This window comes from Mustela nigripes, chromosome 5 (genome assembly GCF_022355385.1).
Source record: "Mustela nigripes isolate SB6536 chromosome 5, MUSNIG.SB6536, whole genome shotgun sequence".
Lineage (NCBI taxonomy): Eukaryota > Metazoa > Chordata > Mammalia > Carnivora > Mustelidae > Mustela > Mustela nigripes.
Genome location: NC_081561.1, coordinates 24,866,964 through 24,918,940, shown reverse-complemented (window position 1 = coordinate 24,918,940; position 51,977 = coordinate 24,866,964). Strand labels below are relative to the sequence as shown.

The 51,977-nt window shown below is 43.2% G+C and overlaps 1 long non-coding RNA gene and 7 other non-coding genes across 8 annotated transcripts; 5 read left to right on the top strand and 3 right to left on the bottom strand.

Annotated features, from left to right (window-relative positions):
• The first annotated feature begins 14 nt into the window (after positions 1-14).
• LOC132017722 (uncharacterized) lies at positions 15-6,088 on the top strand. The gene is made up of 3 exons (XR_009404383.1): positions 15-103; positions 3,868-4,058; positions 5,479-6,088. It is a non-coding gene; the product is annotated as an uncharacterized LOC132017722 (long non-coding RNA).
• An 11,379-nt stretch (positions 6,089-17,467) lies between these two features.
• TRNAD-GUC (transfer RNA aspartic acid (anticodon GUC)) lies at positions 17,468-17,539 on the top strand. The gene has a single exon. It is a non-coding gene; the product is annotated as a tRNA-Asp (tRNA).
• A 3,716-nt stretch (positions 17,540-21,255) lies between these two features.
• Positions 21,256-21,328, bottom strand: TRNAK-UUU (transfer RNA lysine (anticodon UUU)). Its single transcript has one exon. It is a non-coding gene; the product is annotated as a tRNA-Lys (tRNA).
• A 1,355-nt stretch (positions 21,329-22,683) lies between these two features.
• Positions 22,684-22,790, top strand: TRNAL-CAA (transfer RNA leucine (anticodon CAA)). The gene is made up of 2 exons: positions 22,684-22,721; positions 22,745-22,790. It is a non-coding gene; the product is annotated as a tRNA-Leu (tRNA).
• Positions 22,791-31,647: 8,857 nt separating this feature from the next.
• TRNAR-UCU (transfer RNA arginine (anticodon UCU)) lies at positions 31,648-31,736 on the bottom strand. The gene is given in 2 exon segments: positions 31,648-31,683; positions 31,700-31,736. It is a non-coding gene; the product is annotated as a tRNA-Arg (tRNA).
• A 5,947-nt stretch (positions 31,737-37,683) lies between these two features.
• TRNAS-AGA (transfer RNA serine (anticodon AGA)) lies at positions 37,684-37,765 on the top strand. Its single transcript has one exon. It is a non-coding gene; the product is annotated as a tRNA-Ser (tRNA).
• Positions 37,766-44,280: 6,515 nt separating this feature from the next.
• TRNAQ-CUG (transfer RNA glutamine (anticodon CUG)) lies at positions 44,281-44,352 on the top strand. The gene has a single exon. It is a non-coding gene; the product is annotated as a tRNA-Gln (tRNA).
• A 6,504-nt stretch (positions 44,353-50,856) lies between these two features.
• Positions 50,857-50,938, bottom strand: TRNAS-UGA (transfer RNA serine (anticodon UGA)). Its single transcript has one exon. It is a non-coding gene; the product is annotated as a tRNA-Ser (tRNA).
• Positions 50,939-51,977: the final 1,039 nt, after the last annotated feature.

Here is a 51,977-nt window from a genome sequence, read left to right as displayed (position 1 = left end):
TTTCCGGCAGTTTCCCGCGCCCTGGCTCATTTCCGGCAGTTTCCCGCCTGGGCGCCTCCGGCGGGCAGGCTGTTCCCACGCGGACTCGAAGGAGACTTGGCAGGTGAGGACCTGGTCGCGACGTCGGATTCCGGTGAGGCCTGGGGCCCCAGGACCCAGCAGGCCCACCCCCGAGGGTGGAAGGGGAGACAGACCACCTCCCAGGGACCTCTCAGAGGTCTCACAGGTGGGGCCTCCCTGGGGGCGGGTCCTTCAGGTCAGGAACACCTCGCCCGCAAGGGGGATGGGAAGGAATTTCCGGAAGGAGTTCCACTGGTCCGGGCCTCCTGGGGGGAGGAACTGTAATAACTTCGGTGTGAATGCGTGAGGGAATGAGCAGTCTGACCTGGCTTGTCGGGCGGACTGATTCTGTGGCTCCACCGGCGGGCACCCTTAGGGTCCCCAGAAGCCTGCAGAGCCCGAGTGGCCCTAACCTGCTTCCGTGGTGACCTCATAGCGTCTAAGGCGAGCCCCTTTGGAGTGCCAGTCTGGAGTTCATACAGACTCGCTAAGGCTAAGAGGCACCCAGGTATCCTCTGGGATGGCAGACTGGGGGGCATCTGAGTGGTCTCCCCTTCGGAGGGACACCCACCCTTCATTAGTCTTCATGCCAGTGACACAGGGAGGGAACGCACAGGGTGGCCGAGGGAGCCTCCCTGCTCATCATCGTGGAGGCTCTTCAAAACGAAAGTTCTTAGACTGAACACTCAAAATTTTAAGAAGCAATTCTCAGGAGACTATGGGATCAAAACATCTGGAAAATTCACATAAGGCACCTTATGTGAATTGGAATGGACCACCTTTGGGGTCAAACTGGCCCTCCAAGGGTGCCCTAAGATCTACCCAGTGTCCAGGTCATTTACAGAATTATGGCCAGGATTCCCAGACACCCTGACCAATTTCCATATATTGATTCTTGGCTTCAGATAGCCCAAACTCTGCTCCCATAGGTCTGATTCTGTGCTAATAGGAAGGACCAAAGTAGGACATCTGTAACCCTAGTAAAAGAACCCAAAGCCAGTAAGGAAGCAAAATCTATCAGGAAGGCCCTGCCCGGGACCATCAGGGACGGCGGATGAGCTCTGGACAAAGATGAACCCATCGGAAAGTGTGGGGACCACAGTCCTCCTTTGACCCAGAGCCTAAAGCTGAGCTGCAGGAAGACAGTGTTCCTGCCTCTTGTAAGTAGCATGTGTGGGGAGATACCGGATTTAGCAGCTCTGACAGCCCACAGGAAACTGGATCCAGACAAACAGGATGTAAAATAACAGGAGCTCTCATATCTACCTTTAAGAGAAAGTGGCGGGGGGGGGGGCACACCTGGGTGGCTCAGTTGGCAAAGTATGTGCCTTCTACTCAGGTCACGATCCCACATGTCCTTCAGGATGGGAACTTTAAGGAATATTTCCAAGCAGCGGCCAAAACTCCTTTGTTTCGGGGAAATTCCCTGTCCTCTCTGGCCCAATATGGATTGTCTATCCCCCCACCCCCTTGTTGGCAGGAAAACATGGCATCTGCTCCTCTGGAACTGATGGTCTCCTGAACCCAGAAACTTTTCTCTGTCCTCTGGCAGCACTTTGTCTCTTCTGCCTCCCCATCCCCGTTTTCCTGTTTCTGCACTACCTTGGGTGTGGCCTGCATTAATGGCTTTTAAGACCATGCTCAGTGCCTGAAGCACCACGACTCCTCCCTTCACTGTCAGGGAGCAAGAAGAGCACCCCCAGGACCTAACACCACCCCCTCCAGATTTCCCCACGTGTCTCAGGTGAAAATTGACCATAGGGAAGATCCTGGTGGAACATAATTCAACACTTAAACTAAGTTTGTTGGTTTAATTCAGACAGATATGTCTTTTTTTTTTAAGATTTTATTTATTTATTTGACAGAGAGAAATCAAAAGTAGGGATAGGGCAGGCAGAGAGGGCTCCATGCTGAGCAGAGAGCCAGATGTGGGGCTCAATCCCAGGACCCTGAGATCACGACCTAAGCCAAAGGCAGAGGCTTAACCCACTGAGCCACCCAGGTGCCCCCATATGTGTCTTTTAAATTATAAGTGGTAAACATGAAACTTTTATTCTGTCAAGGTTTACTGAAGGTCAAATAACCTCATGTTACCTCTGTTGGGTTGTTAGTAAAAAGATGACTAAAATGGTCAATTGTCTCATTAAAGTTTTCATGGGTAATTGTTAAAGTGGTAATTGTTGGGTAATTTCATGGGTAATTGTTCAACGTTAAAGTTTTGGTTGGATGACAAATGGAATTAAATTTGTTGGACATCTAAGTCTTTTCCAAATGGGATAAAGTGCTAAAGCATTGATTACTGGACATAGATTTGTCCTTTTGGCTTACTGCAAAGAACTAAGGATATTTAAATCTGTTGGTAAACATTTTTTGTGCTTTACTCATTCATAGATTTGCCATTTAAGAATTCTGGTGTAACAGTTCACAATTGGTTACTCCTTAGTCTTCACCAGAGATTAAGGTTTCTAAAGAGGGCAAAATTCTGCTAACTGTAACTAAGCCTGATGGAAATAAGGGAATCAACCCTGTATGTGGAAAAGTAGGAGACACGTAAGAAAGATAAGGAATGGGCATGCATTTTGTTAAAGGTAAGAGAAGGTAATTTTGTCCTAAATGAGATAGTTGTTTGGAAAGAAATGGCTTGGGACAAAACCTGAATACAAAGGAAAGTTGTAGAAGGTTTGTGATGAGATATCTTTGGAAATGAATTTTAGGTGTGGTCAGGATGGACTAAGATTGAAATGAATTTTAAAAAGACACTGGTGTAGAAAGTTGGTTTTCTCTCTTTTCAAAAAGACAAAGTATTCTCAATTGTTGGTCTGCTCTTGATAAGAAAATGCAAATAGTTGTTTTCTCTCTGCCTCTTTAGAAAAACCAGTTTCTGTGTCTTGAATTTATCAGGTCTTTAACATCCCTAATGCTATGTAGGCATGCGCTTTAAAACTTTCTAAGTTTTAACAAACTTCGCTAACATATAAGTCATTAACAAAGTCTTGTTGACTAATTATGCTTGCTTGTTTGGTATTTAATGTTCTGGTTCTGGCTGTTGAAGTGTTATGTATCACAGAATACCTGAGTTTCCTTGTCTAATCATATCATAGTGAACTCTCCTATCAGATCATTAACCATGTCTTTTCTGAGCTTGTCATTTATAATTATTTTAACTGTCTTGTAAAGTGAGTTATACCTTCAAAGAGATTCATATAAAGAACTTTTAGGACAGATACAGGTATTAAGTATATTAAAAATCCTAAAATTGGGGTGCCTGGGTGGCTCAGTGGGTTGGGCTGCTGCCTTCGGCTCAGGTCATGATCCCGGGGTCCTGGGATCGAACCCCACATCGGGCTCTCTGCTCAGCGGGGAGCCTGCTTCCTCCCCTCTCTCTGCCTGCCTCTCTGCCTGCTTGTCATCTCTCTGTCAAATAAATAAATAAATAATCTTTAAAAAAAAAATCCTAAAACTGAAATGAGTAAGAACTTCCAGAACTAAGAAGCTGCATTCACACTGAACAAGAATCAGTAACATGGGACTAAATGAACTAAAAAGATGATTACAGTTTTGTGATCCTTGTTTGAAAAACATTGCTGGTTCCTTAATGTTCACTCTTCCTGATTAAGGAAATGTAAGATTTCTATGACCTACAGAAACATGATAAAATAATCATTTGTAAGCAAATTAAAGCATTCAACTTTTCTCTCTATCTGAACCCTCTGAAACCCTGAAAAAGGTCTCAGTAAGTATTCCTTCTTCCATGGAAATCGTAGTCATTTTCATAAGTTCAGTAAGAATCTGTTCTTCTTGCAACAGGACATTGGAAACATGGGTTATTTTACCAAGACTTTGACTGGAACGTCATATTGGAGAAAGACATGCATAGATTCAGATATGACCAGACAGCTTTAAGGAGCTAAGGTTGACTTTGTGAAACTGGAGTCATAAAGCCCCTTGGAACTGTTGGCCTGATACCTTGCTTACAGAGTTCCCAGCAGCCTCACCAGGTGAGTAAAGAATGTCACTTCCTGGCAGGTACAGGAACCTCAGGGTATTTGGGGACCTCATGAAGAGGAATTTGCCCAAATCTTAAGAGTTATTGCAGGCATGTCTGATGGGAAGTACATGGCTTGGGACATGGCTTGGCTTCTGGCCTGGAGAGGCTACTAAACGTTCAACCTAGAGATTCCTTATAAAGTTCCAGCAAAGCAGATTCTAAAAGATCTATATGATCACTCACTGTTCTTGCTGAGCTTATGTAAATAATTAGGTGAAGCTGGTTAGACTGGATTTGTGTCTCAAGTAAATTAGTCTTGATTTGGCTATCTCTGGAAATGAAGGTTATTTTAGAGAGAAAAATTGTTTAAATAATACCCACACTTGTGAATGTTGAATTCTAGATTTGATTGTCTCTAAATGTTTGTTGTTTACCTCAGCTAGACAACTTGAGGTAAACTTCAGAGAAATTACCAGCGTAACTCATACATAAACAATCTTCTTGCTTATTATTCTGTGGGGATAATAATAACAGGACCCCATGGCACATGATTAAACAACTGGAAAATGGGACTGATTCCCCAACAATTGTGTAAGTTATCACCTTGACCAATTCTGTGTGACTGGGATCATGAAATCATTCCCTAAAAGCCAGAGCATACCCTACTCCATAGGGTTAACTATGGACTTGTGGAGATAAAGGATAATACCCCTTTCTTTATGCTTGGTTGAGTAATGCACTTGGGGTAACCTTACCTCCTGAGACAAGTTTTCTCCCACTTACCACTGATCTTTTGTAATTAGAATGTTAATACCTCAAACAAAGATCTTAATGGTATTTTTGAGTTATATTTATCCTAGAAGCCACCTCTATTGGGATACAATTATAAACAAAGGCTTTCTAACCATACAACAGTGCTCCTGGTAAAAAGAGCCCCAAAGTTCCTTATTGGACAGCCCTTGACTGTAATGACTTCACATCAGGTCCAAAGTTTCTTAGAAACCAAAGGCTGTCAATGGATGTCAACTTATTAAATACCAGGCTACAGTGATAGATATGCCGGAAATAATCCCTAAAACCTGTCAGACTTTAAATCCAGCCACCCTTATGCCTGGACCTGAATGTCGCACTTATATAGAGCATAAAGTTGGGGGTCATTGGTACTGTTTATTCTAGCCAACTGGATGTAAAAGATTGCCGCAGCTATAATTCACCTCAAAGACTCTATGGCAGGCAACCCCCCCCCCCAGTAAGTAGGCTTAGAGGAGACCGTGAACAGATTGGAAACAGAGAAGTGTCCCAACACCTCCAAGCCCTGGAAAAACTTGAAGGTGCATCTCCCGAGAAGCTTTAGAATGGACCCCTCAAACCATGGTGGACAGGGCCCTACACTGTTGTTCTAACCACCCCTACTGCCTTCGGGGTCTTAGGTGTCTCAGGCCCTCACCAGCTGGATCAATCACACAGTGGAAAGCCCAGCCATATCCTACAGACCTGCCCCAGCTCCATCTTTGATGAGACCCCACTGACTGATGGACATCTGTTCACCGTGGTCCCTGGCTATTGTCGCCATGACACCAACACCCTCACCTCAGGAGTTGGACTTTACATTGCTGCCCTGTCTGACTGGACTTTCTCCCAGAAACTTGTTATTGTTATTGCTTATTGGGCAGCCTTAGGAACCTTAAGATGGATTGCTAAGTTCATAGAAAACACTGTCACTGGGCAAACCACTCACTGTCCAAATACTAGGCTTGCAGGGCCATCATAATAGATGATAATGATGCCCTCTAAACTAGGTGTTTAAAGGGGCATCAAAGAGGGGAATGATAGGGAAAAACTGTACTCTACAATGGCCGACCAAACCAGCAAACCAGTCCCTGTCTCAAAGCCCTTCCAGGTTCTTCTTTCCTACCCTGTTTCCTGCACACGCCAAAAGTGCCAAGTATGTGGAAGTAGAAGGGTATAAATTCCCATCCCTGCTAATGCTCAGGACTCAGACCTTTGGAAAATAGTCTCCTCTGAGCCTGCCCTTGTTAAATAAACTTCTAATCCTCCAAAATCTCCGAGTGTCGCTTGGTTCTTCCATCAGGATCCAGTCCAGGTTCCAAAACAGGGCCACCGGGACAAATGATCATAGATGGCTTAGAAACAGAAATTTATTTCTCAGTTTTAGAGACTGGGATGTCTGACATCAAGGGTCTAATGAGAGCTTCCTGGTTCATAAGCCACTGTCTTCTCCCTGGGTCCTCATAGGGCAGAAGGACAGGAGAGCTCCCTGGGATCTCACTTAAAGGGCACTAATCCTATTCAGTAGGGACTAACTCATAACATAATCATCTCTCCAAGGACCCACTTCCCAGTAACATCACATTGGAGATCAAGATTTCAACGTGAATTTGTGGTTTGCAAACATTCAGTCCACAACATTCTGCCCCATGTAATTCAATCTGACTCCAAGGGCCTGAGAACCAGGAGTGCCAAAGGCAGAAGAAGATCCATGTTTCTAGCTTGAGCCAACAGGCAGGAGGGGCTGAATTCTTTCTCTGTCTTTGTGTTCTGCTGAGATTCTCAAGGGCTTGAATGGTGCTCATCCACACTGTCAAGGGCAAAAGGCCTTAGTGAATCTGCTCATTCAAGTGCTAATTTCATCCAAAAACACCCTCACAGACATACCTAGAAACAATCTTTAGCCAAATATCCGGGTACCCTGTGATCCAGGCAAAGTAACACTTGAAATTAACCATCATGGTCTCTTTGGGCTGTGTATAAAGGGATACTGTTTATTCAAATCCTCTCCAACTATTGTTATTTTTGTCCATTAAATTTTTATCCTATCAAGTGGAAAGTTTATTGAGGAATGACTTATAATTTTTGTGTCACAGTGAGGTTGAACATCTCTACATATGTTTGGATTTATACATTTGAATGGTCTCCTGAATTCTGGCTTACTTATTTATTTGACTGGGTTGATGTGCTTGACTTTTTCATATGTGGGAGTTCTTGATATATTTTTTTTCTTTTTCTCTTCAGTTTCACTTATTTGAATTGCAGTTAACCTTTCTCAGTGTAACTTGTGTTTCCATTCTAAGTGATAATTTGATTAAAAGAAACTTAATTTCATACGCACAAACCTGTCAAAGCTTTCTAGAACCTTGTAGCATTTCTGGGTCGTATTTCACCAGTCTTTCCACCCTCTGCTGTTCCAATGCACATTCTCATGAGGTGGCCGTCACTTATCCGTGGATCCTCATCTTTCCAACCCCTCCTTCTGCACTACTTTATATCAAGAGGGCTCCACTCCTCAGGCTGCATTTCCCAAACCAACTTCCCACCTGTCTGCAGTTTATGTTAGTGAATAAAACGCACTCGTGGGAGATCAGAGCAGAAGAGGGACAGCGTAGCCAGGTAATTTCGACCCTTCCCTTTCTGCTTTGGGTACCATCTCCTGCAGTAGCTTTGTCATTTCCTTGGCTTCGGTTCTCTGTGAACGGGGGCCAGTGTGATTAGATGTGGGGGCTGGATCCTTCCAATTTCCCCCTCTTTCCAAAAGAATGATGGTACTTTGCTTTTCTATTTTGGAAGTATTTGGGGATCTCTTCATGTGGACAGAGCACTGTTTTGTTTTATTTTTCAGTTTTTTTTAAATTAACGTATAATGCATTGTAGCCCTAGGGGTACAGGTCTGTGAATCATCAGGCTACACACTTCACAGCACTCACCATAGCACATGCCCTCCCCAATGTCCATACCCCCACCACCCTCTCTATACCCCCTCCCCCCACAACCCTCAGTTTGTTTTGTGGGTCTCTTATGGTTTGTCTCCCTTCTGATCCCATCTTGTTTCATTTTTTCCTTCCCTACCCCACAAACACCCCACTCTGCCTCTAAAATTCCTCATGTCAGGGAGATCGTATGATAATTATCTTTCTCTGATTGACTTATTTCGTTTAGTATAATACCCTCTAATTCCAGCCACGTCATCGCAAATGGCAAGATTTCATTTCTTTTGATGGCTGTATAGTATTCCATTCATCTGTTGATGGACATCTAGGTTCTTTCCATAGTTTGGCTATTGTGGACATTGCTGCTATAAACATTCAGGTGCATGTGCCCCTTGGGGTCACTACATTTGTATCTTTAGGGTAAATACCCAGTAGTGCAATTGCTGGGTCATAGGGTAGCTCTATTTTCAACTTTTTGAGGAACCTCCATGCTGTTTTCCAGAGTGGCTGCACCAGCTTGCATTCCCACCAGCAGTGTAGGAGGGTTCCCCTTTCTCCGCATCCTCGCCAGCATCTGTCATTTCCTGACTTGTTAATTTCAGCCATTCTGACTGGTGTGAGGTGGTATCTCATTGTGGTTTTGATTTGTATTTCCCAGATGCCGAGTGATGTGGAGCACTTTTTCATGTGTCTGTTGGCCATGTGGATGTCTTCTTTGCAGAAATGTCTGTTCATGTCCTCTGCCCATTTCCTGATTGGATTCTTTGTTCTTTGGGTGTTGAGTTTGATAAGTTCTTTATAGATTTTAGATACTAGCCCTTTATCTTATATGTCATTTGCAAATATCTTCTCCCATTCTGTCAGCTGTCTTTTGGTTTTGTTAACTGTTTCCTTTGTTGTGCAAAAGCTTTTGATCTTGATGAAGTCCCAATAGTTCATTTTTGCCCTTGCTTCCCTCGCCTTTGGCAATGTTTCTAGGAAGAAGTTGCTGCAGCTGAGGTTGAAGAGGTTGCTGCTTGTGTTCTCCTCAAGGATTTTGATGGATTCCTTTCTCACATGAGGTCTTTCATCCATTTTGAGTCTATTTTAGTGTATGGTGTAAGGAAATGGTCTAGTTTCGTTTCTCGGCATGTGGCTGTCCGATTTTCCCAACATCATTTGTTGAAGAGACTGTCTTTTTTCCATTGGACATTCTTTCCTGCTTTGTCAAAGATTAGTTGACCATAGAGTTGAGGGTCTATTTCTGCACTTTCTATTCTGTTCCATTGATCTATATGTCTGCTTTTATGCCAGTACCATACTGTCTTGATGATGACAGCTTTGTAATAGAGCTTGAAGTCTGGAATTGTGATGCCACCAACTTTGGCTTTCTTTTTCAATATTCCTCTGGCTATTCAAGGTCTTTTCTGGTTCCATATAAATTTTAGGATTATTTGTTCCATTTCTTTGGAAAAAATTGATGGTATTTTGATAGGGATTACATTAAACATGTAGATTGCTTTAGGTAGCATGGGCATTTTCACAATATTTGTTCTTCTAATTCATGGGCATGGAATGTTTTTCCATTTCTTTGTGTCTTCTTCAATTTCTTTTTTGGGTATTTTATAGTTTTCTAAGTACAGAGTCTTTGCCTCTTTGGCTAGGTTTATTCCTAGGTACCTTATGGTTTTGGTTGCAATTGTAAATGGGATTGACTCCTTAATTTCTCTTTCTTCTTTTTGTTGGTGTATAGAAATGCAACTGATATCTGTGCACTGATTTTATATCCTGACACTTTACTGAATTCCTGTATAACTTCTAGCAGATTTGGAGTGGAGTCTTTTGGGTTTTCCACATAAAGTTATCATATCATCTGCAAAGAGTGATAGTTTGACTTCTTATTTGCTGATTTGGATGCCTTTAATTTCTCTTTGTTGTCTGATTGCTAAGGCTAGGACTTCTAGTACTATGTTGAATAGCAGTGGTGATAAAGGACATCCCTGCCGTGTTCCTGACTTAGCAGAAAAGTTCTCAGCTTTTCTCTGTTGGGAATGATATTCACTGTGGGTTTTTCATAGATGGGTTTGATGATATTGAGGTATGTATCCTCTATCCCTACAGTTTGAAGAGTTTTGATCAAGAAAGGATGCTATACTTTGTCAGATGCTTTTTCAGCATCTATTGAGAGTATCTTATGGTTCTTCTTGTTTCTTTTATTAATGTATTGTATCACATTGATTGATTTGCATGTATTGAACCAATCTTGTTGCCCTGGAATAAATCCCACTTGGTTGTGTTGAATAGTCTTTTTAATGTACTGTTGGATCCTATGGGCTAGTATTTTGGTGAGAATTTTCACCTCTGTGTTCATCAAGGATATTGGTCTGTAAGTCTCTTTTTTGATGGGGTCTTTGTCTGGTTTTAGGATCAAGGTAATACTGGCCTCATAAAATGAGTTTGGAAGTTTTCCTTCTATTTCTATTTTTTGAAACCATTTCAGGAGAATAGGTGTTAATTCTTCTTTAAATGCTTGGTAGAACTCCCCTGGGAAACCATCTGGCCCTGGGCTCTTGTTTGTTGGGAGATTTTTGATGACTGCTTCAATCTCCTTACTGGTTATGGGTCTGTTCAGGTTTTCTATCTCTTCCTGGTTCAGTTTTGGTAGTTTATACGTCTCTAGGAATGCATCCATTTCTTCCAGATTGTCAAATTTGCTGGCATATTGTTGCTCATAATATTTCTTATAGTTGTTTGTATTTCTTTGGTGTTGGTTGTGATCTCTTCTCTTTCATTCATGATTTTATTTATTTGGGTCCTTTCTCTTTTCTCTTTGATAAGTCTGGCCAGGGGTATATCAATCTTATTAGTTCTTTCAAAGAACCAGCTCCTAGTTTTGTTGATTTGTTCTACTGTTGTTGTGTTTTGTTTTGTTTTGGGTTTGGTTTGGTTTCTATTTCATTGATTTCTGCTCTGATCTTTATTATTTCTCTTCTCCTTCTGGGCTTAGGCTTTTTTTTTCTGTCCTTTCTATAGCCCCTTTAGGTATAGGGTTGGTTGTGTATTTGAGACCTTTCTTGTTTCTTGAGAAAGGCTTGTATCACTATATACTTTCCTCTCAGGACTACCTTTGCTGTGTCCCACAGATTTTGAACCATTGTGTTTTCATTATCATTTGTTTCCATAAATTTTTTCAGTTCTTCTTTAATTTCCTGGTTGACCCATTCATTCTTTAATAGGATGCTCTTTAGCCTCCATGTATTTGGGTTCTTTCCAACTTTCCTCTTATGATTGCGTTTTAGCTTAAGAGCTTTGTGGTCTGAAAATATGCAGGGAATGATCCCAGTCTTTTGGTACCAGTTGAGACCTGATTTGTGACCCAGGATGTGATCTATTCTAGAGAATGTTCCATGTGCACTAGAGAAGAATGTGTATTCTGTTGCTTTGGGATGGAGTGTTCTGAATATATCTGTGATGTCCTATCTGGTCCAGTGTGTCATTTAAGGCCTTTGTTTCCTTGTTGATCTTTTGCTTGGATGATCTGTCCATTTCAGTGAAGGGGGTGTTAAAGTCCCCTACTATTATTGTGTTATTGTTGATGTGTTTCTTTTGATTTTGCTATTGATTGGTTTATATAGTAGGCTGCTCCCATGTTAGGGGCATAGATATTTAAAATTGTTAGATCTTCTTGTTGGAAAGGTCCTTTGAGTATGATATAATGTCCTTCCTCATCTCTTATTATAGTCTTTGGCCTAAAATCTAATTTACCTGATATGTAAAGGATATATACCTGATAAAAGGATTGCCACCCAGCTTTCTTTTGATGTCCATTAGCATGGTAAATTGTTTCCCACCCCCTCACTTTAAATCTGGAGGTGTCTTTGGATCTAAAAAGGGTTTCTTGTAGACAGCATATTGATGGGTTTTGTTTTTTTAATCCATTCTGATACCCTATGTCTTTTGATTGGGGCATTTAGCCCATTTACATTCAGAGTTGCTATTGAAAGATATGGATTTAGTGCCATTGTATTCCCTGTAAGGTGACTGTTACTGTATATTGTCTCTGTTCTTTTCTGGTCTACTACTTTTAGGATATCTCTTTTCTTAGAGGACCCCTTTCAATATTTCCTATAGAGCTGGTTTGGTGTTTACAAATTCTTCTAGTTTTTGTTTGTCCTGGAAGCTTTTTATCTCTCCTTCTATTTTCAATGATAACCTAGCTGGATATAGTATTCTTGGTTGCATGTTTTTCTCATTTAATGCTCTGAATATATCATGTCAGTTCTTTCTGGCCTGCCGGGTCTCTGTGGATAAGTCTGCTGCCAATCTAATATTTTTACCATTACATTACATTACAGACTTCTTGTCCTGGGCTGCTTTCAGGATTTTCTCTTTGTTACTAAGACTTGTAAATTTTACTAATAGATGATGGGGTGTGGACCTACTTTTATTGATTTTGAGGGGGGGGTTCTCTGTGCCTCCTGGATTTTGATGCTTGTTCCCTTTGCCATAGTAGGGAAATTCTCTACAATAATTCACTCCAATATACCTTCTGCCCCCCCCCCTTTCTTCTTCTTCTGGAATCCAGATTATTCTAATACTGTTTCATCTTATGGTATCACTTATCTCTCAAATTCTCCCCTCATGGTCCAGTAGTCTTTTGTCTCTCTTTTGCTCAGCTTCTTTATTCTCCATCATTTGGTCTTCTTATCACTACTTCTCTCTTCTGCCTCATTTATCCTAGCAGTAAGAGCCTCCATTTTTTATTGCCCCTCATTAACAGATTTTTAAATTTCAGCTTGGTTAGATTTTAGTTCTTTTATTTCTCCAGAAAGGGCTTTTATTTCTCCAGACAGTGTTTGTCTAATATTTTCCATGCCTTTTTTGAGCCCAGCTAGTACCTTTAGAATTGTCATTCTGAACTCTAGATCTAACATATTACCAATGTCCATATTGATTAGGTCCCTAGCCTTTGGTACTGCCTCTTGTTCTTTTTTCTGTGGTGCGTTTTTCCACCTTGTCATTTTATCCAGATAAGAATATATGAATGAGAGAATAAAATGCTATAAGGGTGGCCAAGACCCCAGAAAAATGTACGCTAACCGAATCATAAGAGATCCCAAATTGGGGGCAGAAGAAAGGGGGTAAGAAGAGGTTTTAAAAATGTATATATATATTGTATATATAAAATTGTATGTATGTATGTGTATATATATATATATATATTATATATTAGACTGGTGAATAGAACAGAGCCACCCATTTGATTTTGGTGTATTTTGGTCTCTTAGAAGAAACTACCTCCCAAAATTTTAAATAAAGAAAAACTTAAATATATACAAAAATAAGGGTAAACACAATGAAGTGATGGAATATGATTGTAAAGATGAAAATTTTTTTTTAAGATTTTATTTATTTATTTGACAGAGAGAGATCACAAGTAGGCAGAGAGGCAGGCAGAGAGAGAGAGGAGGAAGCAGGCTCCCCGCTGAGCAGAGAGCCTGATGCGGGACTCGATCCCAGGACCCTGAGATCATGACCTGAGCCAAAGGCAGTGGCTTAACCCACTGAGCCACCCAGGCGCCCAAAGATGAAAATTTTTTTTAAAAGTTTCTAAAAAAGGAATTGATAAGTTGGTCGGAAAAAGAAAAAGAAAGTGGAGAGAATTTGCTCAGAATTTGCTCAGGCTGGAGACTAGAAGAAAGCCCTGTGCTAAATTTAGGGTATATTTTGATCTATTAGAAGAAATTGTATCCCAAAAAAAATTTTTTTAAAGCTTTTATTTATTTATTTGACAGAGAGAGGTCACAAGTAGACAGAGAGGCAGGCAGAGAGAGAGAGAGAGAGAAAGGGAAGCAGGCTCTCTGCTGAGCAGAGGGCCCGATGCAGGACTCGATCCCAGGACCCTGAGATCATGACCTGAGCCGAAGGCAGCGGCTTAACCCACTGACCACCCAGGCGCCCCCCAAAACTTTTTTAGAAGAGAAAACCCTATATGTATACAAAAAATAACGTTAGATACAATGAAGGATAAAATATGATTATAATAATGAAGATTTTTTAGAAAGGTATTGTTAAGGGAAACTAGTTAATAAATGTTAAAAGAGGAAAGAGGCAAAGTTAAAAAAATTAGAATAAGAAAAACATAGAATTTAAAAAATTTAATTAACTTTGTAAAACTAAAGAATCATGGGGAGAAAGCCATGAAATCCATGCTTTGCTTTTCCCTTCTCTGGAATTCTGCTGTTCTTCTTGATCAGTGAGCTTGGTCTTGGCTGGATTTCTTGCTGATATTCTGGGCGAGGGGCCTGTTGTGATTTTCAGATGTCTTTGCCAGAGGCAGAATTGGGCCACCCTTGCCAGGGGCCGGGCTAAGTAATCTGCTCTGGTTTGCTCTCAGAGCTTTTGTTCCCTGAATGCTTTCTTTCCATAGAGCTCTAGAGGACGGATTGAAAATGGCGGTCTCCTGGGAGCTCCGGGCTCACTCCTCAGTATGCTCTTGGAGAAAAGCGCTCAATCCCTCCCATCTGCCTGGTTTCCGGCTGCACTCGGACTCACCTGACCTGTGACTGAGCACTTCCCTCTGTGGTACACACCCCGTTTGGAGTCTCCAAACCCAGCAGAACCCTACTGTTCTTCCAGGGGGGTCTCCCCGGATCTGCCACTTGTGGGGTCCCTGCTCAAAGAGCAGTGATCTGACTGTGCCATGCATCACAGTTTAAGGTAACCCCAAGCTGAGAACCCACTTCTCAGCTCCGTCTCTGTAGCCGGCTTCCCTGCTCTAGTACTTGCGAGCTCTGCTACACTCAGACACTCCCAATCCTTCTGTGACCCCGCAGGACCTGAGACCACACTGTCCCAGTGAGGGCTTCACCCCCACTTAGCCTCTGGAGCGATGTCCTCAGTGGAGCAGACTTCTAAAAGTTCGGATTTTGTACTCTGTTGCTCTCCTGCTTACAGGGGCCGGCCCCTCCCCCCACAGTCTATCTTCCCTTCACTCTGGATTCACTTCTCAACACATCCTACCTTTCAGAAAGTGGCCAACTTTCTGCTTCTAGAATCGCTTTTCTTCTTCTCTTCTATCTCCTGTTGGGTTTGTAGGTGTTCGGAATGGTTTGATAACTCTCTAGCTGAACTCCTGGGACCTGAGGTCATCTCAGTAGCTATTCCTCTGCCATCTTCAGAGCATTCATTTTTTGAATGTAAGTTATGTTTTAGGAAAATGCTGAGATTGGATGATGAGTAGCAGAAGGGGCAGAACTCACACACCTGTGCTCAGACTGATGTGTGTCCAGTGCTCATTCATGCTCTGTAACACAAGGAAGCTGGACCACGGAAGCCGCATTCCCCAACTTGCTCAGTCAGGTGGCTTCTGTTTGGGTTTATATCATTGGATGGAAATGAGAAGTGTTTGGCATTCGATGGAGATAAGAAGAGAGAAGCAAGAGTGAAATCAGGCTTTTCTCTCACCACCACTTGCCCTTGGCTATATCTCCTCAAAGCATCAAATGCCTTCAAGTGACATCTGTTACAGTTTCAAGTTCTCCCTGGTAACCTGGTCTTTAAGCCTTCTGTGGCTTTCCACGGAGATTGTCTCTGTCCCATCGATCACATCAGTTCTTCAATCATTAACGTAACCACTTTACTAAATCCTCCACATCATTACCTAGGACAGTATAAACATGTTCCTGATTGATTCATATATATGTTACCAACAGTTTTAAATTTTGGTGTTGACATTTATATCATTGATTTTTCTAGTGTATATTTTTATCTAGTGTCATATTTCCATCCATGGGAACACAATATTTTCCCCTAGCTCTATTAAATAGCTTGCACTCCTCTGCACTGACATGCCACCACTGTCCACATTCCAAATTATATGAACACACATATCTCTTCTGAGTTCACTGTCCTATTTAACCAATTTGAGGTTCAATGCCAGTGCCTGTATTGTAATATTTTGATTTCTGAAGTGTCTAATAAGTTCTACAATCTTGTTGGCAATCTTCTTCTTATTTTTACTAAAAGCATCCTAGATATCATAGGCCCTATACACTTACATATGATTTTACACCAAGGTCTTGGAAATTTTATCAAGTTCTTGAAAAAATTTGTTGGAGTTTATGTTGGAATTACATTGAATTCATAGATCAATTTGGGGGAGAAATGATATCATTGGGATATTAAGTCCCTCATCCATAAAATTATATACTTATCCATTTACAAATAGGTTATTTTGTCATTTTGCATTTTTAAATATTTTTAGAGGGTTTTTATTTTTAATTGCTCGTTGTGGTCCTTCTTATGTCATTTAAGAACTTTGTTCTCCTCTTTCTTTAGACAATCTCTTCTGCTTCTTAGTCCGAGCAACAATAACATAGCACTTTACACTCGTCTTCCCACCTGCCTTCCCTTTCACCACAACTAGTTTCAATCAGCATATTTCCAGCTCTTGCTGTATACTTTGGTGAAATCAACTAAGTTTATGTATAAACACTTTATCTTTGATTCCTAATTGTAGGGGGTTAAAGAGCATCCTCTGGAAATTTGTGCCTTTCCAGAACCTCAGAATGTGACCTTACTTGGAAAATGGTTTTTACAGATTAATTAGTTAAATTGGGAGTTCATCTAATCAACTAATCTTGTAATTAGTTAAATTACAAGTTCATCCTGGATTACAGTCGACCCTAAATTCAGTGGCTGGTGTCTTTATAAAAGAGGGCACACATAGACAGAGGCAGAGATTGGGATGGGTACAGCCCAGGGAGCCAGGAGGATGGCCCAGAGCCACAAGGGGCTGGGAAGAAGCCAAAAAAGCATCTTTCCCTAGCCTTCAGAGACAGCCTGCCCCCTGACGTTTGGATCTCTGCCTGCTCCTCTCCAGAGATCACACATTTCTGTGGCTTTAAGCCAACCCACTTTATAGTGATCTGTTCCGAGGCCACAGGAAACGCACCGTTCTTCTCTTGATACACACATTCATCTCAGTAATGGACACCCAATATGTCTCCAATTCTTTGCTACCTCCAGTTGCTACAGTGACTGTCTCCTATGAAGCCCCCTGTGGAACTGAGCTGGAATTTCACTAAGGAATATTCCTAGCAGTGGCATTTCTACAACTAAAAGGCTCTACAAAAATAAGAACTCTAATGCCAACGCTGCAAAACCTAAGAGCTAGATTTTTAAGAGTAAGGTCTTAACCTGTATTCCATGTAGAAATTCACACGTAACATATGCAGCTCTTAGAGTGACAAAGGGAAACAGAAGAAGTATATCTCACTCAGGATGGCCTGTGAAAACGTCCCAGGGGAAGGTGACCCTTGAGACAAATCTAAAATAAGAAATAAACTTGAAGTGAAGAAGGAGGAAAGTTCTTTTAAGTGGGGGTTGGGGGGGAGCTTTTAAAAAATGTTTAATGCATTTCTTGCTGTTAAGGAACATTTCTTTGCTATGAGTGATGAAACTATGTACAGCAATGTCTAGTCTTTGGTGGGCTGCCGTTTTTCGATTTTTGAAGTCTTGTGGAATTTGTTTTATAGAATCTTGTAACAAATGACTCTTATAGAGATAAGTGAATGTCCCAGGAATTCCATGCACAGAAATAAAAAAATATCTATCTATCTATCTATCTATCTATCTATCTATCTATCTATCTATCTCGGGACCGAACGTGTGAGTCCTCTGCAATCAAGACTTTCAGGACGCTTACATGTCCTCCTCGTTAGTATAGTGGTGAGTATCCCCGCCTGTCACGCGGGAGACCGGGGTTCGATTCCCCGACGGGGAGAAAGCGGACACACTTTTTGTCTCCGCCTTTTTCAGGGCAACTAACTTCCCCGGGAACGGTTCCCCAGAAACCAGGTCCTCCTGCTCCGATTCCATTGTTTATTTTAAGGCAGATTCCCGCATGCTGGGGGATCCTCGGGGACTCAAACTGCGCCCCAGAAAATCTGCAGGATGTTGCGCGGGGAACTGCGATGTGCCGGCGGTCCGGGCGTGTGGGGGGCGTCCTTCCCCGCGGCCAGCTGTCCGGGGCCGTCGCCGGGCGGGGCGGAACTGCCCCCTGCCGGGACAGGGAAAGCACAGGAGAATGCGGGCGGGGCGTGCTGGGGAGCACCCAGGGCGCTGCACGGGGCGCGGCTGGCAGGGCGGGGCTCGGGGACAAGCCCGGAGCAGGCCATGGGGCGGGAGCGACAGGAAACCTCTGGGGGTGGGGGTGGGGTGGGGGTCCCGCACCTGTCCCGTTACAGGTGTGTCAGGCGTGGGACTTGAACTCCTGGCAGAGACTCTCCTGCTCCATGATTTCTTCGTCCTTGGGGTCAAAGCTCTAGGCAGCACTCGTTCAAAATCGCTTTCAGGAAAGATGGATTTAAAAAAAAGTCTCCACGAAGACATTCAGAGTTGCCTGCGGTGGAGCTGCCAAGAAAATGAAACGGCTCAAAATGATTTTAAGAAAGAGGAGCGGAAACCCTAAGTACCTCCAATTAAGGGCATCTGTGTTTGACGTTGGACACTGGACATCGCTTCCATAGTGGGTGACGTCTTAGGGGGCTGTGCCCCCCAGTCCTCTCCCTTCACTTGTACGTTTAGGATAACAAGGTCGACCTCATGATTCTGGGGGAGATATTAATAAACGAGTCAATAGGAAACTGCAGTCTATAGGACAATAATACTTGAAATTATCTTTTTCTTGGGCAAAATTGGCTTGAATTACTGTGGACAAATGCCATTTGCATTGCTATCAATTATCTACAAGTCAGCTTTTACCATACAAAACTCTGGAATAGTTTAATAAATAGAAATTCAGTTAAAGGTGCACACTTTGAACCAATTTCCCAATGCCTATTAGACAATGTCCTGCACTTTGCGGAAAGGACACCCAGCACTTTTCTGTGGTCCATCTGCAAGACTCACGCTTTTTTCTGACACAGGTGAACATTTACAGAAGTTGTGATATAGGTTTCAAACTGAGTAAATATGGAAGCATTAGCAGAGATAGGTGTGGTAAGCCAGTATCTCTCACACTTTAAGTGTTTCAGGATTACTTGGGTGTTTTGTCAAATGCACATTCTTCTCCAGCAGAGAGATGGTGGTGGTACAGGAACCAACCACCCTTGGGAAAACTCTCAATGTACGTCAGAATGCTACTGTAATTAGAGTCACCTAGAAGCCTCTAAAATACCTGTCGGAGGGTGGCATCCCATGCCAAGTAAATTAGGAGGTCTGGAGGTGGAACCAGCCTCCAACAGGTGTTGAAAATTCCCAGGTGATCTCCATCATGATCTCTGTCCTTGGTTATTCTGATTATGTTACTAACATATTCAGATGTTTATTGTATTTAATATAAAATCTAAACTATTTGTAAAGCACATTGACACCCCGCCCCCAGTGATCTAGCCTAGATCATTATTTACCTACCTACTCATCATATAACAACAAAAGTAACTTCGTGTTTCTCCTCCAAATCATATAGTCACCACAGAATGCCAAAGGGCACGGTGGGGATGGCGTGTTTTATTTCCGTTCTGCTTTGCCTTTAGAGACTTTAGGTGGTACATGAGGGGTAACAGAGAGGGAAGCAAAGAAGAGAGAAGAGGGGAAGGGAGAGGGGCTGGGGAGAGGTAGAGAAAAGGAAGGAGGGGAGAATGAGCAGAGGGAACACCTACTGAGAAGTGAGAAGTGGGTTCTGAGGGCAATGGTCTTTTCCAGCTGAGGAAGCCCTCTGAAGCAGGTGCCACCTCCCTTCTTTTCTGACTCTAGAGAGCCTGTGGAATCCCAATTATGAAAGTGCAGGGAAAACTCCGAAGGGGGCAATGAACTCATATGCCCTGCCTTGTAATTTTGACCTTTAGCTCTCTCTCCCTGTCTTTTATTTTCCTGAATAATTAAGTGAACTCCAGTCACTGGACTCATCTCTTGTCAAGTTCATAAGGGAACCTCATGTCCTGTTCTTCGTGCCCCATAAGAATAATGATGTCCCAGGGCCCCTCTGCTCTGCCCACCTACCCGCTTTCTGCAATCACTGATGGACTCCAGTGAAAACACTTCTATACAGAACCTGCTCGTTTGAGCTCAACCTTTCTCCTTCATTTCCCATGCAATTGTGTGCGTAAACCCGCTGTTCAGCAAATGTACAATGTGGAGGTTAAATGATCTGCTCAGTGAGAAAGGGCTCTGGCCCCAAGGAGACCCTAGGTAATTGATCCACACTCTTGGGAGATGTGGAAGCTGTAGATTCCTTCAGCTTGTCCGGGAGATCTCATTTTACCTACTGAATTAAGACTTATGAGCGGGCCAGAATTCGATCTAGACAACAGCAGACTTTTGATCTTTTTTTTAAAAATTATTTTTTTTTAAGATTTTATTTATTTATTTGACACAGAGAGAGATCACAAATAGGCAGAGAGGCAGGCAGAGAGAAAGGGGGAAGCAGGCTCCCTGTGGAGCAGAGAGCCCCATGCGGAGTCTTAGGACCGCGAGATCATGACCTGAGCCAAAGGCAGAGGCCTAACCCACTGAGCCACCCAGGCGCCCCGACTTTTGATCTTTTAATATCTGTTTCTGTTGAGGAGCTATTTGACATTTCTATGGCAGGCACATCTACAGAGGCTTCTGCTTCCCTGTCTGCTGGAGGATTTCTGCGGTCTGGTTTAAGGCAGTGGGGGGGGATACCCCCACAACTTTATAGGCATGGTGTTCTCCTGTGGATATATGACATAGTGGAGATGAGAGAAACAATGATGAAGTAAATGTAATCTTGCTTTGCATACACAGTACCCACCAGGTGAAAACCTCGACCTTTTTGTCCAAAACCCAGTTAAAACCTTACAAAAATCGATAGTAATGGACAGAGAACAAACACAAAGAACCTTGTTACCGAAGAAGCTTTTACAAAATATTTAAATCCCAGACAAAGTAGCTTTTTTTTTTTTTTTAAGATTTTATTTTTAGGTCATCTCTACACCCAAAAGGGGACTCGAATTCATAACCCCCAGATCCAGAATCTAGTGCTCTACTGACAGAGCCAGCCAGGCACCCCGAGGAGGGGAGCTTTTTAATGAAAACACAAAGTGGATGGCTAACACAATCTCAGAATGTGTTTGGATTTTAGTTGATAAATTATGTTTGGCAAAGTGGGTAAGACTTGTATAACACCATCTGGTGAAAGAGCTGGGGAGCCCCAGATATCACTACCTTCAGTTTTTATTCTGGTAGGATCTAATCAAATCGCACCCCACCTTCCAGGGAGTCACCCCCACAATATGCGAGGGAATTTTAAAAGGGCAGAATTCATAGTACTTCGGTGATGAGTTTTTTCTTGTTACCTTTCTTCCTATCACCCACGATTCCAAATTCCCTTGCAAAGTCTAGGACTGGTTTAGTTCTTTCTTGGAAGGAATAATTAAATGAAGCCAGACTAGGCCTGAAAATCTGTAAAGAATGAGTTCTTCTGGGCCACATGTATGGTCTTCTGCGTGTGGCTGAAATAAAAAGTACATCTGACGCCTGAACAGGGACTTGAACCCTGGACCCTCAGATTAAAAGTCTGATGCTCTACCGACTGAGCTACCCAGGCTCCACTGAGACCTCTTAATTTATCTTATAAATAACTAAATTCCATAAACACTCTGGGTTACCAGAGAGAGCTGGAGTGAACCAAGGTTTCAGGAACTTCAAGGATCCTCCAAAAGTGTGGCTCAGTTACCGGGATCATCGAACCCTCGAGCAGATCGAGTAACGGCCACACTGTACATGCTTTCAGCAGCCGGGTCAGGCGCACAGCTGCGGGGAGAATGAAGATCCCTTCTAGAGTCAGTCGTTGCCGAAGGGGATTCGCGGGTTTGGGCAGAAAGCCCCTCGGAGACACTGTTTACTCCCCAGACGGTGGAAGAGCCGCGGCGCAGACTCCCTCACCAGCCCGTGGGGGAAACCGGGACGAGGCGACCCCTCTTAGGAACGGTTGTGGTAGTGGAGGAGCAACTTGAAGAGAATGAAAGAGAAGATGGAGACAGAAGAGGAAGGTTATACTTGACACCGGCCGGGGAATTTTGTCCGGTGTTCCCTTCGGGGTTTTCCCGCTGGTTTCAGAAATGGGACGTCTGGGTTCCTTAGGGCTACGGTGGGAGGGGGCAGTGCAAGGCCGCCTCTGGCTTTCTCATCGTGAGCCCCAGCTCGTTCCAAGACAAGAAAGGCCGGCGGTTGAGGAACTAGGGCTCGTGGTTCATTATTTACCGGTTCTTGAAACGTTTTCTGAGCGCCTGTAGACAGAAACCCTGAGGTCAAAAATCCCACCCCGAAGGCGGCTCCAGCGCCTAGTTCCTTGGGGAGCTGTTGCACCCTCCCCTGCCCCTGCACACACTAACCCGGGACTACTTTCCCCGGAGTCCGTCATTCTATGGGTCTTTTTTGGTTTTTCTATTCATGAAGACAAATGCAATTCTGACCAAGTGCGAAGAAAATAATGCATGGACTTCATGCGGTACCCACGATGCCAACTACCACGAAATAATGTGCAGGAGTTATTTTAGTACGTAAATCATACACAGAATTCAGGAATGACAAACACTGTGACAAACCTATATCCCGGAGGGAAACATTTAGTCACTTTGACTTAACCTAAAAATATAAACCAGCCTCCCAGCTTCCTCTTGGACGGACGGTTCGAAAACTTTGGACGGGTTGGAAAAGGGGGCGTGTAAGCCCCTCTCCCCCACCCCCTCCCGGGCTGTGAGCCCTTCGAACCTCTCCGCCCGGCTCTGCGCGCCTCCCCCTGTGCCACCTTGTGCCTCCGGCTTCCTGCAAACCCGCCCTTTCTCCCCCGCGCGAGGCAGCGCTCCGGGCGCGCAGTCGGCCGCAGATGCTCCCGGCCGCGCCAGGCGCTCCCCGGCGGCGGATCACAGTCCCGGTGCTCAGCGCGTCGTGCGCAGCAGTGTCAGGATGGCCGAGTGGTCTAAGGCGCCAGACTCAAGCGTCCGCTTCCCGCGCTCGGGGCTTCTGGTCTCCAGGTGGAGGCGTGGGTTCGAATCCCACTTCTGACAGGCTGGTGATTTTATTCTTGCCCTGTTCAATTCTGTAAGTTTTTAGAATTAAATCACTTCCTTTTTAGGCAGCGGTATCAAAGCTTATCCTTCCTCCCTATCACTATCCGCACTTCACCCTTCTCAAGCCGGTGGTGTTCAGATGTGTTTCTCCTCCGCCTGCCCTTCCTTCCTCCCTGCTTTCGTTTTCTTTCTTTCCTTTTTCCTTTTGACATTTATGATGTTTATAAATATCTATATGGATAGTAATAGGTCAGTATTAAAGTGTAGGTCTTAAAATATAGGTGAGGGGAGGGTTCTTAAGTTCCCGTTTCCAGTTTCAACTGTTCTGTGAGAGCAAGTGGCAGGTGGTTTGAGCGTGCTCGGGCCCTTCTCCTGCGGGTCCCTCCCTCTCCCTTGTCCTCGCCTGAACTTTTGGTCTTTTCCTTCCGACCTTCCGCTTCCCCTCCTTGCACACCTTTTCCCCATCGCATCACTCTGCCACCCTGAGGGCGTGGGCTGCGGAGTGAAGAGTTGGGATGCCTCTGTTCAGTACCACGCGATCGTCGAGAGGCCGATGAGAGGCAGAAGGGTTAGAACAGTGGTTCGCAACCCTGAGCGGTTTTGCACCCCGTCCCACTCTCCGAGGACACTTGGCAATGTCTGCAGATACTTATGATTCCGTATTTGTGTTTATTTAAATACGTACATATAGGGATAGAGTAAGATGCATTTTAAAAACAATGTACACATGATGCTTTAAAAGTCTGAGATAGTTATTTTTAATTGATTTGTTTATACAAAAAGAACATGCGAATCCTGGTATGAAAATATGTGCTAAACAGCAAAATTAGAAATTTTTTTTCCGCAAAATTACCGAATTATTTGTGCCATGTTAACCAAAGTCCTTTTATAATTGTCAAGACATTCTGTTACCTCTTTGTAGTGTTGGTATACTTTAAATAATTTTGAGAAAACTTACTTATTTTTAAGTTTCTAATGATCACTGTTATTATTGCTGTGGTTTTTGCATGCCTCGGTTTGACAAAATTATGACTTGTGTTCATATTTTGTCTTTCAAGACGATTCATCTTGACCTGATTTTCCCAAGCATAGGCCTTAAAGCAGAATAGTAACAACCGTGAAGATATCTTTTATGCCTGAATTCTTCAGATTTTCTAGAATGGCTTCCAAATAACACCAAGATTTGTTCTTCCACTTTATAAAAATTATGAATAATAGAATAATTAGGTTTGCTTTATCATTTTTCACACTTTAACTCAGAAATATTGTAAGAATTATTTTATTTATCGAGTTTAGGCTTAATAAACGATAAAATTCAAGAGAACAATCTTCCTGGGTTAATTATGTATAAATGTATTAGTTTGCCAAGGTTGCTTTAACAAAACAAACTGGGTGGCTTAAAAACAGAAATTTATTTCGCAGTTCTGGAGGCTTCCAATATTGGCAGGGTTCTGTTCCAGACTTCCCTCCTCGGCCATCTTCATATTCACGTACTTATTTCTATCTCTTTATATCATCTTCCCTCTATGCATATATACCTCTGTGTCCAAATTTCCCCTTTTCAAACAGACATGAGTTGTATTAGATAGGGGTCATCCTAATGATCTGATCTTAACCTAATTAACTACACCTGCAATGACCCTATTTCCAAATAAGGTCACATTCTGAGGTACAGGGGATTAGGACTTCAACATATGAAGTTGGAGGATGGAGCACAATTCAATTTATAACAACAAAGTAAAATATATTAGTAAAATACATTTCAATGATCTTTTATTTCTCAGCTAATAGAAAACATATTCATGTTCAAGCACAAAGATAGGCATAAAAATTGCCTATAAAGTGATGGTGAATCAGGGACAACGATAGTAAACTTTATGATGTACAACAGAGGTCCTGGAGATTTGCCAACATCCTCGGTGTTGATGATATGTTTCTAGTCACAGGATAATCTTTAACTCCACTCCACAAGTGATTTGTTATACTACAAGAAGGGATCCCTCTACTATTCTGCTAGCACTGATTAACTCAGTACATTAGCTGGAGCTATAGTCTTACTGCTATTCCATAGATGAGTTGACTACAACCTTAAATGAGGATAGGCAAGAAACTATTAAAGGCAAAGTCAAGGATGTTTTTGATGTTTATCTGACCTGCCTACACTGTAATCCTCTCAAAACTATGAAGACATAAGAGTCAAGCCTCAAGACACCTTTCTTTCTTTCTCTCTCTCTCTTTCTATTTTTTTTTTTTAATTTATTTGTCAGAGAGAGAGAGAGAGCACAAGCAGGGAGAGCAGCAGGCTCCCTGCCAAGCAAGGAGCCCAATGTGGTACTCAATCCCAGGACCCTGGGATCATGACCTGAGCCAAAGACAGATGCTTAACCAACTGAGCCACCCAGGTGTCCCTTTCTCTCTCTTTTTAAGGTTTCATTTCTTTTTTTTTTTTTTTTTTTTTTTTTTTTTTTTACACAGAGCACAAGCAGAGAGAGCAGCAGAGGAAGAGGGAGAAGCAGGCTTTCTGCAGAGCAGGGAACCTGATGTGGGGCTCAATACCAGCACCCTGGGATCAGGACCTGAGCCAAACGCAGACGCCACACTGACTGAGCCCCCAGGCGTCCCAAGATCCCTTTCTTTACACATTCTAAAATTAATTTATTCTATTGTACAAAAAACAGATATAAAAATGTTTATAGGGGCGCTTGGGTGGCTCGGTGGGTTAAGCCGCTGCCTTCGGCTCGGGTCATGATCTCAGGGTCCTGGGATCGAGTCTGCATCGGGCTCTCTGCTCGGCGGGGAGCCTGCTTCCTTCTCTCTCTCTCTGCCTGCCTCTCAGTGTACTTGTGATTTCTCTCTGCCAAATAAATAAATAAAATCTTTTTAAAAAAGTTTATAAAATAGTGTATATAAAAACATGTTTATGCATATTAAGTGTGTATAAAATGCATATTAAAGCAATTTTCAGGAGCACTTTGTCAGAAAGCCATAATTTTAGCCATAGCAAAAGTGTTGTTTGACTCATCTGTCCTACCTGGTGAGGTCTGAATTGCTTCTTTAGTGATGTGCACTCTGTTTCCCAGAATCGCTACCAAAGAGCTTTGTAGGATATTAACCCCTACGCAAATTCCCCCTTGCCCACGTCATCTTTGTTCTTAAGGTAAGACAGACAGAATAGATGAAGATATCAAACATAAGTTTGCCCAACTTTAAGAAATTCCTACACTCCCTTAGCCTGAACAGTGAGATAAACTCCCCTTGGAGTCCATCGACTTCCTACCTACAAATCAATGACTAAATATCATGAATCTGAGAATGTTGCCTCCAGTCCCCATCTCTGCCTTCTTAACAGGGCATCACAGCTAAATATCCCAAGAGATGTACAGGGGACACAGTCTCATATTCGACAGGCACCAGCAATATTTCTACAACATCCTCTGAAATACCTCCTCATATTTAAATCCCACCCTGAAATCAAGAAATTTTTAGATTGGAAAAAGTAGAAGATCCAGTTATTGGCTGTTTATAAAATATGCATTTTTAAAATAAAGATGCTGATGGGGCACCTGTGTGGTTCAGTGGGTTAAGCCTCTGCCTTCAGCTCTGGTCATGAGCCCTGGGTCCTGGGATGGAGGCTGTCTCCGGCTCCCTGCTCAGTGGAGAGTCTGCTTCTCCCTCTCCCTCTCCCCCTGTTAATGCTCTCTCTCAAATAAACAAACAAACAAATAAATAAATCTTTAAATAAATAAATATGCTGAGAAGCTTGGAAGCAGCGTCAATGACATGTGCTAGGAAAGGTATCTAGTGATTTGTTTCACCAAGTCCCATCTACAATACGTTTTTTATTTTCTTACTTTTTTAACTTCTGATTTTGTGTGTTTATCAGTAACTGCTTATTTAGTCACTTACTTATTTATTAAGTAGGATTTATTTATTTATTTATTTATTTATTTATTTATTCACGGTAGGATCTACCGTGAATATTTGCATTCCTTCGCACACAATCACATTACTACACACCAGAGCCAATCCAGGGTCGGCCTGCTTCTTGTCAGTTAGACCTTCGTTCAATTATCTCACTATAATTTTGTATGAAATGTATTATGTCTCCAAACACAAAAGTGATACAATTGAAAGTCAAGTCAGGATTGTAAGCAGTGACTATATTTCTTTCCCTCTAGTAAATTTCAGTTACTATATATTTAAAATGTAAGTTAGAGGCTATCAAAAGTTTTTAAAGATTTGATACCTTTAGGGGCACCTGGGTGGCTCAGTGGGTTAAGCCTCTGCCTCGGACTGGATCCCAGAGTCCTAGGACTGAGCCCTGTGTCAGGCTCCCTGCGGAGCCTGCTTCTCTCTCTCTCTCTCTCTCTGCCTGCCTCTCTGCCTACTTGTGATCTCTGTCTGTCAAATAAATAAAATCTTAAAAAAAAAGATGTGATACCTTTATATATATATATGTATAATAATAAATATACATATTAAATATATGTATATAAAGTATAATACGGTTGCTATTATAATATGATAAATTAGTGCATTTGTCATGTTACATAATTATCATTTCTTTTTAGTAGTTGGAAAAGTTAAATTCTGGTCTCTTAGCAAGTTTGATGATTATAAATAATGTGTGTATTTATTTGTTTTTTATGTTTATTTCTTTTTAAAACGTGGGCTATTTCACTTTGTATAAGAAACTAAAGGATTTATTTTTTGGAGTGTTTTGACCCCTTAGTCTAGGGATGATGGGTTGATTTTTTTTAATCATCTAAGGATGATTTTTTTTTTTAATCAGTAGCAGTCCACAAGTGCAGATAGAATTGTGCAAAGCTATTTCAAAACTTTTTAATTAAATCTTTTTTAGGCAAAACCATTTTCTCCACCTCTATTTCTCCTTCTCACAGACTTTCTCTATCCTTCCAGAGAAGCTCCTTTGTTGCCAAGAGAGAGGCACTGAAACGTGGTCAGACATTTGTGGTTTTCAAATCTGTGTAGATCCAATACTCTGCTGGTCCTCATTATTATTAATTTTGTACTTATCGAGGTCAAACTTATAAGCCTTCCTTCATCAAAGTCTTTGTTTACATCTAAGACAAGAGTCAGTTTTAGTGTCCTTCCCTGGTGACTAGGTGACCAGAGCCCCTCTTGGCTTCCAAATGCATAATCTTAGCTTATTTGATTTTAAATGCATTTGCATTGCTCCCACGCAGAACGGATGCTCTAAGGACGAGAGTAGGTAGGGTTTTGACTGGGATTCTGTAAATGCAGGGTATCACCCCTTTGCCTGGTCCAGCTGAGGAGATGCTGACCGAGCTTCTTGGGAAGCCATCCTTTGCCCCTTTGTGGTTTCCCGCTACATTCTGCAAGGTGCTGCTCTTCTCCAAGAGAATCCTATTCTTTTTCATATTTTCTGCCAGAAGAGCGGACTATGTGTTGCTATCCTAGTGCGGAAGCCAGGCCATCCCACTGCATGGGAGTGGGCTCCCATGCACTTACCTCACCCTCTCCTGCAGGGAAGTATCACCAACCCCTTCTGGCCATCCTCACTTTTCCTCATAATTTCAGCTTTCAACAGTGTGCACGGAAGTGGTGTATAAAGTTAGGGCCCAGAACTGTGGCATTAATGGGACCAACTCCCCCAAACGAAGCCAAGCCATTTTTTCTCTCTGTGTGACAGAGCAGGTTTCTTACGGCTGTCGGCCGTCGGCTCTGTGGCTGCATATCTTTAGACCCGATGTGCGGGGCGCTTCCATGTCCACCTTGTGAGGGCATTCTTGTGAGCACCAGCTTGCCCTGTCTAGCCACCGACCCATCTGCAACTGCTTAAAAGCTCTGAGCCAGAAGTCCGGAGTCCAGTAGCAGCTCTGTGTACATAATGGAGGGCTGAGGGTGACAGCTTCCAACCTGGAGAGTGAGAATCGACTTCTACCCCCACAGGTTTCCAAGGATAATTTAAGTCCCAATTCTCCCTGATATCTGGCTTTCTGATTCTCCTTCACCTGCTACCATCTAAAGAGTCAAGGTACTCGTCCTACAGAGAAACCCCAAGCCTTCTTTTGTCGGTCTAACTGCTTGGCAAAGCCAAGAAGGTGGCCATGTTTGCTCCATGGTGGTTTGTGGAATGGAGTTTATCTACACACATTAACCTAGACTGGTCAAAATTGGATTTCATTCCAGTAAGGTCAGGGAAATTGGACTGAAAAGCAACTTGAGGAAAGAGTTTTTCCCATCCCCTGCATTATTTCCTCCACTCTTTCACACATGAACCCTGGAAGGACTCTCCCCATTTGTCAAGCGGAGAGCTGCCTGTCAGGGGCCTTTCAGAGGAAGGCAGTTCTCAGCAAGTGCGCAGCGCTGAGCTGGGGACCTTCTGGACAGATCTTCTGTAGTAATTTATAAGTTCAAAGGGCCAATGTTCTTGCATTAAAAAGGTAATAGAGATGGTAAGGAAACACAGAGAGACATGATGACAGAAAGGTGGATTTCCTCTCTCTTTCTGTGAAAGAAAGAAAGGAAGATGAATTTCCAGCTGTGCATCTAGGCAGTGGCTTTGGGTCTAGTTTCTGTCACAACTAAGAAGTTGTCTTATTTTGATGTTAGCAGTTGAACATGAGCAAAGTAGCCTTTGGTACTCTTATCAGGTCTGAAAATAAAAAATGCTATCACTAAATCACAGGGCAATTATTTGAGACTGATAAGGTATCCATGCATAGAATGGCCTGTAAACCTTCAATTAAAAGCAGCAGATGCAATTAGGGAGCAGGCAGTCAAGGTTAACAGTTTACAGGAAAGAATTAACAACCTTGGAACCAGGAAGAGCTCAGAGTCAATGATTATACAAGAGATTCAAACTCGATGGGGCATCACTTTACAACTTAGACTGTGAGGCAGTATTAATGCCGCAGATAGGTTTTTGTGGCTACTCAGTTTTGTTGAAAAGGCTGGATCCGTCCGAGATAGCAATCTGGCACCAATCAGCGCAATCAAAATACAGGCATAACAGGTTCTCTAACCTCTGTGCCTCCCCGGGGTATGTCCAAATCCATAAAGGGATGTGTATGAGGGTGTTTGGGCAGAGTTACCTGTAGTGTCAGGAGCTAAGAGGGCCCCTTCTTGGAAGCAATAAAAAAGATAAATTATGGTAGATGCGTTGGTAATGATCAGCATTTAAATGACATATAAATAAGATAAGATAATGACGGTTATGGAAAAAGAAGTAGAAAGCTATGTATACAAAGTATAATTTCTGTAATATAAAAAGGATGTGCACGAAATACTATGACATATTCTGTAAGAAAGCATGTCATGTTTTAATATAACAAAAATGTAGACACTTAATACATTAAAATGGTTCCCTATGAAGAAAAATGATACAGGTAATAGAATATGTAGATAAAAAGTCAACAATCATTTGATTAAGAGTGTACTTAAACAGACCCATGGATTGATCAGATAATCTAAAAATATAACAAAAGTACTATGGAATGTTGAAAATAATCTGTGGTCCCTTATTTTTATTAATGAAATTTCTACTTCCACCCATCAAGGATTAACAGCTAGGAGAGTTGTCCTCTGGCTATACAAAAATTAGAAAACCAGAAAAAAAGGGTATGAAATAACCATTAGAAAACAGAGTTTAGGAAACAGGCAGTGCAGGATTGTGATCCTGGAGGGAAGATAATCAGAAAAGGTGAGTCTGGGATTGCACCAGTCAGGAGAATTTCGAAGAAGAAAAAGATAGTTGTATTTATCATACTAGGTGTCAAGCCTTACTAGAAAACTCACCTAAAGAAGAACATGCATTGGTGCAGGGGTAAACAAAACATGCAAGGGCATAGAGAGTTCAGAAATCATGCACACGTGTGTAAATTTAGTATTAGACAAAAGTGGCATTGCAGCTATAGTGAGACATTGTAATTTCCTGAGAAATCTATGCAGGAATAAATAGGGGTCCCTTTGCCTGACCTGCTAGACATGGGATGTGCATGGTAGGAGGAGTAGGAGGAGTGTGTAGTGGGCGATATTCTACAGAAGGTTAGTCATTACACTAGCGGATCACAGGGAAGGGGTGCATCATTGCCAGATTGTGGTACCAGTCCAGGAGGAGAAAACCCACCATACCACGTGATAGGGTTTAAGAAGAAGGCTTTATTGAAACATTCATAAACCCATGCTCCACATGCAAAGGTCAAGCAATTCTCCCTTTAGGGAACGGTGCCAGATGCAGGCGCTGCTGGAAATACACTGGGTCTGTCGTCCTTCTGTTTCTTTCCCTCATGGGGAACGCATCTATACATACAGAATTTCTGAAAGGATACTTGAAACTAGGCACCAGCGGACAGAATTAAGGAAGTGGTGTTCTTTAAGTGGGAATAATCTTTACTGATCTCATCCACCATTCATTTAAAAACAAATTAAACTTTAGTTAAGTTTGCGGAGCAAACCTCTGCACCACCCGTGAGCGCTTGCAGGGCGGAGCGGGGAGGGTCTGAGCAGACTTGGGCTGAGCAGCACGTGCGGGAAGACCTTGGGGGTTTCCAGTGGCCGCTGCACCGTGTGGAACGCCTGACTGCGGGCCTCCAGCCAAGACCAGGAAAATAGCGAGCTGGAAATTGTTTCTCATGACGAAGAAATAAGTACTAGTATTTATTTCCACACTTCACCTTCGCTGGGCGCGTCCACTTCTCTCCCTCTATTTGGTCATTGACCGCCCCCCCCCCCCCACCAAGACACAGGTGGAATTGTTTATGAAGCCGAAATACACTGAAGTGAGAAAGCTGACTGTGGGCAAAACGTCCAGATCTTACAGGAACCGAGAAATGTTTGGGAGGGAATCCACTCGATGACAAAATGCTTGTGACTCTGGCGGGACTCGAACCCGCAACCTTTGAATCTCTTTCTATCAACGCTAGAAGTCCAATGCGCTATCCATTGCGCCACAGAGCCTGTGGATTGCAGCGTTAGCGCCGGAGCCCTAAGGTCGTTGATTATTTATTTGGCTCTCACTATAATACATTTCTGGAAACACTCTGCTGCAGTCACCGCTAAAGTTCAAGAAGCACAGAAACAAGGCAATGCAAGGGACACACAATACCCGACGCAGGGAGTTTCTGATCCTTCCAGCGACCATTGTCATTTGTCTCTGCAAGATAAGGAAGAGTTTGATCAAGGATCAAAAACCATATCTCATTGCATCCGGCCAATGCACCGACACGCTGGGGGCCGTGGGCTTCGCGAAAATGGAATCTGGGGGAGCTCCCAGTAAGCGGCCTTGGAAGATGTTCCTAACACGTCGCCAGGTCCCCCTCCCTCCACTCCGGCTCTGTGCGGGGTTCTCCCTCGCGGAAGGGAGGTCCTTCCCGTTCCCACCCGTGTTGTTTTTGGAAAGGGGGCTTCCTTGTGTGCTTTGCTCAGAGCAAACGACGACTCTGCGACCCACGGATTTTTGGATGCGTCCAAGCATCTTTGGAAATACTCCAGGTTTCCCAGCTCGGGCGTTTTCTTTGCGACCTCTCTTCTGTGGGACCGTGCGCTCCAACCACCCGGCTCCTTCAGCGGCCATCGGTCGAGGTCCTGTGGACAGAGAGGGCCAGGTGGCAGGGGCGGTCACTGAGGAGGGACTCCCTAGGACGCAGAGTCCTGGATCTGCCCACGGCTTGCAAACCTGCAGTGCAGAAAGGACACATGTTTACCGGAGCCGAAGCCTGAGCTGGCTGAGAAGTTCTCGAAGCCCCAGAGCCCCGGGGCCAGAGGCGAGCGCGGCTTTGTCCTATTTCTTGGATGTCACGTCTACGCCCACGTATCCGCTTTCCAGATGGAAGTCTTCCTCCCTCCCTCCCTCCTTTCTTTCCTTCCTTCCTTCCGACGAGGTGTCTGAGATCCTCACAAAGCACAAGTCAGAGGGGCAGATCAGATCGCAATCCACAGAAATAACTAAGGATACTATAAACTACTTTACTGAGATAATTACGCCCACATATTGTTTTCGGAGGATTCGGAAAGCTTTCAAGGAAAAGGAAGTCGTTTGGGGCCGACAGTGGTAAAACGTATTTCTCATTAGTTTATGTCTGCAATTTTAAAAAGTTCACTTGAAAGGGGTCCTTAGCAAAAAATAAGATGCCTTAGACTATAGAGTAGTTAATTATTTCAAGCACTTGTTACTGTATCTGTAACAAACCCCCGAATTAGTGTCCTTGGAATGAAATCTCCCTCTGTTCCTTATTCCCTCTTATCTCACTAATATTAAAAACTCATCTGAGAACATGTTTTCCAATAAAGAATTTGATGCAGAGATGATACATAAACATTTTTATTCTACAGTCCTCGGGACCATTTCTCCATCGTGGGCTACTCTAACGATGCAGCCACATTCTCAAAATACTGTGTAGACTTTTCTAGTACAGAGCATGTGAATCCAAAGTTTGCTGTAGCATTTGTTTATCCACACTGCTGTGACTCTCTGTCCCCACATCTTCTAGACTGTGCTGTCCAACTAACTGGATTAACTGCTTTGGTTTCCTGAGAACCCAGATCTCTCAGACTATAGACTTGTGTGAAAACATAGTTTGCTTTTTTCCAACAATCCCCTCTCTTCCGGTTCCTGAGGCTCTAAATTGTGCCTGTTGGCCCACCTCTGTGTCGCTGATAACACGTTTCACACTGAGGAGGATCCTGGGTCTGGACCAGCACCACATCCCTAGTCATCCTCGTTCACAGGAAAGGATATTCTTTTTTGGTGGCTCAGAAAATTGGGTTGCTGTTTCCCGACTGCTATGACAACTGACTGAATGACGATGGACATCTTTAAGAGTGAAGTTTGTCCCCCCACCCTTGGTATACACACACTTTATAGGCACCTCTGTTCTTGTAGACATTATCAGCAATCAGTGTCCACCCTCTCCAATCTGAGCTTCTCCAAGGGCTGATGCCATTGGTCATATGGATGGTACACCTTTATTTGCTACACCTTTATTCGAAGACCTTCCTGACAGCAGATCATGTATTAACTTTCCTAAATAATTGATTCTTCTCTCTAAATAAACATCTTTGATTAAACTAAATGTCTCCTTGGCTTGCCCCTTAGCAACAAGTCAGCAGGGCTGGGACCTCTGCAGGCAAACCCCAGAGAATTTCTAATCCTTTAACCACCCTACAGGCCCCTCCCACCGAATGTTCACTCACTAGTGGTGGGGAGGGGGAGACGGAGAGAAAGACTCTTAAGCAGGCTCCTTGCCGAGTGAGCTCCATGCGAGCTTAATCCCCCAATCCTGAGATCATGACCTCAAAACCCCGAGATCATGAGCCAAAATCCAGAGCTGGATGCTTAAGCGACTGAGCACAGCCCCACCCCCGCCATTCTCGCTCCCCCAGAATGTTAACTCTTGATGAAAGGGCGGGGTGGGCGAGCCGCGGTCCACGTGGGCTAACGTGAGATACTAGTGAGTGTGACAGGTGGCTGGTGTGAGGAGCGTCTGCACACATTTAGTTTTGCAAGAAAGAATTTCATGGCTTTTCCAAGGGTTCTTGGATTCAAGAACGAACCCCTAGTAAATCCAGAGCCGAATGAGGATGGTGAGCTTCGAGCTTCCTTGACCTTAGTCCATTCTCCAGGCACTGATCTGCGAGGACATGTGCGTTCAGCTCTAAGTCCAGGGAACCCCAGAAAGGCGGGCTGGAACCCAGCGGCGCCTCGGGCAGCCCCGGGCTTGCAAAAGCTGGTGGGAGAGGAGCCGGCCTGAAGGGCGCTCACGGGCGTTCCTTCCACCGGGGCATTCGCAGCTGGGACTCGTTAGCTGGCGTTCAACCGGGTTGCTCCGCCCCGACCTCGGGTCCCCGGCCCCGCGCCCCAAGGACATCCCAGAGAACGAATTTTCCAGAGCCGGACCTAGCGACCTTCTGTCTCTCACGTAGCGGAAAGGACAAGTAGAAACGGTTAAGTACCAGGCAAAGTTGAGCCGTTTTGTAAATAGGGTTGCTTCTGGGCTTAGCGAGCCCGCGCTTCCGAGCGGGAGGACGGGTGCCGTGCCGAGCCGGCTTCCTCCGAAGGGCTGAAAACACAAGCCCCTCTAAGGGAACACAAAGAGATCCGTCAAATGTTCCGTTACAAGGGAAACGTTTCCTCAAGCCGTTGTCCGCAAAACTCTCTCGTTTGCAATTAAATGTCACCGCCTTCCTCGTGGGGACAGGAATAATATTTCCTTCTTCACATTCTCACAAGAAGTTCTTTGTTCCTGCAACCTTTGCACCTCACACACAGCTCATTTGGAGCTTGAAAACAGTCAAATCGGTAATTCATTTTGCAAAACACTGTCTTACGGAATTAGTCCTAACTACAGAAAAGCGTTTTGTGCACAAAGCAGTTACAATATTTAAAAAAGGGTAAGAGCAGAGCACAAATAACATAGAAGTCCAGCAGGGGGAACTATTTGCTTGATTCCGACTTCACCTGAGTATGGGAACATTAGAGAGCCACTAAAATGACACTTGAGAAGTGCCTAGGGAAAAAAAGTGTTGGTGATATAACACGCAATTAAATTAGTAAAATACAAAATTGAGACAGAGAAAAGCAGCTTCCGCCACATGGGGGCTGACCTGGTGTTCTCAGCAAGACCTTGATGTTCTTTTGTTTAACATAAGCAATTTCACAGACCCCAGATGTCAGGCCAGGCCCTTCAAGTGACCATCTATGGATTAAGATGGAAATAAGATCACACTGCTATCCTGTCTGAACACAAACACAAACGTGAAACACACACAGAACAGACCCAGAGACCAGTATTGTCAAGCCACAAAAATGACCCAGCGTCTCCTCTTCTTGTCCAATATGAGGGATGACAGCTTCTTGACCAATCCTAGTTTTAGCACTGCTCTGGTCTTCTTTCCTTCAGGATAGGATTTATTAAGCTATCCAATCCTAGAATGGCTCCCCCCTTCCACACAGCATCCGGTCCAGAGAAGCCCTGATTCTTTAAACCCCCCAAATCACCTAACACAAGATTAAACCCTCTTACTAAGATGCACCCATCAACCTCTTCTGTATTCCTGATGGTTTTTGTCTGGAAGATATTGGCACAATTTATGTTTTGTGTGACTTCAACCATCCCCCCCTTTTTTTGCACTCAAAATACGGGGGTAAGGGGGAGGAGAGAAAAAGAAGATACACCCAAGTGCTGGAATTGCTAGCTTCCAGGAGATAGGAGTGTGGGTTGTTTTTTCCACCCCCCTTCATCCCAGTATGAGACAGTCCTCATTACCCAAGATTCTTCTAGTCATGAAGGAGAAACATCTATTTCATTCGGCACAAGAAAAATGAATTCTCCACTTGTGGACACCAGGACTTTGATGTTGAGTGTTCCTCAATAGCCCTTGCTGATCAACTGTCTTTCTCAGTACCCTTCACAATTACATGGCTCTTGAGTTTGTTTCCTGACTAGTGGATGCCAGTTAGAGGTTTGCAGAATTCCTGGAGTCTTCTCTGCGTCTCTAACCTCCTGACATTTAATTAGACCTTAAGAATTATTTTGCATGCATACTTTGATGAAGAACTCTTATGCGGTTATTATGTTAATATCAAAAAGTTACTTAAAAAAATGTTTTAGGAAGGCTCAAGACAAATGTCTGCCCCCAATATTCCAATGGAGAGAGGCAGAAAATAAAGATTTAAAACAATTTTTAAAGCAAAGAGTGGGGAATTTTCCAAAGATTCCCAGTGAGACATCCTTACTTTCCATAAACACATTCCTTCTCTTCATAAGTGATGGTGTGATTTATCTTTTCCCTACCTAAATAAAAGGAAAATACTTTATCTTTAATGAGATCTAGCCCCTCCCTCCCCATTCCCAGTGATGTCTGAATTGAATAGAGCTCTATTTAAAGGACACTTTGTTACTTCTGGCTAAATATAATGTATTAAATCCAAGCAGTTACCTCTATTTCCTCAAGAGACATCATATCCATCAGCTCTCACCTCTTGCCGGTTGACACTTTGCTGGGCATGAAATGTTCTCCAGCATCCACACTCAACCATTTTGCTCTGAGTGGTTCCGGATCCCGTAGAGCCTCTGGAAATTCTGCCAAAGGAAGCTGAGTTACAAACGTTAAAAAGGAGAACAGGAAACGTGCTGTGTTGGTGACAATTGAAGGAAAATGGGCTCTTGCATTGACAAAAACAAAACAAACCCAAACCAGGTAATCCATTTTTTCAGGAAGCAGCTAAGAACTCAGGGGAAATGAAACTTCTGGACCATCTCTACCTACAGGTTTCTTCTAACCCATATGGAAAGCGAAAACGCGTTGGTGTTTGGCAAGCACTTTTCCAAATGCAATGAGATGAATATTCGAGGTGTGAGCTTTGGAGCCTGGGGACACGAAGAAGGGAGGGGACCCAGAGCGGTTCTCAGCAAATTGTCGCTCTCCCCGCACCGGGGACACAAATCAGCGACAGTATCTCCTTCCCTCCTTCCCTGCAACTATCTCTCTCCGAGTGTCATCCAGAGCACCCGGCCTTCGAGTTCTGGAAGAAGGTTGCTCCCTTCCAGGTCTAAAACTGTGCTTACCCTGACCCCGCCCCGCGCCCCTCCGGGCCGAGGAAATTTGCTCCCAGTTTCGGAGACTCCCGCACCAACACTCTCCCAGGTTCCCCGCAAGGGAAGCAGGCGGTAGTTTATGAATCGACTTCAACTTCATTGGAAACGAAGATGCTTGTAGGGAGCAGCCTCGTCCTCTTGCTCCTAAACGTCGGGGGCCACCGGGGGCGTTCGACTTCCTCCCCAGGGCTTCGTTGAATCAGCGGGTCTTTGTCCGTCTCACTGAACACACTTTTGTCCGCCCCAGAATCTTGCCGCTAACTCGCCTACCTTTCCTTCTGTACTTCTGGGAACCCCAGCGTGCACCAGTAGTCGTGGCCGAGTGGTTAAGGCGATGGACTAGAAATCCATTGGGGTTTCCCCGCGCAGGTTCGAATCCTGCCGACTACGTCACTTTTACCCAGTTTGTCTCGAGGAGAGGACCCCTTTAGGTCTCCCCGCAACCTGATCCTGTCACAGCGGTATAGGGGGAGGGGCTTGTGTCTGGGGTCTCCCTGTGTTTCCCAGAAAAAAACGGAGTGAGTACAATCCTGCTCTCAAGAAGGAGTAGAGCTGCGCCCAGCGTTGTGCAGAATTTAAGGATGTCTCTGTCTGTTTTCTCTCCCCAAAACCCCGCTCTAAGGAAGCTATTTCCAAAACGGACAATTTGGTGAAAATGTCCCTCAGATAAATTGTAGAGGGTATTTCTGCCACAAAATGAAAGCTATTTTTATTTTAATTTAGAAGATAATAGTACAGTAAAATTGACTTTTTGAAAGAAGATGCATATTTTTGTATAACCGCCTGCCTTAATCAGGACAAGAACAGTTTTGTCAGTCCTAAACCTGAGTTACCCGTCATAGCCACTTCCCAACACCACGAGCAACTGCTGGTGGCCACCTATGTTTCCCGTCCCTACAGTCTGACCTTTTTTGAAACTGTTCTTGAAATTGAATACAATCGTTCTATGGGTGGGAATGGAAAATGGCACAGCCTTTCTGGAAAATAGTTTGGCCATTTCTTACAAAATAAAACATGAAAATACTGTATGATTCATGGGCTTCACTCTTCATTTCCAGCAAAATGCAAACTTATGCGTATGCAAAAGCCTGGATATGATCGTTCATAGCAGCCTTACTTGTGATAGCCCAGACTGAACACAGCCCAAATGTCCTTCAGCAGGTGAGTGAGGACACAGACAGCAGCATGTCTTCGGGAGCTCTAGTCAGCATGAAAGAGGACACTGAGGATGAATCAACAGTTTGGAAGCACATCAAGGGCACTAATGCTGAGAGGAGGAAGTCAATCTCGTGGGTCACATACTGTATATTCTAATTACATGAGCTTATCAGAATGACGCAATTATAGAGATTGGAACAAATGAGCACTTGCCAGGCGTTTAGGGATGGTGGGCAGAGGGTGTGGGCATGACCCTAAGGGGAGGCGGTGGGAGACTGCTGCCGTGATGTTCTGTTACTGGTTACATGAACCTGCATAGTAGGTGACCTTTGGGGATTAGCTTCTTTCACTTGAGATAGAATTATACACGAACACAGAGCCAACATTAATTTCCTGCTTTTGATATTGTGCTCTGGTTATGTAAGAAGTAACCCACCGGGGAAGTGTGTGAAGGGTACATGAAACCCCTCTGCACTATTTTTGCAACTTGCTATGAATCTGTAACTATTAAAAACAAGTTTTTCTGTTTTAATTTTTTATTTAAATTCAATTAAATTAACATGTAGCATTTTATTAGTCCAGTGATTCATCAATTGTGTATAACACCCGGTTCTCATTATTTTTCATGTCCTCTTTAGGGCCCATCCCCAGTTACCCCATCTCCCCCGCCCCCCCCCACCAGCAACCATGTTTGTTTCCTAGAGTTAAGAGTCTCTTATGGTTTGTCTCCCTCTCTGTTTTCCTCTTATTTTTCCTTCCCTTCCCCTATGTCATCGGTTTTGTTTCTTGAATCCCACAAAGGAATGAGATTATATGGTATTTGTCTTTCTCTGACTGACGTATTTCACTTAGCATAATACCCTCCAGTTCCATCCACGGTGTTGTAAATGGCAAGATTTTGTTCTTTTTGATGGCTGAGTAATATTTCATTATATGCCTATACTTAATCTTTAGCCATGCATCCTTCAGTGGACATCTGGGCTCTTTCCCTAGTTGGCTATTGTAGACATTGCTGCTGTAAACATTGGTGTGCATGTGCCCCTTGGAATCACTATTTTTGTATCCTTTGGGTAAATACCTAGAAAACAGAGTCTTTTTAAGTTAAAAATATGAATAGAAAATTTCATTTATTTATTTATTTGAGAGAGAGAGAAACAGAGCACAAGCAGGGAAGAGAAGGAGAAACAGGCTCTCTCTGTGTGTCTGTGGTTGGCATGATTTTGTCTTACGGCTATTTTCCCATTTACATAAATGTAAATTTAGTTTTTACTATTAGTTTTTCAGAGAAGTATGTTGGGTGAAAATGTCCCACTATGGTTGTGGTTTTATCTGTGTCTCTTCTTACTTCCGTCACTACCTGGAATTTTTTTCTCCATTTCTTAGTCTTCCAGAAGCAAGAAATTCTGAATAAAACATGGTAGCTGAGCAGCTCCCCGCTGGGCTTGATCCCAGGATGACCTGAGCCAGAGGTGGATGCTTAACTCACTGACCCACCCAGACGCCCTTGGAAACTGTATTTTACCAAATATTTTCTATATGCGTATTTTGATTATCACATAATTATTCTTTTACTTATTAATGTTATACATTAAAAAGGTGTATTTTGATGGATTGAGTTTTGAATGTTAAATCACATTGCATTTCTGGAATAGACCACGCACACACACAAAATTGAAACTATGTGATAAGGATATGGTAACTAAACCTACTGTGGTAATACCTTAAACTCACACAATGCTAGATGTCAATTATATCTCAATGAGGCTGGAAAAAATTAAAAATCGAATTGCCATAGGACCGAACAATTTCACTTCTGTGTATATACGCAAAAGAATTAAAAGCATTATTTCAAACAGATATTTGGGGTTTTGGGTTTTAAGATTTTATTTATTTGACAGAGAAATACAGTGAGACAAGGAACACAACACAAGGAGTGGGAGAGCCTGATGCGGGGTTTGATCTCAGGACCCCAGGATCATGACCTGAGCTAAAGGCAGATGCCCAACAACTGAGCCACCCAGGCACTCCTCGAACAGGTATTTATTTGTGCATTCGTGTTGATAGCAGCATTATTCACAACAGCCAAAAAGTAGAAACAACCCAAATGTCCATCCACGGATGGGTGGCTAAACAAAATGTGGTTAATTCCTAATTTCATGTAATGAATGTTTAGATCATTACTCTTTGGTATTTATTTTATTAATATATTTGTACATAAAGGTGTCCCTCTAAGTACACTTCTAGCTGCACAGTACGGGTATAGTTCTGATATGTACTATTTTTCTCATTTATTTCAAAAACAGTTCTTAATTTCAATTGCGACCTCTCCTTGAACCATAAATTATTTAGAAGCATATTTATTTATTTTGTAAAAAAAGATTTTCATTTTCGTGTTTTGATTTCTGGCATAATTTTATTGCTGTGAAATAATAGCATGTATCCAACCCGGTTACGTTTTTGGAGCCTTGCCTTGTGGCCTAGTAAAATGTCAAATTTGAGATCACTTCATCTGTGTCTGCAAAAGGTTTGAGTCCCGAAGTTGGTATGTGCACTGTTCTCTCTGTGTGTCTGTGGATGGCATTATTTTGTCTTACGGCTATTTTTCCATTCATGTTTCCTATTAGTTTTTCAGAGAGGTATATTGTGTGAAAATGTCACTATGGTTGTGGTTTTTTCTGTGTATCTTTTTACTTTTGTCATTACCTGGAATTTTTTTCTCCATTTCTTAGTCTTCCAGAAACAAGAAATTCTGGATAAAGCATGGTTTATGTAACAGCTTTGATTTGGAGCTACTAGGTGTTGGACAATTATCACAAGAAAACCCCTAGACAAAAATATGTTTCTTACACAAGCTGTAGCAGATCTATTGAGACTTAAAGAGAAGTATTGTTACTTAGAAACACTTCTGCATGTTTCCTTCCCCAAAAAGAATGAGGACAATGTAATTAAAAAACAATTATTCTCTGGGAAACTCAAGATTAAGGTTGAAGAGAAGTTGGCAGAATTTCAGATCTTTCTCCATTTAAAAATGAGCCTGGTTCTACCCCCAGGGCATGACCCAGATTTGTCTAACTGGGTAGGAGGCAGAAGATCAGAACCGGTTGGGCTTGAATCTCAGCTTCAAGCATGGCTCGAGTGCAGTGTTCAGCTTAGTGAGTCATGCAGCCTGAACTTAAAGAGGTTGTTTCCTTAGCTGCTTTATCTTTGATCTTTCTTGAGGAATTTCATTTAATGGTTACGATTAGGCTACATGGTATAAAGGAAGAACCTAAATGCAGGGAAGCATTAGTCTGGGGGCACTGTGAATTCCTTGTGAATTCCTTGGAATGGTTTGCCTCTCAATGGTCATGAGAACTAACAAATTCTTTTTGACTCGTCCAAGCAGCTTCTCTAGATGGACTGAACACATCTTTCCCCCAGGATAACGAGTGCTCACCAATATATTATAGAGGGAAGCACATTTGCAAGCTCTTATGCTCACTGGATGTCCCCTTGTTGGTGTGTGTGCCCCATTCACAGCCCAGTGCTGGAGCAGCCAGTACAACTAAGTAAGCGAGGAGGCTGTTGGAGCCCTAATTCTAAGTCTGTTATGGAACTCAACTCTTCCCATTTTCATTTTGCTGTCTTGTTGCTGTCTAAGATAAACCACTCCATTTTTAAAAAGATTTTATTTATTTATTTGAGAGAGAGCATAAGCCAGGGGGAGAGGCAAAGGGAGAAGCAGACTCCTGGCCAAGGATCCTGGGATCATGACCTGAATGGAAGGCAGGTATTTAACTCCTGAGCCACCCAGGCATCCCACTGCTCCCCCTTTTATAATCAGGATCATATGCTGAACTCATATTTTCCATTTTTCTCTCTGCAAAGTAGCATTATCCATTCTTGTGTAAGTCAACATGTCCTGATTTTATTTGCTTTTTAGCTTTGCATCTTACCATGCCATTAGACAGCCAGTTACAGGCACTCGGTCCTACCTATCCCTGCGTGAGCTGTGTTTCCTGTTGGTGTTTAGGGAGCTTCCTTCCTGGCAGATGCTTATCTCCATGAAGACAGGGATTATGCCTTTGTCTTGTTTACTTTTACAGTGTCTAGGACTTTGCATAGCACCCAGCCTTCCCTAGAAATTCAGTAAAACTAGTTAAATGATTGTGTAGAAGGCACTAACCTAATTACTTTTTTCTACAATAAGAACTTTAAAATATATATTTCTCCATTTAAATCATTTTTTGGTTTCAGTTATAATTTCCTCGTTATCCAGTTCCTTATTCCTGCTTTCCAGATATATACATATGTAGCCTCAGACCAAGAAGTGACTGTTCAGGGCAAACGGGCTATCCCCAAGCCTGAGATGATAATGACTTATTTCCTGAAGTAAGAGAGAAAGGTCAGCTCGGGATTTTGCGAGCTCTGGTTCTGCAGTCCCTTTAAAATTGTGTTTTATGGCAATGTTTTTGCACTTGCTCTCTTGAGTTACAAGGTAACAACTTCTTGCCTCATTGGAAATCACATGCACTTGTGTGGTTGAGCAGAATCAAGTTTCTGGAACAAGGTCTGGGTCCTGTAAAGGCTTTGCATGGGATTCGTGTCTTGCCTGGAGTTGACTTTTGCAAGTTCCTTGTGTTTTTTTGGTTTGGGGTGTTTGTTTGACTTTGGTTTTTTTGCAAGTTCCTTGTGTTTTGTTTGTTTGTTTTTATCACTGAGACCACTGGAAAGAGAGGTGGACCGCCTTTGTGATCTGGTTCCGCCCAGTTCTTGGGGGACACTTGTGTGGCCGCTGTCCTCTGGATGGCCAGTGCAGCCGGTGCGGGACCCGGAGATCAGGTTGCTGATCCCGCAGGAACCCAGTCCTCAGCGCGGGTAGGTAGTCACCACGCGGCTTTGCAGAGGCACAGACTGCTGCCCTTAGAACTCGTCCTGCAGTCCTGGGACGCGCTGGGAAGGGAGCCTGCACCCTGGGAGTCCCGCCAACACAGTGCTGCGCCCAGAAACCTGTTCTTTAGCCAGAGCACTCGAGGGAGAAAAAGTGTCTGTGAAGCAGCAGTAAAGAACATTTGGGGTACAATTTGGCAGACTTCCCTGGGCACCTTCTTTGTGAAGAAGGCGAATCTGACCAGGGGTCTAGATGGTGAAACACAGCATCTCCCGCACGCTCCTTAACCCACCGCGACCCATGGCAGTTCCGTCTTTCTCTGCAGCGCACCTGCTTTGTTTCCTCAAAACGCAGCCCCTCTCCAGGGTTTCCCTCCATGAATGTGCCAGACAGGGACACATTAAAGTTTGTTTTCCTCGAAGCAATATACCTGATAGTTAGATATAGTACGTGGAAAAAATACATGGCTGAAACTGGGAAGAATTGCAGATCACAGATAGGAAATTTCCAAGCCTGTTCCCCTGTTTTAATAGGGACTAACCGTATCTTCACCCACTGTTTGAGCATTAAATCATACAATGAATATAGGACGTTCAGTCCAGTAATGCTATGTATAACAAGTGCTCACTCTTTCTTAATGAGGAAGAAAGAGAGGATTAGGACCACTAAGTGCCTGAGCTGGGAGTGGGGGACTTTATGGGTTTGTGTAGGTGGCAGAAGATAAGCTAAAAATAAAATAAAATCTCCCAGTTCTTATCCAAGGACTGTCACGGGTGGACATGAACTAAGAATTCTGACTCATAAATTCAAGTAAGTGCTTTCAGTAGAATCTCTGAAGCTCATCATAGGGGATTATGCCAACAGCCACCTGATGTGGGGTTCCATGGTGTAATGGTTAGCACTCTGGACTCTGAATCCAGCGATCCGAGTTCAAGTCTCGGTGGAACCTGCCTTGTATTTTGGTCCCGTTTTTGTTCTTTCCCGGAAAGAACCATTCACCTAAATGACCAAAGTCAATTTTGTCCCTGGTGTCTCCTATGAGTTTCTGCAAGTCCTGAGGGGTCTGCGTCTAGGTGAGGAAGAAGGAATAAATTTTATCCTGGCTTAATGGAGTTGATTTTACAAGAAAGAAAAGAAGCATCAAAAGTAAATACAGGAGGAAAACAGCAAATGCCCCGCACTCTGCTGTGACTGGAAAATCAACTCTAATAAAAAGCAACAATCCACTTATAGGACATTCATTTTCTGTGCACATTAGAATGAATGTTTTAGATACTTCCGACATGGGAAATAAGTAATTCTAATAGTATTGGAGAATATACAGACAATGAATAGCAATTTTCTCTTCTATCGTGGTGTCTAGCTGTAATTTCTGGCCCCTCCTCGCCCCCTGTAGTCACTGAGCCCAGTTTATATATAATAACATATGGACAGACTTTCCACCTGCACACGCACAAACCAAATGTGGGAAATCTTAAGTTGGGTGATTCTACATACAGCAGCGTATGAGATGCATTCTTGCATTTTAAAATATCTATAGATTTCAGATATTTTAAAGTAAAAATTTAGGGGGCATCCATAATAATATTTTCATTGCAATGTTCATCTGGTCATTGTGTCACCAAAAGAATACCAAACAACCCTCTTTCTCGGAACCCTCCCACACCATTGGTGGGAATGCAAGCTGGTGCAGGCACTCTGGAAAACAGTATGGACATTCCTTGAAAAGTTGAGAATAGAGCTACCCTATGACCCAGCAATTTCTCTACTGGGTATTTACCCTAAAGATATAAGTGTAGGGATCCGAAGGGACCACCTGCACCCCAATGTTCATAGCAGCAATGTCCACAATAGCCAAACTATGGAAAGAGCCCAGGTGTCCTTCAACAGTTGAATGGATAAAGAAAATGTGAGATATATATATATATAGATATAGATATAGATATCGATATAGATATATATCGATATATATATAGATATCGATATAGATATCTATATATATCTATATCGATATCTATATCTATATATATATATATCCATACATACATACATACAATTCAATACTATGCAGCCATCAAAAATGAAATCTTGCCAGTTGCAATGACATGGATGGAACTAGAGGGTGTTATCCGAAGCGAAGTCAGTCAATCAGAGAAAGACAATGATCATATGATCTCACTGATACGAGGAATTTGAGAAGCAAGACAGAGGGTCATAGGTGAAGGGGGGCGAACAATGAAACAAGAGGAAACCAGGGAGGGAGACAAACTATAAAAGACTCTTAATCCCAGGAAGCAAACTGAGGGTTGCTGGAGGGGAGAAGGGTGGGAGGGCCTGGGTGGCTGGGGATGGACACTGGGGATGGTGCGTGCTGTGGTGAGCGCTGTGAATTGTGTAAACCCGATGATTCACAGACCTGTACCCCTGAAACAAATAATACATTATATGTTCATAAAAAATAAAATAAATCCCTCTTTGTCATAAAAAATGAGTAACAACTCCTGTTTCTTTGCTAATTACATTATTTATAGAAGTTCCCTTTTTTTATTTGCTCTTGTACTATTTTGCACTGGGGAAATACTGGTTAGGGTCTTACCGTTACAGGATTTTTGTTCCCCTAGTGCCCACTGTTCTTGGTTATGCTTCAAGGAATGAAGAGGTAGACCAGATGGAGATGAAGAGGGGAGGACAGTGTATTGAGCCGTAGTACAGCCGTAGTACAGCCGTAGTACAGCCGTAGTACAAAGCTCCCAGAAAGGGAGGGGGCCTGAGAGGGCTGCCATTTGGGGGTTTGAATCTAGGGGTTTTTATAAGCTGTTTTGCAGAACTATCTTGAGCACCCTGAGTGTGGGTCCCCTGTGGGCTGGCTGCTAAGGTGTCCCAATCAGGGCTTGGACCATGCACCTGTCTGCCTGTCCGGTTAGTGCTCAGGGATTGATGGTCTTTTGGGCTGACATGCGGAGACTAACTGCTCAACTTGTGATAGTGACTGATGTATCAGAGTTCATTGTGGTTTCAGGATGTTTTGCAGAACTCACCTCTGCAAAGGTTGCTAGACAGAATGCTATAGTGGTCTCATCTAAGTTATAAAGCAGGACGCTAGTGCAGTTTTGTCTTAGCTGTTCTGAATTTGTTGCTTTCTTGTTGGGGACCCTGGCCCTGATTTCCTAAGTGTCCAATTAACTCCTAACATCATCATGCTCCTTTGACTTTCAGAGTATGTGCAATCTACTCTTCCACTCCTCATCCCTGTATAGAGATTGCTTTTCATTTGGTCAAAATTTAAGTTTCTTTATTCTCTTTTATAGTTCAAGATGTGTATGTTTTCTTTTATGGACAAAAATGCAGAAAATGTATTAAGGAGGGAACATATTGCATGGGACACTGGGTGTGGTGCATAAACCATGAATCTTGGAACATAAAAAAATAAAATTAAATTAAGATGTTTAAAAAATGCAGAAAATGTCTCAACTCTACAATGGTAAAACCCTGACTTTATTGCACACATTTTGTTATCTGAAAATTGTACCCGACTCAAAATCAAACATTTATTTTAATTTTTTAAAAGATTTTATTTATTTGTCAGAGAGAGAAAAAGAGCACAAGCGGGGAGCAGCAGGTTCTTTTGCTGAACAAGGAGCTGAATGCAGGACTCAATCCCAGGACCCTGGTCAGCAGATATTTTCTTTACACCAAAAACTGGCCATTATACTTGATTAAAACCCATAGCCATATGGACTAGTCTGATTATTATAGAAAAGGGGAGGAAGGATTGTAAAGGTTCTTTTCCTTCCTGTTTTTTCTGATTAAGCATGAGAAGACCCAGCCTAACTTAAGCCTCTTTCTTAAGCCTAACTTAAGAAGGAGTAAGGCATGAATGAAGTAGATGAGTACATGTCCAGAGGAAGTAGAGATGTAGTTTGCCCACTGTTGATATCCATCACTCATTGTATATTGCTGATGAAGTTTTCAAGTGTGATCAGCGTCTTGTAATGCTCTCCCATCAAGAGTGTTGCCATCTACAAAGACACCCTTGTAATGTCTGTTTCCTAGGACATTCTATGAATAGATCACTTTATTGTCTGCAAACTAAATAGGTCTTCCTACTAGGTGACGGGACAGGCCTGGTACAGGGGTTTCTGGTATATGAGTTGTCCTTCAATAGAATTAATCATGCCAGTAATCTTTGATCCTCTCAAAGTCTGTTCATCTCACACCATGCACAAAGCCCTATTTGAGATTGTTTTAATGTCCCTCATTACCCACATCTGTTGTGAGATGGAGTTCAAAGACCTTGGTCAAAATCAATATTCCTGATTCCTATCCCAAAAGAACTTCAATATGTTGAATTTCAATTTTGAAATTAAGAGGTAAACAAGAATTTAATACAAGAAAAGCATTGCCATAGGGGAAGGAAGAAAGGGGAAGAAAGCAACTTATAGCATCCAGAAGCTGGTCTGGCATTTAAGCCATGCCATATTATTCTCCTACTGGGCATAATCTCACCGAATATCAACATCAGACATGGTTCCTCTGAGACCATGGCAAAGTGAGACCAACAGGTGACATCACAACTTTGTCTAAGCTAAGCCAAACCAAGGGCATTGTGGCCACCCACAAAATACCAGACCTCCCTCTGCCTAAAACAAATGATTGCTACTCCTTACCAATCATGGCTTTACCTTCACTCTAGTCTACCTCCTTATACACAAGATCAGTTGAGATACTCAGTTATAGACTTGCTCCTGCTTTCTGACAGTTTCTAATCTACATTAGAACCCTGCTACTTTGGACCCTCACCCAAAGCACCCAACGGAATCCTGAAATAGGTTCTAACATCCTTCTCCATAGACCCCTCTAGTGTGTGTGCTCACTGCAGTGGATAACAAGCCCAGCCTGCTCAGCCACAGGGATGTTCCTGGTAGCCTGGCTGGAGGTCATCGACAGGATCCACATAATGTTAAGAGCTGCAATCTGTTTTTTGGAATTCAGAGCAGGCATTTGAATTAATTATGTTTCCCAGTTCAAAGCATGTTACCATTATTGGTCCATATACAGCTTTTTGTTTTCATTTGATTGATTGATATTTCCCTTTCACAATAGAACGTTCTATGCCTTCTAACTCCAGTAGCGAGTATTCTGTTTACTATGTAACTTCCCCCTGACCTCCCACCCCTGACTATTTAACTTCCTTTTGAATGTTTTCTTGTGAAATATGTAGTTCTGTTTGCATGTGTTTTGTTATTTTATATGAGCAGTCCAGTGGGACCCATACAATTTTTACATTTAATTTGTAACTTCTTCTCGCTGTTTAGTAATTCAGTAGGTGCATCCACCCAGTTTGATCAACTCACCAAGTCTTAGAACAAAGAGGTTGATTAAAAATCCCACAGGTACAAACACCACTACACAGATGAGTATCTTCCCATAGACTTGTGGGATATATAGCACAAGACAGAAAGAAAAATTGGATCATGTGCTATGTTTGTCCTTCTCTTAATTAAATGGTGCCAGATTTGTTTCCAAAATAACTCCATAGTTTCCAATAATCAGTTCACAAGCATTGATATCCCTAGACTATCGACACTTAGAAATTTCAGTCATTCTAATGATATATATATAGATTCTTTGATTATGTCTTTGAAGATGTCCCATCAGATTTTTAGACGATCCCAGATGGAAATTAGTATCTGTAAAAACAATAATTTTAATTGATTGATTTTTTTTTACCTCCATAATGATCTCCCTCTAATCTCACCCACAAAGTTAACTTTAAAATTATCTAACATAGGGTGCCTGGGTGGCTCAGTCAGTTAAGAATCATTATCTTAGGGTTCTGGGATGGACCCCCATGTCCCTATGTCATTGGGCTCCCTGCTTAGGGGCAGTCCACTTCTCCCTCTGCCCTCAAGCCACCACTCGTATTCTCTCTTTCTCTCTCAAGTAAATAAGATCTTTTTTTTTTTTAAGTATCTAACATAAAAAAGTATCTAATGTTTAGCTTTTTACTGGAATTTCTTTCTGCAAAGCAGATGTCAATATTTTTGTGTATTTAATTTTATATTCCATGTGATATTTTGCTAAATATCTCATTCTGCTCCTGAAATTTTCCCAATTCTTTTTTAGATTCCTCCATATAGTTCTATGTGAATCTACTCCTTTTGAATGCTGCCTAATACTTTCTGCGGTAAATACAACTTCTTTGACGTAAAATATATCTGAGCTGGATGTGGTCTTAGACTTACATTATGTTTCCCAAGTATCTTGTAGGTGTTTTTCCCACTTCCTCACACCATTGAATATTATTCTAGAGAATGCTGTTTCCAGTATGATTTTTCCCCTTGGAATAAGGAGATTTCTTCAGTGGCTCCCTAAGGAATTATTTCTTTATCTTCAAAATCACATAACTTTACAAGGAAATAGCCAGTGTTTTCCTCTGTTTGTGGTCGCCTTTTCCCCACTGCCCCATTCTTGCCGTCTCTCCTTCCTCACTGGTAAGTTTGCTCCCATCTTTCTTCCTTCTGGACAAGAACTCATAAGCCTCTTAATCTACTATTTGTTTCCTCCAATCATTTGTGAAGTCCTCAGAAACACTTTAATCCCCTGAAAGTGCTATAGGAGGTAGGTAGTGGGGACAAAAGAATCAGCTCTGGGGTCTCCATGCAGCAAAACTGAAGCATTAATCCTTTCCAACAAATATGTGGATTGAGACTTTGTAGAGTTTTCAAAATCTCACTCCTTTCCAGCATATGGAGCTTTATTCCAATTTCTCTCCATCTCTGGGGCCAAAATAGCTCTTCCCTTTCTCTCAAATCAGTCCTCAGTCATTTATGGCTGAAGCTCTGTGGACCTTGTAGTCTGCAAAATAGATCTGTTGTAAAGGTCTACAAATAATGACACATATAAAGTCTTTGGAGTGGTGTGTGTAGTAAGGGCTTGAAAAAAAAAAAATAGGACCTGCTATCTATTATTTTGGGGTAGTAACACATCTACCCCTGAGTCTGCAAACAACTTGTCACTATTAGGAGTGTCTCCTAAGGAACTCAAGAGAACCTCGGTCCTCAGTCAGTACATCTCATTGGGCAGCATTGGGCTGTTTCTTCATGGGTTAAATGGAAATACACCATTATGGGGCTCCCGCTTACCTCCTATCTTCTTGGCACAAGGTGTTCCATAAAGTTACCTGTTAGCGTCACTACTTTTCATGAATCCTAATGTCGCTCTGCGTGGAGAGTGGTTCAGGGGAGTGCCAGCGCGCTTTCAGAGCCCAGGGCTCTGAGGATCCACTGTGAGCGGAGGCAGATGAACCTTGTCTGGAGGGTGACGCTTGCACTTGAGAAGGTGTCTCCGAACAGGGGAAGGCGTGCGCTCTCCTTATTGGCAGGTGCAGGTGGAGGATACGCGTTGGGGAACAATCTGGATTGTGGGAACGTGGTTCGGTTCCTGGTAAAACCGTAGTCGGCAGGATTCGAACCTGCGCGGGGAGACCCCAATGGATTTCAAGTCCATCGCCTTAACCACTCGGCCACGACTACTTGCCTGGTGCCAGTGTAAAGAGCTGGGGTGAACCACTGGGGGCCGCGGGGAGTGTCGCCCATGGTAGGTGCGGTCTCTCTCTGGAGAACGAAGGAGCCCACCCCCAGCACATCAAGAGCCAGCCGGGTCGTCGCGGGGGCCACTACAGGCTCCGGGACTGAAGACTGGGAAGTCAAGTGCCCGGGGCGCGGGGCCTGGTCCCCTGGCTACGGCCACCCGCGGCCACCACGGTCACACCTCGTGCTCGGGATCCTGAGGAAGGCCAGCCGGGCTGAAAGTGAGCCCTGAACAACGTCAAGTTCGCAAACGCAGGCGGGAAAAGAATGGAAAAAAAGGGTTGTGGGAGGCGTGGAATGTCTTGTTGGCTTCGGGGCTAAAATGGAAATCAGGACTCTATTCGGTGGCATTCGACTGGTTCTTCCAAAAGAACCATTAAGCCGTTCTGGGGCGGAGAGGGAGGCGGGGGCCTAGTTTCTGTCCTGACCTCAAAAGTCCCGGCGGGGAGGTCTGCGATCCCTCAGGGACAGGAGGGGCCGCACGGTGGTTCCGCGCAGGGGAAAGGGGCGCTCCGAGCGCACTCGGTCTCCAAGGCCCTGCGCTCCGCCCTGCGCAGCACCGAGAGGCGCAAAAAGGAAATGAAAACACACAAATGTTGCAATAGATCGAGCCAAATTATAGAGATGATTCTGGGGTCAGAGACTCTCTGGTTTACCAGACTGGGATAAGGAGGGTGCCGCTCGGACCCATCCCGTTTTATGGAAATGTCAGAAACCCTAAAACCACGGACCTCTCTCCGGATCCTAGGCATGGAAGCATGTTCCCAGGGCATAAACTGGTAGATTTAGACAGACTCTCACATACAAAAAGAATGTGACCCCCAGGATTGAGGCCGGATATACTCCTCTGAGAGTTAAAGCTCTTTCACATCTGTTTTCCTTTAGGGTTCCGTAACGATGATGTTCCAGGAGGAGGAGGCAGGGCAACTGGGCCTCGTTGCCACAACCGCAGGCCACTCCCCGGAATCACAGCCATCAGTAA